The following is a 71787-nucleotide window of genomic DNA, read 5'->3' on the forward strand; positions in this document are numbered from 1 at the left end:
GTCCCCATCCCATGGACACGGATCCCAGTGCCAGGGCCTGTCCCCATCCCATGGACACGGATCCCAGTGCCAGGGCCTCTCCCAGTTCATGGACACGGATCCCAGTGCCAGGGCCTGTCCCCATCCCATGGACACGGATCCCAGTGCCAGGGCCTGTCCCAGTTCATGGACACGGATCCCAGTGCCAGGGCCTGTCCCAGTTCATGGACACGGATCCCAGTGCCAGGGCCTGTCCCCATCCCATGGACACGGATCCCAGTGCCAGGGCCTGTCCCAGTGCCATGGACACGGATCCCAGTGCCAGGGCCTGTCCCAGTTCATGGACACGGATCCCAGTGCCAGGGCCTGTCCCAGTGCCATGGACATGGATCCCAGTGCCAGGGCCTGTCCCAGTGCCATGGACACGGATCCCAGTGCCAGGGCCTGTCCCAGTTCATGGACACGGATCCCAGTGCCAGGGCCTGTCCCAGTTCATGGACACGGATCCCAGTGCCAGGGCCTGTCCCCATCCCATGGACACGGATCCCAGTGCCAGGGCCTGTCCCCATCCCATGGACACGGATCCCAGTGCCAGGGCCTGTCCCAGTTCATGGACACGGATCCCAGTGCCAGGGCCTGTCCCCATCCCATGGACACGGATCCCAGTGCCAGGGCCTGTCCCAGTTCATGGACACGGATCCCAGTGCCAGGGCCTGTCCCCATCCCATGGACACGGATCCCAGTGCCAGGGCCTGTCCCCATCCCATGGACACGGATCCCAGTGCCAGGGCCTGTCCCCATCCCATGGACACGGATCCCAGTGCCAGGGCCTGTCCCAGTTCATGGACACGGATCCCAGTGCCAGGGCCTGTCCCAGTTCATGGACACGGATCCCAGTGCCAGGGCCTGTCCCAGTGCCATGGACACGGATCCCAGTGCCAGGGCCTGTCCCAGTTCATGGACACGGATCACAGTGCCAGGGCCTGTCCCCATCCCATGGACACGGATCCCAGTGCCAGGGCCTGTCCCCATCCCATGGACACGGATCCCAGTGCCAGGGCCTGTCCCCATCCCATGGACACGGATCCCAGTGCCAGGGCCTGTCCCAGTTCATGGACACGGATCCCAGTGCCAGGGCCTGTCCCCATCCCATGGACACGGATCCCAGTGCCAGGGCCTGTCCCCATCCCATGGACATGGATCCCAGTGCCAGGGCCTGTCCCAGTTCATGGACACGGATCCCAGTGCCAGGGCCTGTCCCAGTTCATGGACATGGATCCCAGTGCCAGGGCCTGTCCCCATCCCATGGACACGGATCCCAGTGCCAGGGCCTGTCCCAGTTCATGGACACGGATCCCAGTGCCAGGGCCTGTCCCAGTTCATGGACACGGATCCCAGTGCCAGGGCCTGTCCCAGTTCATGGACACGGATCCCAGTGCCAGGGCCTGTCCCCGTTCATGGACACGGATCCCAGTGCCAGGGCCTGTCCCCATCCCATGGACACGGATCCCAGTGCCAGGGCCTGTCCCCATCCCTTGGACACGGATCCCAGTGCCAGGGCCTGTCCCAGTTCATGGACACGGATCCCAGTGCCAGGGCCTGTCCCAGTTCATGGACACGGATCCCAGTGCCAGGGCCTGTCCCCATCCCATGGACACGGATCCCAGTGCCAGGGCCTGTCCCCATCCCATGGACACGGATCCCAGTGCCAGGGCCTGTCCCCATCCCATGGACACGGATCCCAGTGCCAGGGCCTGTGCCAGTTCATGGACACGGATCCCAGTGCCAGGGCCTGTCCCAGTGCCATGGACACGGATCCCAGTGCCAGGGCCTGTCCCCATCCCATGGACACGGATCCCAGTGCCAGGGCCTGTCCCAGTTCATGGACACGGATCCCAGTGCCAGGGCCTGTCCCAGTTCATGGACACGGATCCCAGTGCCAGGGCCTGTCCCAGTGCCATGGACACGGATCCCGGTGCCAGGGCCTGTCCCCATCCCATGGACACGGATCCCAGTGCCAGGGCCTGTCCCCATCCCATGGACACGGATCCCAGTGCCAGGGCCTGTCCCCATCCCATGGACACGGATCCCAGTGCCAGGGCCTGTCCCAGTGAAATGGACACGGATCCCAGTGCCAGGGCCTGTCCCCATCCCATGGACACGGATCCCAGTGCCAGGGCCTGTCCCAGTTCATGGACACGGATCCCAGTGCCAGGGCCTCTCCCAGTTCATGGACACGGATCCCAGTGCCAGGGCCTGTCCCCATCCCATGGACACGGATCCCAGTGCCAGGGCCTGTCCCAGTTCATGGACACGGATCCCAGTGCCAGGGCCTGTCCCAGTTCATGGACACGGATCCCAGTGCCAGGGCCTGTCCCAGTTCATGGACACGGATCCCAGTGCCAGGGCCTGTCCCCATCCCATGGACACGGATCCCAGTGCCAGGGCCTGTCCCAGTTCATGGACACGGATCCCAGTGCCAGGGCCTGTCCCAGTTCATGGACACGGATCCCAGTGCCAGGGCCTGTCCCCATCCCATGGACACGGATCCCAGTGCCAGGGCCTGTCCCAGTTCATGGACACGGATCCCAGTGCCAGGGCCTGTCCCAGTTCATGGACACGGATCCCAGTGCCAGGGCCTGTCCCAGTTCATGGACACGGATCCCAGTGCCAGGGCCTGTCCCCATCCCATGGACACGGATCCCAGTGCCAGGGCCTGTCCCCATCCCATGGACACGGATCCCAGTGCCAGGGCCTGTCCCAGTTCATGGACACGGATCCCAGTGCCAGGGCCTGTCCCAGTGCCATGGACACGGATCCCAGTGCCAGGGCCTGTCCCAGTTCATGGACACGGATCCCAGTGCCAGGGCCTGTCCCAGTTCATGGACACGGATCCCAGTGCCAGGGCCTGTCCCAGTGCCATGGACACGGATCCCAGTGCCAGGGCCTGTCCCCATCCCATGGACACGGATCCCAGTGCCAGGGCCTGTCCCCATCCCATGGACACGGATCCCAGTGCCAGGGCCTGTGCCCATCCCATGGACACGGATCCCAGTGCCAGGGCCTGTCCCCATCCCATGGACACGGATCCCAGTGCCAGGGCCTGTCCCCATCCCATGGACACGGATCCCAGTGCCAGGGCCTGTCCCAGTTCATGGACACGGATCCCAGTGCCAGGGCCTGTCCCCATCCCATGGACACGGATCCCAGTGCCAGGGCCTGTCCCAGTGCCATGGACACGGATCCCAGTGCCAGGGCCTGTCCCAGTTCATGGACACGGATCCCGGTGCCAGGGCCTGTCCCCATCCCATGGACACGGATCCCAGTGCCAGGGCCTGTCCCCATCCCATGGACACGGATCCCAGTGCCAGGGCCTCTCCCAGTTCATGGACACGGATCCCAGTGCCAGGACCTGTCCCCATCCCATGGACACGGATCCCAGTGCCAGGGCCTGTCCCAGTTCATGGACACGGATCCCAGTGCCAGGGCCTGTCCCCATCCCATGGACACGGATCCCAGTGCCAGGGCCTGTCCCAGTGCCATGGACACGGATCCCAGTGCCAGGGCCTGTCCCCATCCCATGGACACGGATCCCAGTGCCAGGGCCTGTCCCAGTTCATGGACACGGATCCCAGTGCCAGGGCCTGTCCCAGTTCATGGACACGGATCCCAGTGCCAGGGCCTGTCCCAGTTCATGGACACGGATCCCAGTGCCAGGGCCTGTCCCAGTTCATGGACACGGATCCCAGTGCCAGGGCCTGTCCCAGTTCATGGACACGGATCCCAGTGCCAGGGCCTCTCCCAGTTCATGGACACGGATCCCAGTGCCAGGGCCTGTCCCCATCCCATGGACACGGATCCCAGTGCCAGGGCCTGTCCCAGTTCATGGACACGGATCCCAGTGCCAGGGCCTGTCCCAGTTCATGGACACGGATCCCAGTGCCAGGGCCTGTCCCAGTTCATGGACACGGATCCCAGTGCCAGGGCCTGTCCCAGTTCATGGACACGGATGCCAGTGCCAGGGCCTGTCCCAGTGCCATGGACACGGATCCCAGTGCCAGGGCCTGTCCCCATCCCATGGACACGGATCCCAGTGCCAGGGCCTGTCCCCATCCCATGGACACGGATCCCAGTGCCAGGGCCTGTCCCAGTGCCATGGACACGGATCCCAGTGCCAGGGCCTGTCCCCATCCCATGGACACGGATCCCAGTGCCAGGGCCTGTCCCCATCCCATGGACACGGATCCCAGTGCCAGGGCCTGTCCCAGTTCATGGACACGGATCCCAGTGCCAGGGCCTGTCCCAGTTCATGGACACGGATCCCAGTGCCAGGGCCTGTCCCAGTTCATGGACACGGATCCCAGTGCCAGGGCCTGTCCCCATCCCATGGACACGGATCCCAGTGCCAGGGCCTGTCCCCATCCCATGGACACGGATCCCAGTGCCAGGGCCTGTCCCCATCCCATGGACACGGATCCCAGTGCCAGGGCCTGTCCCAGTGCCATGGACACGGATCCCAGTGCCAGGGCCTGTCCCCATCCCATGGACACGGATCCCAGTGCCAGGGCCTGTCCCCATCCCATGGACACGGATCCCAGTGCCAGGGCCTGTCCCAGTTCATGGACACGGATCCCAGTGCCAGGGCCTGTCCCAGTTCATGGACACGGATCCCAGTGCCAGGGCCTGTCCCAGTGCCATGGACACGGATCCCAGTGCCAGGGCCTGTCCCCGTTCATGGACACGGATCCCAGTGCCAGGGCCTGTCCCCGTTCATGGACACGGATCCCAGTGCCAGGGCCTGTCCCAGTTCATGGACACGGATCCCAGTGCCAGGGCCTGTGCCCATCCCATGGACACGGATCCCAGTGCCAGGGCCTGTCCCAGTTCATGGACACGGATCCCAGTGCCAGGGCCTGTCCCCATCCCATGGACACGGATCCCAGTGCCAGGGCCTGTCCCAGTTCATGGACACGGATCCCAGTGCCAGGGCCTGTCCCAGTTCATGGACACGGATCCCAGTGCCAGGGCCTGTCCCCATCCCATGGACACGGATCCCAGTGCCAGGGCCTGTCCCCATCCCATGGACACGGATCCCAGTGCCAGGGCCTGTCCCCATCCCATGGACACGGATCCCAGTGCCAGGGCCTGTCCCAGTGCCATGGACACGGATCCCAGTGCCAGGGCCTGTCCCCATCCCATGGACACGGATCCCAGTGCCAGGGCCTGTCCCCATCCCATGGACACGGATCCCAGTGCCAGGGCCTGTCCCAGTTCATGGACACGGATCCCAGTGCCAGGGCCTGTCCCAGTTCATGGACACGGATCCCAGTGCCAGGGCCTGTCCCAGTGCCATGGACACGGATCCCAGTGCCAGGGCCTGTCCCCGTTCATGGACACGGATCCCAGTGCCAGGGCCTGTCCCCGTTCATGGACACGGATCCCAGTGCCAGGGCCTGTCCCAGTTCATGGACACGGATCCCAGTGCCAGGGCCTGTCCCCATCCCATGGACACGGATCCCAGTGCCAGGGCCTGTCCCCATCCAATGGACACGGATCCCAGTGCCAGGGCCTGTCCCAGTGCCATGGACACGGATCCCAGTGCCAGGGCCTCTCCCAGTTCATGGACACGGATCCCAGTGCCAGGGCCTGTCCCCATCCCATGGACACGGATCCCAGTGCCAGGGCCTGTCCCAGTTCATGGACACGGATCCCAGTGCCAGGGCCTGTCCCAGTTCATGGACACGGATCCCAGTGCCAGGGCCTGTCCCAGTTCATGGACACGGATCCCAGTGCCAGGGCCTGTCCCCATCCCATGGACACGGATCCCAGTGCCAGGGCCTGTCCCCATCCCATGGACACGGATCCCAGTGCCAGGGCCTGTCCCAGTTCATGGACACGGATCCCAGTGCCAGGGCCTGTCCCAGTTCATGGACACGGATCCCAGTGCCAGGGCCTGTCCCAGTTCATGGACACGGATCCCAGTGCCAGGGCCTGTCCCAGTTCATGGACACGGATCCCAGTGCCAGGGCCTGTCCCAGTGCCATGGACACGGATCCCAGTGCCAGGGCCTGTCCCCATCCCATGGACACGGATCCCAGTGCCAGGGCCTGTCCCCATCCCATGGACACGGATCCCAGTGCCAGGGCCTGTCCCAGTTCATGGACACGGATCCCAGTGCCAGGGCCTGTCCCATCCCATGGACACGGATCCCAGTGCCAGGGCCTGTCCCAGTTCATGGACACGGATCCCAGTGCCAGGGCCTGTCCCCATCCCATGGACACGGATCCCAGTGCCAGGGCCTGTCCCAGTGCCATGGACACGGATCCCAGTGCCAGGGCCTGTCCCCATCCCATGGACACGGATCCCAGTGCCAGGGCCTGTCCCAGTTCATGGACACGGATCCCAGTGCCAGGGCCTGTCCCAGTTCATGGACACGGATCCCAGTGCCAGGGCCTGTCCCAGTTCATGGACACGGATCCCAGTGCCAGGGCCTGTCCCAGTTCATGGACACGGATCCCAGTGCCAGGGCCTGTCCCAGTTCATGGACACGGATCCCAGTGCCAGGGCCTCTCCCAGTTCATGGACACGGATCCCAGTGCCAGGGCCTGTCCCCATCCCATGGACACGGATCCCAGTGCCAGGGCCTGTCCCAGTTCATGGACACGGATCCCAGTGCCAGGGCCTGTCCCAGTTCATGGACACGGATCCCAGTGCCAGGGCCTGTCCCAGTTCATGGACACGGATCCCAGTGCCAGGGCCTGTCCCAGTTCATGGACACGGATGCCAGTGCCAGGGCCTGTCCCAGTGCCATGGACACGGATCCCAGTGCCTGGGCCTGTCCCCATCCCATGGACACGGATCCCAGTGCCAGGGCCTGTCCCCATCCCATGGACACGGATCCCAGTGCCAGGGCCTGTCCCAGTTCATGGACACGGATCCCAGTGCCAGGGCCTGTGCCCATCCCATGGACACGGATCCCAGTGCCAGGGCCTGTCCCAGTTCATGGACACGGATCCCAGTGCCAGGGCCTGTCCCCATCCCATGGACACGGATCCCAGTGCCAGGGCCTGTCCCAGTTCATGGACACGGATCCCAGTGCCAGGGCCTGTCCCAGTTCATGGACACGGATCCCAGTGCCAGGGCCTGTCCCCATCCCATGGACACGGATCCCAGTGCCAGGGCCTGTCCCCATCCCATGGACACGGATCCCAGTGCCAGGGCCTGTCCCCATCCCATGGACACGGATCCCAGTGCCAGGGCCTGTCCCAGTGCCATGGACACGGATCCCAGTGCCAGGGCCTGTCCCCATCCCATGGACACGGATCCCAGTGCCAGGGCCTGTCCCCATCCCATGGACACGGATCCCAGTGCCAGGGCCTGTCCCCATCCCATGGACACGGATCCCAGTGCCAGGGCCTGTCCCAGTTCATGGACACGGATCCCAGTGCCAGGGCCTGTCCCAGTGCCATGGACACGGATCCCAGTGCCAGGGCCTGTCCCCGTTCATGGACACGGATCCCAGTGCCAGGGCCTGTCCCCGTTCATGGACACGGATCCCAGTGCCAGGGCCTGTCCCAGTTCATGGACACGGATCCCAGTGCCAGGGCCTGTCCCCATCCCATGGACACGGATCCCAGTGCCAGGGCCTGTCCCCATCCAATGGACACGGATCCCAGTGCCAGGGCCTGTCCCAGTGCCATGGACACGGATCCCAGTGCCAGGGCCTCTCCCAGTTCATGGACACGGATCCCAGTGCCAGGGCCTGTCCCCATCCCATGGACACGGATCCCAGTGCCAGGGCCTGTCCCCATCCCATGGACACGGATCCCAGTGCCAGGGCCTGTCCCCATCCAATGGACACGGATCCCAGTGCCAGGGCCTGTCCCAGTTCATGGACACGGATCCCAGTGCCAGGGCCTGTCCCAGTTCATGGACACGGATCCCAGTGCCAGGGCCTGTCCCAGTTCATGGACACGGATCCCAGTGCCAGGGCCTGTCCCCATCCCATGGACACGGATCCCAGTGCCAGGGCCTGTCCCCATCCCATGGACACGGATCCCAGTGCCAGGGCCTGTCCCAGTTCATGGACACGGATCCCAGTGCCAGGGCCTGTCCCAGTTCATGGACACGGATCCCAGTGCCAGGGCCTGTCCCAGTTCATGGACACGGATCCCAGTGCCAGGGCCTGTCCCAGTTCATGGACACGGATCCCAGTGCCAGGGCCTGTCCCAGTGCCATGGACACGGATCCCAGTGCCAGGGCCTGTCCCCATCCCATGGACACGGATCCCAGTGCCAGGGCCTGTCCCCATCCCATGGACACGGATCCCAGTGCCAGGGCCTGTCCCAGTTCATGGACACGGATCCCAGTGCCAGGGCCTGTCCCAGTTCATGGACACGGATCCCAGTGCCAGGGCCTGTCCCCATCCCATGGACACGGATCCCAGTGCCAGGGCCTGTCCCAGTTCATGGACACGGATCCCAGTGCCAGGGCCTGTCCCCATCCCATGGACACGGATCCCAGTGCCAGGGCCTGTCCCAGTGCCATGGACACGGATCCCAGTGCCAGGGCCTGTCCCAGTTCATGGACACGGATCCCAGTGCCAGGGCCTGTCCCAGTGCCATGGACACGGATCCCAGTGCCAGGGCCTGTCCCAGTTCATGGACACGGATCCCAGTGCCAGGGCCTGTCCCAGTTCATGGACACGGATCCCAGTGCCAGGGCCTGTCCCCATCCCATGGACACGGATCCCAGTGCCAGGGCCTGTCCCAGTTCATGGACACGGATCCCAGTGCCAGGGCCTGTCCCCATCCCATGGACACGGATCCCAGTGCCAGGGCCTGTCCCCATCCCATGGACACGGATCCCAGTGCCAGGGCCTGTCCCAGTTCATGGACACGGATCCCAGTGCCAGGGCCTGTCCCCATCCCATGGACACGGATCCCAGTGCCAGGGCCTGTCCCCATCCCATGGACACGGATCCCAGTGCCAGGGCCTGTGCCCGTTCATGGACACGGATCCCAGTGCCAGGGCCTGTCCCAGTGCCATGGACACGGATCCCAGTGCCAGGGCCTGTCCCAGTTCATGGACACGGATCCCAGTGCCAGGGCCTGTCCCAGTTCATGCACACGGATCCCAGTGCCAGGGCCTGTCCCAGTGCCATGGACACGGATCCCAGTGCCAGGGCCTGTCCCAGTGCCATGGACACGGATCCCAGTGCCAGGGCCTGTCCCCATCCCATGGACACGGATCCCAGTGCCAGGGCCTGTCCCAGTTCATGGACACGGATCCCAGTGCCAGGGCCTGTCCCAGTGCCATGGACACGGATCCCAGTGCCTGGGCCTGTCCCCATCCCATGGACACGGATCCCAGTGCCAGGGCCTGTCCCCATCCCATGGACACGGATCCCAGTGCCAGGGCCTGTCCCAGTTCATGGACACGGATCCCAGTGCCAGGGCCTGTCCCAGTGCCATGGACACGGATCCCAGTGCCAGGGCCTCTCCCAGTTCATGGACACGGATCCCAGTGCCAGGGCCTGTCCCCATCCCATGGACACGGATCCCAGTGCCAGGGCCTGTCCCAGTTCATGGACACGGATCCCAGTGCCAGGGCCTGTCCCAGTTCATGGACACGGATCCCAGTGCCAGGGCCTGTCCCAGTTCATGGACACGGATCCCAGTGCCAGGGCCTGTCCCAGTTCATGGACACGGATGCCAGTGCCAGGGCCTGTCCCAGTGCCATGGACACGGATCCCAGTGCCAGGGCCTGTCCCCATCCCATGGACACGGATCCCAGTGCCAGGGCCTGTCCCCATCCCATGGACACGGATCCCAGTGCCAGGGCCTGTCCCAGTTCATGGACACGGATCCCAGTGCCAGGGCCTGTGCCCATCCCATGGACACGGATCCCAGTGCCAGGGCCTGTCCCAGTTCATGGACACGGATCCCAGTGCCAGGGCCTGTCCCCATCCCATGGACACGGATCCCAGTGCCAGGGCCTGTCCCAGTTCATGGACACGGATCCCAGTGCCAGGGCCTGTCCCAGTTCATGGACACGGATCCCAGTGCCAGGGCCTGTCCCCATCCCATGGACACGGATCCCAGTGCCAGGGCCTGTCCCCATCCCATGGACACGGATCCCAGTGCCAGGGCCTGTCCCCATCCCATGGACACGGATCCCAGTGCCAGGGCCTGTCCCAGTGCCATGGACACGGATCCCAGTGCCAGGGCCTGTCCCCATCCCATGGACACGGATCCCAGTGCCAGGGCCTGTCCCCATCCCATGGACACGGATCCCAGTGCCAGGGCCTGTCCCAGTTCATGGACACGGATCCCAGTGCCAGGGCCTGTCCCAGTTCATGGACACGGATCCCAGTGCCAGGGCCTGTCCCAGTGCCATGGACACGGATCCCAGTGCCAGGGCCTGTCCCCGTTCATGGACACGGATCCCAGTGCCAGGGCCTGTCCCCGTTCATGGACACGGATCCCAGTGCCAGGGCCTGTCCCAGTTCATGGACACGGATCCCAGTGCCAGGGCCTGTCCCCATCCCATGGACACGGATCCCAGTGCCAGGGCCTGTCCCCATCCAATGGACACGGATCCCAGTGCCAGGGCCTGTCCCAGTTCATGGACACGGATCCCAGTGCCAGGGCCTGTCCCAGTTCATGGACACGGATCCCAGTGCCAGGGCCTGTCCCAGTGCCATGGACACGGATCCCAGTGCCAGGGCCTCTCCCAGTTCATGGACACGGATCCCAGTGCCAGGGCCTGTCCCCATCCCATGGACACGGATCCCAGTGCCAGGGCCTGTCCCAGTTCATGGACACGGATCCCAGTGCCAGGGCCTGTCCCAGTTCATGGACACGGATCCCAGTGCCAGGGCCTGTCCCAGTTCATGGACACGGATCCCAGTGCCAGGGCCTGTCCCCATCCCATGGACACGGATCCCAGTGCCAGGGCCTGTCCCCATCCCATGGACACGGATCCCAGTGCCAGGGCCTGTCCCAGTTCATGGACACGGATCCCAGTGCCAGGGCCTGTCCCAGTTCATGGACACGGATCCCAGTGCCAGGGCCTGTCCCAGTTCATGGACACGGATCCCAGTGCCAGGGCCTGTCCCAGTTCATGGACACGGATCCCAGTGCCAGGGCCTGTCCCAGTGCCATGGACACGGATCCCAGTGCCAGGGCCTGTCCCCATCCCATGGACACGGATCCCAGTGCCAGGGCCTGTCCCAGTTCATGGACACGGATCCCAGTGCCAGGGCCTGTCCCAGTTCATGGACACGGATCCCAGTGCCAGGGCCTGTCCCAGTGCCATGGACACGGATCCCAGTGCCAGGGCCTGTCCCAGTTCATGGACACGGATCCCAGTGCCAGGGCCTGTCCCAGTTCATGGACACGGATCCCAGTGCCAGGGCCTGTCCCCATCCCATGGACACGGATCCCAGTGCCAGGGCCTGTCCCAGTTCATGGACACGGATCCCAGTGCCAGGGCCTGTCCCAGTTCATGGACACGGATCCCAGTGCCAGGGCCTGTCCCCATCCCATGGACACGGATCCCAGTGCCAGGGCCTGTCCCCATCCCATGGACACGGATCCCAGTGCCAGGGCCTGTGCCAGTTCATGGACACGGATCCCAGTGCCAGGGCCTGTCCCAGTGCCATGGACACGGATCCCAGTGCCAGGGCCTGTCCCAGTTCATGGACACGGATCCCAGTGCCAGGGCCTGTCCCAGTTCATGCACACGGATCCCAGTGCCAGGGCCTGTCCCAGTGCCATGGACACGGATCCCAGTGCCAGGGCCTGTCCCAGTGCCATGGACACGGATCCCAGTGCCAGGGCCTGTCCCCATCCCATGGACACGGATCCCAGTGCCAGGGCCTGTCCCAGTTCATGGACACGGATCCCAGTGCCAGGGCCTGTCCCAGTGCCATGGACACGGATCCCAGTGCCTGGGCCTGTCCCCATCCCATGGACACGGATCCCTGTGCCAGGGCCTGTCCCAGTGCCATGGACACGGATCCCAGTGCCAGGGCCTGTCCCCATCCCATGGACACGGATCCCAGTGCCAGGGCCTGTCCCAGTTCATGGACACGGATCCCAGTGCCAGGGCCTGTGCCCATCCCATGGACACGGATCCCAGTGCCAGGGCCTGTCCCAGTTCATGGACACGGATCCCAGTGCCAGGGCCTGTCCCCATCCCATGGACACGGATCCCAGTGCCAGGGCCTGTCCCAGTTCATGGACACGGATCCCAGTGCCAGGGCCTGTCCCAGTTCATGGACACGGATCCCAGTGCCAGGGCCTGTCCCCATCCCATGGACACGGATCCCAGTGCCAGGGCCTGTCCCCATCCCATGGACACGGATCCCAGTGCCAGGGCCTGTCCCCATCCCATGGACACGGATCCCAGTGCCAGGGCCTGTCCCAGTGCCATGGACACGGATCCCAGTGCCAGGGCCTGTCCCCATCCCATGGACACGGATCCCAGTGCCAGGGCCTGTCCCCATCCCATGGACACGGATCCCAGTGCCAGGGCCTGTCCCAGTTCATGGACACGGATCCCAGTGCCAGGGCCTGTCCCAGTTCATGGACACGGATCCCAGTGCCAGGGCCTGTCCCAGTGCCATGGACACGGATCCCAGTGCCAGGGCCTGTCCCCGTTCATGGACACGGATCCCAGTGCCAGGGCCTGTCCCCGTTCATGGACACGGATCCCAGTGCCAGGGCCTGTCCCAGTTCATGGACACGGATCCCAGTGCCAGGGCCTGTCCCCATCCCATGGACACGGATCCCAGTGCCAGGGCCTGTCCCCATCCAATGGACACGGATCCCAGTGCCAGGGCCTGTCCCAGTTCATGGACACGGATCCCAGTGCCAGGGCCTGTCCCAGTTCATGGACACGGATCCCAGTGCCAGGGCCTGTCCCAGTGCCATGGACACGGATCCCAGTGCCAGGGCCTCTCCCAGTTCATGGACACGGATCCCAGTGCCAGGGCCTGTCCCCATCCCATGGACACGGATCCCAGTGCCAGGGCCTGTCCCAGTTCATGGACACGGATCCCAGTGCCAGGGCCTGTCCCAGTTCATGGACACGGATCCCAGTGCCAGGGCCTGTCCCAGTTCATGGACACGGATCCCAGTGCCAGGGCCTGTCCCCATCCCATGGACACGGATCCCAGTGCCAGGGCCTGTCCCCATCCCATGGACACGGATCCCAGTGCCAGGGCCTGTCCCAGTTCATGGACACGGATCCCAGTGCCAGGGCCTGTCCCAGTTCATGGACACGGATCCCAGTGCCAGGGCCTGTCCCAGTTCATGGACACGGATCCCAGTGCCAGGGCCTGTCCCAGTTCATGGACACGGATCCCAGTGCCAGGGCCTGTCCCAGTGCCATGGACACGGATCCCAGTGCCAGGGCCTGTCCCCATCCCATGGACACGGATCCCAGTGCCAGGGCCTGTCCCAGTTCATGGACACGGATCCCAGTGCCAGGGCCTGTCCCAGTTCATGGACACGGATCCCAGTGCCAGGGCCTGTCCCAGTGCCATGGACACGGATCCCAGTGCCAGGGCCTGTCCCAGTTCATGGACACGGATCCCAGTGCCAGGGCCTGTCCCAGTTCATGGACACGGATCCCAGTGCCAGGGCCTGTCCCCATCCCATGGACACGGATCCCAGTGCCAGGGCCTGTCCCAGTTCATGGACACGGATCCCAGTGCCAGGGCCTGTCCCAGTTCATGGACACGGATCCCAGTGCCAGGGCCTGTCCCCATCCCATGGACACGGATCCCAGTGCCAGGGCCTGTCCCCATCCCATGGACACGGATCCCAGTGCCAGGGCCTGTGCCAGTTCATGGACACGGATCCCAGTGCCAGGGCCTGTCCCAGTGCCATGGACACGGATCCCAGTGCCAGGGCCTGTCCCAGTTCATGGACACGGATCCCAGTGCCAGGGCCTGTCCCAGTTCATGCACACGGATCCCAGTGCCAGGGCCTGTCCCAGTGCCATGGACACGGATCCCAGTGCCAGGGCCTGTCCCAGTGCCATGGACACGGATCCCAGTGCCAGGGCCTGTCCCCATCCCATGGACACGGATCCCAGTGCCAGGGCCTGTCCCAGTTCATGGACACGGATCCCAGTGCCAGGGCCTGTCCCAGTGCCATGGACACGGATCCCAGTGCCTGGGCCTGTCCCCATCCCATGGACACGGATCCCTGTGCCAGGGCCTGTCCCAGTGCCATGGACACGGATCCCAGTGCCAGGGCCTGTCCCAGTGCCATGGACACGGATCCCAGTGCCAGGGCCTGTCCCCATCCCATGGACACGGATCCCAGTGCCAGGGCCTGTGCCAGTTCATGGACACGGATCCCAGTGCCAGGGCCTGTCCCAGTTCATGGACACGGATCCCAGTGCCAGGGCCTGTCCCAGTTCATGGACACGGATCCCAGTGCCAGGGCCTGTCCCAGTTCATGGACACGGATCCCAGTGCCAGGGCCTGTCCCAGTTCATGGACACGGATCCCAGTGCCAGGGCCTCTCCCAGTTCATGGACACGGATCCCAGTGCCAGGGCCTGTCCCCATCCCATGGACACGGATCCCAGTGCCAGGGCCTGTCCCAGTTCATGGACACGGATCCCAGTGCCAGGGCCTGTCCCAGTTCATGGACACGGATCCCAGTGCCAGGGCCTGTCCCAGTTCATGGACACGGATCCCAGTGCCAGGGCCTGTCCCAGTTCATGGACACGGATGCCAGTGCCAGGGCCTGTCCCAGTGCCATGGACACGGATCCCAGTGCCAGGGCCTGTCCCCATCCCATGGACACGGATCCCAGTGCCAGGGCCTGTCCCCATCCCATGGACACGGATCCCAGTGCCAGGGCCTGTCCCAGTGCCATGGACACGGATCCCAGTGCCAGGGCCTGTCCCCATCCCATGGACACGGATCCCAGTGCCAGGGCCTGTCCCCATCCCATGGACACGGATCCCAGTGCCAGGGCCTGTCCCAGTTCATGGACACGGATCCCAGTGCCAGGGCCTGTCCCAGTTCATGGACACGGATCCCAGTGCCAGGGCCTGTCCCAGTTCATGGACACGGATCCCAGTGCCAGGGCCTGTCCCCATCCCATGGACACGGATCCCAGTGCCAGGGCCTGTCCCCATCCCATGGACACGGATCCCAGTGCCAGGGCCTGTCCCCATCCCATGGACACGGATCCCAGTGCCAGGGCCTGTCCCAGTGCCATGGACACGGATCCCAGTGCCAGGGCCTGTCCCCATCCCATGGACACGGATCCCAGTGCCAGGGCCTGTCCCCATCCCATGGACACGGATCCCAGTGCCAGGGCCTGTCCCAGTTCATGGACACGGATCCCAGTGCCAGGGCCTGTCCCAGTTCATGGACACGGATCCCAGTGCCAGGGCCTGTCCCAGTGCCATGGACACGGATCCCAGTGCCAGGGCCTGTCCCCGTTCATGGACACGGATCCCAGTGCCAGGGCCTGTCCCCGTTCATGGACACGGATCCCAGTGCCAGGGCCTGTCCCAGTTCATGGACACGGATCCCAGTGCCAGGGCCTGTGCCCATCCCATGGACACGGATCCCAGTGCCAGGGCCTGTCCCAGTTCATGGACACGGATCCCAGTGCCAGGGCCTGTCCCCATCCCATGGACACGGATCCCAGTGCCAGGGCCTGTCCCAGTTCATGGACACGGATCCCAGTGCCAGGGCCTGTCCCAGTTCATGGACACGGATCCCAGTGCCAGGGCCTGTCCCCATCCCATGGACACGGATCCCAGTGCCAGGGCCTGTCCCCATCCCATGGACACGGATCCCAGTGCCAGGGCCTGTCCCCATCCCATGGACACGGATCCCAGTGCCAGGGCCTGTCCCAGTGCCATGGACACGGATCCCAGTGCCAGGGCCTGTCCCCATCCCATGGACACGGATCCCAGTGCCAGGGCCTGTCCCCATCCCATGGACACGGATCCCAGTGCCAGGGCCTGTCCCAGTTCATGGACACGGATCCCAGTGCCAGGGCCTGTCCCAGTTCATGGACACGGATCCCAGTGCCAGGGCCTGTCCCAGTGCCATGGACACGGATCCCAGTGCCAGGGCCTGTCCCCGTTCATGGACACGGATCCCAGTGCCAGGGCCTGTCCCCGTTCATGGACACGGATCCCAGTGCCAGGGCCTGTCCCAGTTCATGGACACGGATCCCAGTGCCAGGGCCTGTCCCCATCCCATGGACACGGATCCCAGTGCCAGGGCCTGTCCCCATCCAATGGACACGGATCCCAGTGCCAGGGCCTGTCCCAGTGCCATGGACACGGATCCCAGTGCCAGGGCCTCTCCCAGTTCATGGACACGGATCCCAGTGCCAGGGCCTGTCCCCATCCCATGGACACGGATCCCAGTGCCAGGGCCTGTCCCAGTTCATGGACACGGATCCCAGTGCCAGGGCCTGTCCCAGTTCATGGACACGGATCCCAGTGCCAGGGCCTGTCCCAGTTCATGGACACGGATCCCAGTGCCAGGGCCTGTCCCCATCCCATGGACACGGATCCCAGTGCCAGGGCCTGTCCCCATCCCATGGACACGGATCCCAGTGCCAGGGCCTGTCCCAGTTCATGGACACGGATCCCAGTGCCAGGGCCTGTCCCAGTTCATGGACACGGATCCCAGTGCCAGGGCCTGTCCCAGTTCATGGACACGGATCCCAGTGCCAGGGCCTGTCCCAGTTCATGGACACGGATCCCAGTGCCAGGGCCTGTCCCAGTGCCATGGACACGGATCCCAGTGCCAGGGCCTGTCCCCATCCCATGGACACGGATCCCAGTGCCAGGGCCTGTCCCCATCCCATGGACACGGATCCCAGTGCCAGGGCCTGTCCCAGTTCATGGACACGGATCCCAGTGCCAGGGCCTGTCCCAGTGCCATGGACACGGATCCCAGTGCCAGGGCCTGTCCCAGTGCCATGGACACGGATCCCAGTGGCAGGGCCTGTCCCAGTTCATGGACACGGATCCCAGTGCCAGGGCCTGTCCCAGTTCCATGGACACGGATCCCAGTGCCAGGGCCTGTCCCATCCCATGGACACGGATCCCAGTGCCAGGGCCTGTCCCAGTTCATGGACACGGATCCCAGTGCCAGGGCCTGTCCCCATCCCATGGACACGGATCCCAGTGCCAGGGCCTGTCCCAGTGCCATGGACACGGATCCCAGTGCCAGGGCCTGTCCCCATCCCATGGACACGGATCCCAGTGCCAGGGCCTGTCCCAGTTCATGGACACGGATCCCAGTGCCAGGGCCTGTCCCAGTTCATGGACACGGATCCCAGTGCCAGGGCCTGTCCCAGTTCATGGACACGGATCCCAGTGCCAGGGCCTGTCCCAGTTCATGGACACGGATCCCAGTGCCAGGGCCTGTCCCAGTTCATGGACACGGATCCCAGTGCCAGGGCCTCTCCCAGTTCATGGACACGGATCCCAGTGCCAGGGCCTGTCCCCATCCCATGGACACGGATCCCAGTGCCAGGGCCTGTCCCAGTTCATGGACACGGATCCCAGTGCCAGGGCCTGTCCCAGTTCATGGACACGGATCCCAGTGCCAGGGCCTGTCCCAGTTCATGGACACGGATCCCAGTGCCAGGGCCTGTCCCAGTTCATGGACACGGATGCCAGTGCCAGGGCCTGTCCCAGTGCCATGGACACGGATCCCAGTGCCAGGGCCTGTCCCCATCCCATGGACACGGATCCCAGTGCCAGGGCCTGTCCCCATCCCATGGACACGGATCCCAGTGCCAGGGCCTGTCCCCATCCCATGGACACGGATCCCAGTGCCAGGGCCTGTCCCCATCCCATGGACACGGATCCCAGTGCCAGGGCCTGTCCCAGTGCCATGGACACGGATCCCAGTGCCAGGGCCTGTCCCAGTGCCATGGACACGGATCCCAGTGCCAGGGCCTGTCCCAGTGCCATGGACACGGATCCCAGTGCCAGGGCCTGTCCCAGTGCCATGGACACGGATCCCAGTGCCAGGGCCTGTCCCCATCCCATGGACACGGATCCCAGTGCCAGGGCCTGTCCCCATCCCATGGACACGGATCCCAGTGCCAGGGCCTGTCCCAGTTCATGGACACGGATCCCAGTGCCAGGGCCTGTCCCCATCCCATGGACACGGATCCCAGTGCCAGGGCCTGTCCCAGTTCATGGACACGGATCCCAGTGCCAGGGCCTGTCCCCATCCCATGGACACGGATCCCAGTGCCAGGGCCTGTCCCCATCCCATGGACACGGATCCCAGTGCCAGGGCCTGTCCCAGTGCCATGGACACGGATCCCAGTGCCAGGGCCTGTCCCAGTGCCATGGACACGGATCCCAGTGCCAGGGCCTTTCCCTGTGCCATGGACACGGATCCCAGTGCCAGGGCCTGTCCCAGTTCATGGACACGGATCCCAGTGCCAGGGCCTGTCCCCATCCCATGGACACGGATCCCAGTGCCAGGGCCTGTCCCCATCCCATGGACACGGATCCCAGTGCCAGGGCCTGTCCCAGTGCCATGGACACGGATCCCAGTGCCAGGGCCTGTCCCAGTTCATGGACACGGATCCCAGTGCCAGGGCCTGTCCCCATCCCATGGGCACGGATCCCAGTGCCAGGGCCTGTCCCCATCCCATGGACACGGATCCCAGTGCCAGGGCCTGTCCCCATCCCATGGACACGGATCCCAGTGCCAGGGCCTGTCCCAGTTCATGGACACGGATCCCAGTGCCAGGGCCTGTCCCAGTTCATGGACACGGATCCCAGTGCCAGGGCCTGTCCCAGTTCATGGACACGGATCCCAGTGCCAGGGCCTGTCCCAGTTCATGGACACGGATCCCAGTGCCAGGGCCTGTCCCCATCCCATGGACACGGATCCCAGTGCCAGGGCCTGTCCCCATCCCATGGACACGGATCCCAGTGCCAGGGCCTGTCCCAGTGCCATGGACACGGATCCCAGTGCCAGGGCCTGTCCCAGTTCATGGACACGGATCCCAGTGCCAGGGCCTGTTTCAGTGCCATGGACACGGATCCCAGTGCCAGGGCCTGTCCCCATCCCATGGACACGGATCCCAGTGCCAGGGCCTGTTTCAGTGCCATGGACACGGATCCCAGTGCCAGGGCCTGTCCCCATCCCATGGACACGGATCCCAGTGCCAGGGCCTGTCCCCATCCCATGGACACGGATCCCAGTGCCAGGGCCTGTCCCAGTTCATGGACACGGATCCCAGTGCCAGGGCCTGTCCCAGTTCATGGACACGGATCCCAGTGCCAGGGCCTGTCCCCATCCCATGGACACGGATCCCAGTGCCAGGGCCTGTCCCAGTTCATGGACACGGATCCCAGTGCCAGGGCCTGTCCCAGTGCCATGGACACGGATCCCAGTGCCAGGGCCTGTCCCAGTGCCATGGACACGGATCCCAGTGCCAGGGCCTGTCCCCATCCCATGGACACGGATCCCAGTGCCAGGGCCTGTCCCCATCCCATGGACACGGATCCCAGTGCCAGGGCCTGTCCCCATCCCATGGACACGGATCCCAGTGCCAGGGCCTGTCCCAGTTCATGGACACGGATCCCAGTGCCAGGGCCTGTCCCAGTTCATGGACACGGATCCCAGTGCCAGGGCCTGTCCCAGTTCATGGACACGGATCCCAGTGCCAGGGCCTGTCCCCATCCCATGGACACGGATCCCAGTGCCAGGGCCTGTCCCCATCCCATGGACACGGATCCCAGTGCCAGGGCCTGTCCCAGTGCCATGGACACGGATCCCAGTGCCAGGGCCTGTCCCAGTTCATGGACACGGATCCCAGTGCCAGGGCCTGTTTCAGTGCCATGGACACGGATCCCAGTGCCAGGGCCTGTCCCCATCCCATGGACACGGATCCCAGTGCCAGGGCCTGTTTCAGTGCCATGGACACGGATCCCAGTGCCAGGGCCTGTCCCAGTGCCATGGACACGGATCCCAGTGCCAGGGCCTGTCCCCATCCCATGGACACGGATCCCAGTGCCAGGGCCTGTCCCAGTTCATGGACACGGATCCCAGTGCCAGGGCCTGTCCCCATCCCATGGACACGGATCCCAGTGCCAGGGCCTGTCCCCATCCCATGGACACGGATCCCAGTGCCAGGGCCTGTCCCAGTTCATGGACACGGATCCCAGTGCCAGGGCCTGTCCCAGTTCATGGACACGGATCCCAGTGCCAGGGCCTGTCCCCATCCCATGGACACGGATCCCAGTGCCAGGGCCTGTCCCCATCCCATGGACACGGATCCCAGTGCCAGGGCCTGTCCCAGTTCATGGACACGGATCCCAGTGCCAGGGCCTGTCCCCATCCCATGGACACGGATCCCAGTGCCAGGGCCTGTCCCAGTTCATGGACACGGATCCCAGTGCCAGGGCCTGTCCCCATCCCATGGACACGGATCCCAGTGCCAGGGCCTGTCCCAGTGCCATGGACACGGATCCCAGTGCCAGGGCCTGTCCCAGTTCATGGACACGGATCCCAGTGCCAGGGCCTGTCCCAGTGCCATGGACACGGATCCCAGTGCCAGGGCCTGTCCCAGTGCCATGGACACGGATCCCAGTGCCAGGGCCTGTCCCCATCCCATGGACACGGATCCCAGTGCCAGGGCCTGTCCCCATCCCATGGACACGGATCCCAGTGCCAGGGCCTGTCCCCATCCCATGGACACGGATCCCAGTGCCAGGGCCTGTCCCAGTTCATGGACACGGATCCCAGTGCCAGGGCCTGTCCCAGTTCATGGACACGGATCCCAGTGCCAGGGCCTGTCCCAGTGCCATGGACACGGATCCCAGTGCCAGGGCCTGTCCCAGTGCCATGGACACGGATCCCAGTGCCAGGGCCTGTCCCCATCCCATGGACACGGATCCCAGTGCCAGGGCCTGTCCCAGTTCATGGACACGGATCCCAGTGCCAGGGCCTGTCCCCATCCCATGGACACGGATCCCAGTGCCAGGGCCTGTCCCCATCCCATGGACACGGATCCCAGTGCCAGGGCCTGTCCCAGTTCATGGACACGGATCCCAGTGCCAGGGCCTGTCCCAGTTCATGGACACGGATCCCAGTGCCAGGGCCTGTCCCCATCCCATGGACACGGATCCCAGTGCCAGGGCCTGTCCCAGTTCATGGACACGGATCCCAGTGCCAGGGCCTGTCCCCATCCCATGGACACGGATCCCAGTGCCAGGGCCTGTCCCAGTGCCATGGACACGGATCCCAGTGCCAGGGCCTGTCCCAGTTCATGGACACGGATCCCAGTGCCAGGGCCTGTCCCAGTGCCATGGACACGGATCCCAGTGCCAGGGCCTGTCCCAGTGCCATGGACACGGATCCCAGTGCCAGGGCCTGTCCCCATCCCATGGACACGGATCCCAGTGCCAGGGCCTGTCCCCATCCCATGGACACGGATCCCAGTGCCAGGGCCTGTCCCCATCCCATGGACACGGATCCCAGTGCCAGGGCCTGTCCCAGTTCATGGACACGGATCCCAGTGCCAGGGCCTGTCCCAGTTCATGGACACGGATCCCAGTGCCAGGGCCTGTCCCAGTGCCATGGACACGGATCCCAATGCCTGTCCCCAACTAGAATAGAGATAAAAGAGGGGAAGGGGAACTGGGGGAACTGGAGGAATTGGGGGAATTGGGGGAACTGGGGGAATTGCGGGAATTGCAGCTGCCACCGCCGAGGAGAGATCCTCGATGGCGCCGCCGCAGACTCGCCGTGCTCCGTGGGGCTGCACCGAAATCCTCCCAGAAAATCACATTTTATTCAGGTTTTTACCCAAGCCGGTGGCTCCTGGCCAGAAGGTGGGCAGCTCCGTGGGCCCTTGTGCGGAGCCCCGTGGCCGCTGGAGCAGCTGCGGGCACGCGGGGACAAGCCAACGCTGGCCACAGCCAGACCCTGCTGGTGGCCACCGGGCGAGCGGCCGCGGCCGTCGCTGTTGGACACGATGATGTCGGAGCCCAGCACACCCCTCTGGCTGCCCTGGCTGTCTCCAGACCCTGTCAGGGGGCTCGGAGACCTTGGCACGAAGTCAAAAACACCCGTGGCTTCCATTTTAGCCCGTGGAAAAAGCTGCCAACTCTGTGTGAGGAATTACAAACCACAGGGGTTTGAGTGGTGTGGTAGTTGAACTGACACAGGGTGAAAAAGTAGAATTTTGGGGTTTTTAAGGTTCAGGGGACAAGATGGAGGGATTTGGGCGTGTCCTGACCTTCTTCTCCTTCCTCTTGCCCTCCATGTCTTGCTGTGGTGGTGGCATTTTTCTGCTGGATTAAGGTAGGGACACACTGCCCAACCTAGATGTTAGGTATTGGTAATAAATTGTAAATATATTATACATAAATTTTGATATAAAAGGTAAACACCGCCCGAGAGGGCATGCAGAATGTTATGACCTCCTTGCTAGCCAGAGCCCGGCAGGTTAGAGAGAAAATATTGTAGATAAGAAGAAACAAACAACCTTGCAAAAGCAACGGGAAGCATTCCAAGGCTCTTCTTCGGCGACGTTCGGGCTAAGGAAGCAAAGACTCTTTTTGGATCTCTCTTGGGGTCACCCTGACCTATAGGAACCCCGGGAGAGGAGAAATCCACAGAAGTGAGCACACAAACACTTGGGAAGTGGAAAAGGCCGACAAGGAGAGCGTTTTATTTGAACACCTGGTGTTTACGGAGCTCCAGAGGTGGCCGCGGGGTTGGGGGATGGAACTGCCGCCTCTCCAGCCGCACCGGTCAAACCTGTTAATTGAATTAACAAAGCTGTTAATTCTAACAGCCTGTCGAGCCTCTCTTCCCACGAAGGAGAACGCAAAGCGGTCGTTGTTTGCACGAGCAGCGCAAAAAAAAAACATCGGCTGTAATCCCCAAAAAAAAAGCAAACACCCAAAAAACAGCGGTACCAATCCCAAAATAAACAAACACCCAAAAAACTTCGGCAGCAATCCCAAACAAACACAAACAGCAAAAAAAAACCCCAAACATCTGCAGCATTCCCACAAAAACACCGGCAGCATTCCCAAAAAACCAAAGAGCTGCAACATTCCCAACAAAACCATCAAGAGCATTCCCAAAAAACCAAAAACCCAAATATTCCCAACTAAACCATCAAGAGCATTCCCAAAAAACCAAACAGCTGCCCCAGGAGAAATATGTAAACGTTATCGGAAGCGTGAAGGAGCTCCCTGGGAACTTCAAAACTTCCGAAAGAACGAGAAAACAAAACGTGACACTCTCAAAAATCAAAGCAGCGCGCGAGCCCCGGCCAGGCCGCGACCCCGGAAAGGGGAAAAGGACGGGAATGTGGGAGCGGCTCTGACAGGGAGGGGAACTGGGATGGGGAAATGGGAACTGGGATGGGAGAGATGGGAACTGGGATGGGGAAATGGGAACTGGGATGGGAGAGGGGAACTGGGATGGGAGAGATGGGAACTGGGATGGGGAAATGGGAACTGGGATGGGAGAGATGGGAACTGGGATGGGAGAGGGGAACTGGGATGGGAGAGGGGAACTGGGATGGGGAAATGGGAACTGGGATGGGGAAATGGGAACTGGGATGGGAGAGGGGAACTGGGATGGGGAAATGGGAACTGGGATGGGAGAGGGGAACTGGGATGGGGAAATGGGAACTGGGATGGGAGAGGGGAACTGGGATGGGAGAGGGGAACTGGGATGGGAGAAATGGGAACTGGGATGGGAGAGGGGAACTGGGATGGGGAAATGGGAACTGGGATGGGAGAGGGGAACTGGGATGGGAGAGGGGAACTGGGATGGGAGAAATGGGAACTGGGATGGGAGAGGGGAACTGGGATGGGGAAATGGGAACTGGGATGGGAGAGGGGAACTGGGATGGGAGAGGGAAACTGGGATGGGGAGATGGAAACTGGGATTGGAGAAATGGAAACTGGGATGGAGAGAGGGAAACTGGGATGGGGAAATGGAAACTGGGATGGGAGAGGGGAACTGGGATGGGGGAGAGGGAAATTGGGATGGGGAAATGGAAACTGGGATGGGGAAATGGAAACTGGGATGGACACTGGAAACTGGGACGGGGGCTGGGACACGGAATGGGGGTGGGACATGGAGTAGGAGCACTGACCGGCAGGAATGGGGGCTGGAAGCTGGAATGGGGGGAATGAGGGGGATCTCCTGCAGGAATGGGCTTGGAAGCAGGAAATGGGGCTGGAATTGGGAATGGGGCTGGGACTGGGAATGGGGCTGGGGCTGGGAATGGGGCTGGGATCAGGAATGGGGTTGGGACTGGGAATGGGGCTGGAATTGGTAATGGGGCTGGGATCGGGAATGGGGCTGGGATCGGGAATGGGGCTGGGACTAGGAATGGGGCTGGGACTGGGGCTAGAATTGGTAATGGGGCTGGGATCGGGAATGGGGCTGGGGCTGGGAATGGGGCTGGGATCGGGAATGGGGCTGGGGCTGGGAATGGGGCTGGGACTGGGAATGGGGGGTGGGATTGGGAATGGGGCTGGAATCGGGAATGGGGCTGGAATTGGGAATGGGGCTGGGGCTGGGAATGGGGCTGGGGCTGGGAATGGGGCTGGGACTGGGAATGGGGCTGGAATTGGTAATGGGGCTGGGACTGGGAATGGGGCTGGGATCGGGAATGGGGCTGGGACCAGGAATGGGGCTGGAATTGGTAATGGGGCTGGGACCGGGAATGGGGCTGGGATCGGGAATGGGGCTGGGATCGGGAATGGGGCTGGGGCTGGGAATGGGGCTGGGATCGGGAATGGGGCTGGGACTGGGAATGGGGCTGGAATAGGGAATGGGGCTGGGATTGGGAATGGGGCTGGGATCGGGAATGGGGCTGGAATCGGGAATGGGGCTGGAATCGGGAATGGGGCTGGAATTGGGAATGGGGCTGGAATTGGGAATGGGGCTGGGGCTGGGAATGGGGCTGGGACTGGGAATGGGGCTGGGGCTGGGAATGGGGCTGGGACTGGGAATGGGGCTGGAATTGGTAATGGGGCTGGGATTGGGAATGGGGCTGGAACTGGGAATGGGGCTGGGATCGGGAATGGGGCTGGGATCGGGAATGGGGCTGGGGCTGGGAATGGGGCTGGGATCGGGAATGGGCCTGGCATTGGGAATGGGGCTGGGACTGGGAATGGGGCTGGAATTTGGAATGGGGCTGGAATTGGGAATGGGGCTGGGACCGGGAATGGGGTTGGGATCGGGAATGGGGCTGGGACCGGGAATGGGGCTGGAATCGGGAATCTCACCTGCAGGAATGAGGCTGGGATTGGGAATAGGGCTGGGATCAGGAATGGGGCTGGGATCGGGAATGTCACCTGCAGGAAGGGGTGCTGGAATTTGCGCTCCTCCGTCCCATCGCAGCCGGGAGCGCTGAAGTTGTCGGCCCGCCTGGGAGGGGTCCGAGCAGGGATCGGGATCGGGATCGGGATCGGGATCAGGATCGGGATCGGGATCGGGATCGGGATCATGCCCGCTCAGGGCTGTGCCCTGGGACAGCAGCGCCCCCAGGTGGCACCGCGGGGGCCGCGATGTCCCCAGGGAAGGTGACACCGCCCGGGCTGTCCCGGCCTGAGCAAGCCCGGCTGGGATCCCGGGATTGAGGGACAGCCGGGAATAACGGGACACCGGGAATTACGGGACACTGGGATTGGGACACCGGGAATGAGACACCGGGAACGGGACAGCCGGGAATAACGGGACACCGGGAACGGGACACCGGGAATGGGACAACAGGAGCAGGACACCGGGAACGGGACAGCCGGGAATAACGGGACACCGGGAATTACGGGACACCGGGACTGGGACACCGGGAATGGGACAGCCGGGAATAACAGGACACCGGGAACGGGACAGCCGGGAATAACGGGACACCGGGAATGGGACACCAGGATTGGGACACCGGGAATGGGACAGCTGGGAATAACGGGACAGTTGGGAATTACGGGACACCGGGAATTATGGGACACTGGGAATGGGACACCCCATGTCCCAAAAATCTGGATCTGGGATCCCGGGATTGAGGGACAGCCGGGAACGGGACACCGGGACTGGGAGACTGGGAATGGGACACTGGGAACGGGACACCGGGATTGGGACACTGGGATAAAGGATACCCCATGTCTCAAAACTCTGGATCCCGAGGGACACTGGAATGGGACACCGGGAACGGGACACTGGGAACAGGACACTGGGAATGGGATACCGGAATTGGGACACCCCATGTCCCAAAAATCTGGATCTGGGATCCCAGGATTGAGTGACAGCTGGAAATAATGGGACACCAGGACTGGGACACCAGGAATGAGACACTGGGAATGGGACAGCCGGGAATAATGGGACACTGGGAAGGAGACACTGGGATTGGGACAGCGGGACTGGGACACTGGGAATGGGACACCCCATGTCCCAAAAATCTGGATCTGGGATCCCGGGATTGAGGGACAGCCGGGAACGAGACACCAGGAATGGGATACCGGGATTGGGACACCAGGACTGGGACACTGGGAATGGGACACTGGGATTGGGACACTGGCAATGGGACATGGGATTGGAACACCGGGAATGGGACACCGGGACTGGGACACTGGGAATGGGACACCGGGACTGGGACACCGGGAATGGGACACTCCCCTGTCCCAAATCTCTGCATCCTGAGGGACACCAGATCCATAAAACCGCTGGATCCCAGGCTGGGATGCCCCAGCCCCAATTTGGGGCAAATCCCCTTTTTTTGGGTGCTCCAACCACCCTCCGGCCAAAGCAGGACCCTTCGGATGCGATTTCCCGATCCCACAGACCCCAGGTGTCCCCCGGGCCCCCCCAAATCCGGCCGGGAATGTCCCCGCCCCCCCCGCGGGACCCCTCCCATCCCGGTTTTCCGCCAGTCCCGGGGGATTCGGGGCTGACTCATTCCCGGGGTGCCCCAAGAGGCTTTTTTGGGACCTCACGTGCCCCCTGTGGGCCCTGCGCGCCCCCCCGTGCCTCAGTTTCCCCTTCTGGGGCTCCCGGGCTCCAGTGGAAGCCTGGGATTGGCTGGGATCGGCTGGGATCGGCTGGGATCTGCTGGGATCAGCTGGGATTGACTGGGATGCCCTGGGATGTGCTGGGATTGGCTGGGATCCGCCGGGATCCGCTGGGATTGGCCTGGATTGGCCGGGATCTGCTGGGATTGGCCCAGACTGGTCGGGATCCACTGGGATCGGCTGGGATCAGCCGGGATCTGCTGGGATTGGCCTGGATCTGCTGGGATCCGCTGGGATTGGCCCGGATTGGTCGGGAACCACTGGGATCGGCCGGGATTGGCCCAGATTGGTCGGGATCCACTGGGATCGGCCGGGATTGGCCGGGATCTGCTGGGACCGGCCGGGATCCGCTGGGATCCCCGCGGGATGAGCCGGCCTGGCAGATCCGCCCTGCCCGGGCGGATTTTGGGATCGCCGCGGGTTGGGAACGGCGTCACCCCAGCGCTTCCCGGGATTTTGGGGTGCGGGAGGAGCCGCGCGGGGATCCGGGGGCGGCTCCACCCCAGAACGGGCCGGAGAAGCCCAAATTCCTTCTCCGACCCCAAAAAGGAGCCGGATCCCCCTAAAGGATCCCCCCCCTCGGGGGTGGGGACCCTGAGGTGACCCCGAACCCCTGGGGGGGGCCCCAGGGCCACTCACGGGGACACGACGGCGACACCGCCGGGCTCGGGGGGGGTTCGGGAGGATTTTGGGGGGATTTTGGGGGGATTTTGGGGGGATTTTGGGGGGATTTTGGGGGACCCACTTGGCCGCCAGGGCGTTGATGGAGCCGGTGAGGAGCAGGAGCGCGGCCACGCCCAGCTGGTACCGGGACACGCCCCCGGACACGCCCATAGAGTGGCCACGCCCACAAGCAGAGCACGCCCACCGACCACACCCCGTCAGCCAAATGGGGATACGCCCCAATGGCCACGCCCACTTATTGGAAACCCCGCCCCTGACCGATCTGGCCATAAGGCAAGGGGGGTGTGGAGCCACGCCCCCTAATTTGCATAACCACGCCCTCACCCCCCGGTGTCGCTGGTCTCGGGGATTGTGTCCCGGGATTTCTGTCCCGGAATTGTGTCCTGGAATTCTGTCCCGGGATTCTGTCCTGGAATTCTGTCCCGGGAATTCTGTCCTGAGGATTCTGTCCTGGAATTATGTACCAGAATTCTGTCCTGGGAATTCTGGCCCGGGAATTCTGTCCTGGGAATTCTGTCCCAGAATTCTGTCCCGGGAATTCTGTCCTGGAATTCTGTCCCGGGAGTTCTGTCCTGGGAATTCTGTCCCGGGAATTCTGTCCTAGGGATTCATGTCCTGGGAATTCTGTCCTGAGGATTCTGTCCTGGAATTATGTCCCATAATTCTGTCCTGGGACTTCTGTCCCGGGGATTCTGCCCCGGGATTTCTGTCCCAGAATTCTGTCCCGGGAATTCTGTCCTGGAATTCTGTCCTGGGATTTCTGTCCCAGTGGTTCTGTCCCGGGATTTCTTTCCCGGAATTCTGTCCTGGGAGTTCTGTCCTGGGGATTCTGTCCCGAGATTATCTCTGGGAATTCTGTCCTGGGGATTCTGTCCTGGGGATTCTGTCCTGAGGATTCTGTCCTGGAATTCTGTCCCGGGAATTCTGTCGCAGAATTGTGTCCCGGGACTTCTGTCCCGGGATTCTGTCCTGGGGATTCTGTCCCGGAATTCTTTCCCGCTGATTCTTTCCTGGGAATTCTGTCCTGGTGATTCCCATCCCGGTGATTCCCGTGCCGGGAATTCCCATCCCGGTGGTTCCTGTCCCGGTGCCACCGCGCCCTTGTCGCGTGTCCCCCCCTTGTCCCCCCCTTGTCCCCCCCGTGTCCCTCCCGTGTCCCCCCCTTGTCCCCCCCTTGTCCCCCCCTTGTCCCCTCCTTGTCCCCCCCTTGTCCCCTCCTTGTCCCCTCCCGTGCCCCCCCCGTGTCCCCTCCTTGTCCCCGCCGTGTCCCCCCCGTGTCCCCCCCGTGTCCCCCCCCTTGTCCCCCCCTTGTCCCCCCCTTGTCCCCGCCGTGTCCCCCCCTTGTCCCTCCCGTGTCCCCCCCTTGTCCCTCCGTGTCCCCCCCTTGTCCCCGCCGTGTCCCCGCGCGCCCGGCAGGTGGCGCTGTCGGAGCGGGGCCGGGATCGCCGGGAGCCATTCCCGGGATTCGGGACCCGCAGGGATAAACCCGGGATAAACCCGGCCCGGGATAAACCCGGCTGGGATAAACCCGGGATAAACCCGGCTGGGATAAACCCGGCTGGGATAAACCCGGGATAAACCCGGCCCGGGATAAACCCGGCTGGGATAAACCCGGGATAAACCCGGCTGGGATAAAACCGGGATAAACCCGGCTGGGATAAACCCGGCTGGGATAAACCCGGCCCGGAATAAACCCGGCTGTGATAAACCCAGGATAAACCCGGCCTGGGATAAACCTGCCCGGAATAAACCCAGCTGGGATAAACCCGGCTGGGATAAACCCGGGATAAACCTGGCTGGGATAAACCCGGCTGGGATAAACCTGGCTGGGATAAACCTGGGATAAACCCAGCCTGGGATAAACCCGGCTGGGATAAACCCGCCTGGGATAAACCCGGGATAAACCTGACCAGGAAAAACCCGCCTGGGATAAACCCGGGATAAACCTGACCAGGAAAAACCCGCCTGGGATAAACCCGGGATAAACCTGACCAGGGGATCGGGATCCTCCTTTCCAGATCCCGAGGGAAGGATCCCAGCTTACAGAAGATTGGGATCCTCCTTTCCCAGATCCCCAGGGAATTACTGGAGGCAAAGTCAAGGTCCCAGGGGATCGGGATCCTCCTTTCCCAGATCCCCAGGGAATTACTGGAGGCAAAGTCAAGATCCCAGGGGATCGGGATCCTCCTTTCCCAGATCCCCAGGGAATTACTGGAGGCAAAGTCAAGGTCCCAGGGGATCGGGATCCTCCTTTCCCAGATCCCGAGGGAATTACTGGAGGCAAAGTCAAGGTCCCAGGGGATCGGGATCCTCCTTTCCCAGATCCCCAGGGAATTACTGGAGGCAAAGTCAAGATCCCAGGGGATTGGGATCCTCCTTTCCCAGATCCTGAGGGAATTACTGGAGGCAAAGTCAAGATCCCAGGGGATCGGGATCCTCCTTTCCCAGCCCCTCCTCCCTCTCCACATCCCTCAGGAAGATCCCAGGCGCTCCCGAGCTTCCATCAATCCTTTATTTCTCTCTCCAAGGAACGGAGCCCTGCGGGACAAATCAGCTTTGGCATGAGAACCAGGGAACCCTTCCCGGCGGGAATCGGGTGCCCCTGGATGAGGAAGATGCAGAAATTCCTCCCTGGAATTGTCAGGAAGTTGCCCCCCGAGCCTCCTCCGCGACGGATATCCTCTGGAATTCCACGGGCAGCGCCGTTGGTCATAAATATCCTCTGGAATCTCACAAGTGGACAGCGGAAGGATCAGAAATCCATGGATTTTCCCTCTCTGGAAAGGTGACAGAACATCCCCAAAGTCCCCCGTGCCACCTCCAGGCCTCCAGGACGGTCCCCGCCGTGTCCCCACCATGTCCCCCAGAGGGGGCTTTGGGTGCTGGGGGGGAAAATCCCATCCTGGAACGGCGGGAGTGGGAAAAGAGGGAAACTTTCCTTCCCTGCCGGGGTGGTGGTGACAGAGGTGACCCCCGGGGTATCCCGGGGAATTCCGGGAGTATCCCAGGACTGAGGGTGGTGGTGGGAAGGGGTGTGGAGGAAAGGATGGGGAAGTGTTGTAATATCCCAAATTTCCCCCAAATGCCTCTCTGAGGGAAAGATTCCATCCCCGGAGTCCTGGTGAGGGTGGGAATGGGGATCCCGGGGGATAACTGTCCCCAAAATTCCTCCCTGAGGGAAAAATTCCATTCCCAGAGTCCCAGTGAGGATGGAGATGGGGATCCAAGGGGAAAATATCCCAAAGAAACCTCCCTGAGGGGAACAATTCCATCCCTGGAGCCTTGGGGAGGATGGAGATGGGGATCCCACGGGAAAATATCCCAAATTTTTCCTAAAATACCTTCCCAGGAGGAGCAATTCCATCTCTGGGGCCTTGGGGAGGATGGAGACGGGGATCCCATGGGAAAATATCCCAAATTTTCCCCAAAATACCTTCTCAGGAGGAACAACTCTATCCCCAGGGCTTTGGAGAGAATGGAAATGGGGATCCCAAGGGAAAATACCCCGGATTATCCCTAAAAAAAAACCACTCCGAGGGAAATAATTCCATCCCTGGAGCCTTGGGGAGGATGGAGATGGGGATCCCAGGGGACAATATCCCAAATTGTCCCCAAGACACCTTCCCGAGGGGATCAATCCCATCCCCAGACCCTCGGCACGGGGGGACACGGAAATCCTGTGGGATCAGCCGGCCTCCCGTGGATGATTCCCGTTCAATCCCGAGCTCTCCCAGCTCTGCCCCCCTACGAGTTCGGGTTAAGGCAGCCCCAAATCCCAGGGTTTGGAGCAGCCTACGTGACTCCCGGCTGCTTTTCCGGGCGGCTGCTGATGTGGAAAAGCTCCGGCTAAGCCCCTCTTAGCCTGATTTCCGCGGCCGTCGGGTCCCTCTGCGCTTCCCGGGGAATTCCCGAGGATCCGGAGCGTGGAGAGGCCAGGGCCGGCTGCCCACAGTGGGAGGTGCCCCTCAATCCCGCTGCTCTCCCAGGTTTCACATTTTCAAGGAGTGGTTGTTTTTGTTTTTTGTTTTTTTTTTTTTTTTTTTTTTTTTTTTTTTTTTTTTGTTTTTTTTTTTTAGTTTTTTTTTTGTGAAATTAAAATCCAAGAGGTTTTAAATTAAAATCCATTCCGGAGCCAACAGGGATGGCCTCGCTCTGGCGTCATTCCCGAGTCCGGAGCGGCTTCCTCCCGCTCCGGGAGGGATCCGGGCCGGGGGGATTGGGGGGCTACACGGAGCTGCGGCGCTTGGCGAATCCCGGGAACGCCGCCAGGCTCTGGAGCCCGGTGGACACGGAGCTGATGGCGGAGCGCCGGGAGCGGCAGAAGCACCGGTGCTCCGGCGTCTCGGGACAGCGGGCGGGCGAGGAGTGGCTGCGCTCCACGCCCGTGTCCGAGCTGGACAAATCCCTGGGAATGATCATGGGGATGGAATACTGCAGCTTCTCGCGGCTCTTGTACCACAGGCACGAGCACACCGACTGGAAGTGCAGCACCTCGGCGTAGACGTTCCGGAAGCCGCTCTCGGCCGGGGCCACCGCGGCGGCCTCGGGGACGGAGGCCGCGGCGCCGGAGCGAGCGGCCCGGCTGAGCAGCGCCCGCTGCTCGGCGTCGCGGCGCTCGTCCTCGGCGTTCATGGTCATGAAGCGCAGCACCACGAGGTTGAGGAAGGCGCCGATGACCGTCAGCCCCGTGAGGATGTAGACGAAGCTGAAGGCCACGTACTGCGGCTGCGTCTGCAGCGCCTGGTCCTTCTGCAGCGCCACGTAGTCGCCGAAGCCGATGGTGGTCAGCGTGATGAAGCAGTAGTAGTAGGCCTGGAAGAAGCTCCAGTTCTCGTAGTGCGAGAAGGCGGCGGCGCCGATGCAGAGCGTGCTGACGCACGAGAAGAAGCCGATGGTCACCATGTTGGCCATGGACACCTCCGGCCGCCGCATGCCCAGGCGCTTCTTGAGGCGGCGCAGCAGCGAGCGCACCAGGGTGTTGATGCGCTCGCCCAGGCTCTGGAACATCACCAGCGTCAGGGGGATGCCCAGCAGCGCGTAGAGCATGCAGAAAACCTTCCCGCCGTCCGTGCTGGGCGCCGCGTGCCCGTAGCCTGGGGGGAAAGGGAGAGCGGGGTCGGATCCGCCATCCCGGCGGGGATGGGGAGCGGGGAATGTCGGTGGGAAGCACGGGGAGGGCTGCGGGATCCCACAGTGGTTGGGTGGGAGGGGAGCGTAGAGCTCGTCCCATTCCAAGCTCGACACCTCCCACCGTCCCAGGGTGCTCCAACCTGGTCTTGGACACTGCCAGGGATTCTCTGGGAATTCCAGCCCGGCCGGGAATTCCTTCCCAAGATCCCAAAATCCCAAGCTCCCCTTTCCCACTGGAAGCCATTCCCTGGCTCCTGGCCCTCCAGCCCTTCCCCAAATTCCAGCTCTCCTTTCCCTCTGGAAAAGGCTCCGAGGATTCCCTGGATCCTTCCCCGATCCAGCTGCGCATTCCCAGCTCTCCCAGCCCTGGCACTGGATCCAGCCCCATCCCAACTCCTCTTTGAGAAGGAATTTTGGGATCCAGGGGCTTCACTGAGAATCCAGGACTCCAGGAAGGGTCTCCCTTCCCTTTTCCATCCCCAAATTCCATAAAAATCCCTCGGAATGGATCCTGAGTGTCCTTGATCCCAGAATCCCAGAATGGTTTGGATGGGATCCATGGATCTTCAATCCCATCCCAGGGACACTTCCCACGATCTCAGGGTGATCCAAACCCACCCTTGGGCACTGCCAGGGATCCAGGGATTCTCTGGGAATTCCAGCCCAGCCAGGAATTCCTTCCCAAGATCCCAAAATCCCAAGCTCCCCTTTCCCACTGGAAGCCATTCCCTGGCTCCTGGCCCTCCAGCCCTTCCCCAAATTCCAGCTCTCCTGGAGCCCCTTTGGGATCGGGGAGCAGCTCCAAGGATTCCCTGGATCCTTCCCAGATCCAGCTGCACATTCCCAGCTCTCCCAGCCCTGGATCCAGCCCCATCCCAGCTCCTCTCCGAGAAAGAGTTTTCGGAGTGAGGATCTTCACTTGGACTCTCAGGACTCCAGGAAGGGTCTCCCTTCCCTTTTCCTCCCTTTTCTATAAAAATCCCTCTGAACGGGTTCTGAGCGTCCTTTATCATGGAATCATGGGGTGGTTTGGGCGGGAAGGGACCTCAAATCCCATCCCATTCCAACCCCGACTCCCTCCACTGTCCCAGGCTGCTCCAAGCTCCCTCCAGCATTTCCTTGGACACTCCCAGGGATCCAGGGGCAGCCACAGCTCCTCTGGGAATGCTGTGCCAGTGGCGACGTTTGGGTGGGCCCTTGGGTGGGGGCACCTTCCCCATCCCTGGGTTTGGGAAAATTCCCAAAATTCCCATCCCAGACTCGCCGCAGATGGGGAAATCAGGGATTTCTGAGGCCTCCAGGGCCGAGCGCTCCGTCTGCCCCCTGTCACCCCCCTGTCCCCTGCCCCGGTGCCCCAGTTCCCGCCATCCGGGGGCTGCATCCGCATCCAGCCCCGGGAGCAGCTGCGCTCCCGTAATCCCCCGCCGCTGCAGACGGGATTTATCCCGCTCCGTGCCCTCCCGGATGGATCCCGGGATGCCGCGGGCAGGGCCAGCGCAGGCCTTGGGCAGGGGAGGCAGGGACCAGCTGCTCCCGTTTCCTGTCCCTTTTCCTGTCCCTGTCCCTTTCCTCCTTTTCCTTTTTTTTATTTTTCCTTTTCCTTTTCCATCCTTTTCCCTCTCCCTTTCCAATCCATTTCCTCCTCCTTCTCTTTCTTACTTTCCCATTCTCTTTCTTCTTTCTCATTTTTTTCTTTTCCATTTCTTCTTCCCTTTCTTCCTTTTTCTCCTTTTCCTCCTTTCCCTTTATCTTTCCATATAATTTTTCTTTCCCTTCCTCTTCTTCCTCTTCTTCCTTTTTTCCTTTTTTCCTTTTACTTTTTCCTTTCCTTTCCTTTTCTTTTTCCAATTCCTTTCTGATTACTTTTCCTTCTTTTTCTTACCTTCTTTTTCCTTCCCTTTCCTACTTTCCCTTCCTCTTTTTTCTCATTTTCATTCTTTTCCTTCTTTCCCTTCCTCTTTTTTTCTCATTTTCATCCTTTTCTTTCTTTCCCTCCTTTTCTTCCTTTCCCTTTTCCTCTCATTTTTTTTCCTTTTCCCCCTTTTCCTTTCCCTCCACTTTTACTTTTCCCTTTCCTTCTTTTTCTTACTTTCACTTTCTCTTTTCCCTTTCCCTTTCCCTGGAAAACCAGGAGCGGGCAGGAACAGGAAGGAGACTCCGAACCTCTTCCCTTGGACTCGGAGCATTCCTGGGCCCTTTTTCCAAGGCCTATCCCAGCCGCAATCCCAGACCAGTTCCCAAACCCTCCAGGAATGCCAAGAGGAGCTCATCCTGTCTGTAATCCCGATCCTGGGTCCCTAATCCTGATCCCAAGTCCCTAATCCCAATCCTGAGTCCCTGATCCCAATCCTGAGTCCCTAATATCAATCCTGAGTCTCTAATCCTGATCCTGAGTCCCTAATCCCGATCCCGAGTCCCTAATCTCAATCCTGAGTCACTAATCCTGATCCTGAGTTCCTAATCCTGATCCTGAGTCCCTAATCCCGATCCCGAGTCCCTAATCTCAATCCTGAGTCCCTAATCCTGATCCCATGTCCCTAACCCCGATCCCAAGTCCCTAATCCCGATCCTGAATCCCTAATCCTGATCCTGAGACCCTAATCCTGATTCCGAGTCCCTAATCCCAATCCTGAGTCCCTAATACCAATCTGGAGTCCCTAATCCTGATCCCAAATCCCCAATCTCGATCCCGAGTCCCTAATCCCAATCCTGAGTCCCTACTCCCAATCTTGTGTCCCTAATCCCGATCCTGAGTCCCTAATTTCGATCCCATGTCCCTAATCCCAATCCTGTGTCCTTCCTCCCGATCTCATGTCCCTAACCCCGATCCCGAGTCCCTAATCCCGATCCCATATCCCTAATCCCAGTCTCGTGTCCCTAATCCCAATCCCCAGTCCCTAATCCCGATCCTGTGTCCCCGTCACTGCCGCCCTCCGGGGGACACGGGTGGAGCTGGAGCGAGGGGAAAACCGGGATCATGGGATCTCCTGCAAGGAGAGGAAATGGGATCCGTGCCTTGGGATCCGCTCTGCGTGGGACACGGGGATGGAATTCATGGAGAGGGAACCCATTGGAGAGGGAATCCGTGGAGAGGGAATCCGTGGAGAGGGAATCCATGGAGAGGGAATCCATGGGAGGGAATCCATGGGAGGGAATGGAGAGCGAATCCATAGAGAGAGAATCCACTGGAGAGGGAATCCATGGAGGTGGAATCGATGGAGAGGAAATCCATGGAGAGGGAATCCATTGGAGAGGGAATCCATGGAGAGGGAATCCATTGGAGAGGGAATCCGTGGAGAGGGAATCCGTGGAGAGGGAATCCATGGAGAGGGAATCCATGGGAGGGAATCCATGGGAGGGAATGGAGAGCGAATCCATAGAGAGAGAATCCACTGGAGAGGGAATCCATGGAGGTGGAATCGATGGAGAGGAAATCCATGGGTTGGAATCCATGGAGAGGGAATTGATGGGAGAGAATAGATGGAGAGGGAATCCATGAAAGGGAATCCATGGGAGGGAATCCATGGGAGGGAATCCATGAGAGGGAATCGATGGGAGGGAATCCATGGAGAGGAAATCGATGGGAGGGAATCGATGGGAGGGAATCCAGGGAGAGAGAATCCATGGGAGGGAATCGATGGGAGGGAATCGATGGGATGGAATCCATGGGAGGGAATCCATGGGAGGGAATCCATGGAGAGGGAATTGATGAAGAAGGAACACATGGAGAGGGAATCCATGGAGAGGGAATTGATGGGAGGGAATTGTGGCAGAGTGAGCAACACCTGAGAGTGGCACCTGAGATCATGTCTGGAGAGCAACACCTGAGCATCACCAAAAATCATCACCAGAGCATCACAGAGCAACACCTGGGAAACAGCTGGGCAACACCTGGGAATCACCTGGGAATCACCTGGGAATCACCTGGGGAACAGCTGGGAATCACCTGGGCAACAGCTGGGAATCACCTGGGGAACACCCGGGTAACACCTGGGAATCACCTGGGGAACACCTGGGAATCACCTGGGGAACACCTGGGAAACACCTGGGAAACACCTGGGAATCACCTGGGAAACAGCTGGGGAACACCTGGGCAACACCTGGGAATCACCTGAGCATCACTGGAACATCACCTGAGAGCATCCCCTGAGATGTCACCAGAGATGTCACCTGAGCATCACTGGAACATCACCTGAGCAAGCATCACCTGCGAGCATCCCCTGAGCTTCACCTGGGGCCACCCCATCAGAGCGTCACCAGAAAACATCACCTGAGCAGCACCTGAGCATCACCAGAAAACATCACTGGAGCATCACCTGAGCATTGCCTGAAAGCATCACCTGTCAGCATCACCTGAGCAACACCTGAGCAGCACCTGAGCATCACCTGAGCATCACCTGAGCATCACCTGAGCATTGCCTGAAAGCATCACCTGTCAGCATCACCTGAGCAACACCTGAGCAGCACCTGAGCATCACTGGAACATCACCTGAGAAACACCGGGGGAGAATCACCTGGGAGCGTCATCTGTACATCGCTGCAGAGCAACACCTGAAATCATCCCCTGAGCATCCCCCGAGCATCACCTGAGCAACACCTGAGGGAACCACTTGAGCAACACCTGAGCATCACCTGAGCATCACTGGAGCATCACCTGAGCATTGCCTGAAAGCATCACCTGGCAGCATCACCTGAGCAGCACCTGAGCAACACCTGAGCAGCACCTGAGCAGCACCTGAGCAACACCTGAGCAGCACCTGAGCAACACCTGAGCAGCACCTGAGCAGCACCTGAGCAACACCTGAGAACTACCTGAGCATCACTGGAGCATCCCTGAGAGAATCACCTGGCAGCATCACCTGAGCATCACCTGAGCATCACTGGAGCATCCTCTGAGCATCACCTGAGCATCACCTGGCAGCACCCTCTGATCCATCCCTGCTCCTCGTGTCCCTCCCTGCTCCTCGTGTCCGTCTCTCGCTGTTCCTTTCGTCCCTTCCCTCTTCCCCGTCTCCCTCTCTCCCTGTTCCTCACGTCCTTCTCACTCCTCATGTCCCATCCCTGTTCCCTCTCTCCCTGTTCCTCTCGCCATTCCCTGTTTCTTGTGTCCCTTCCCAGTGTCCCTCTCTCCCCGTTCCTCACGTCCTTCTCACTCCTTGTGACCCTTCCCTGTTCCTCTTGTCATTCCCTGTTCCTTGTGACCCTTCCCGGTTCATCGTGTCACTTCCCTGTTCCTCTCGTCATTCCCTGTTCCTCGTGTCCCTTCCCTGCTCCTCGTGTCCCTTCCCTGTGTCCCTGCCCTGCTCCTCGTGTCCCTTTCTCCCTGTCCCTCGTGTCCCTCTCTCCTTGCTCCTCGTGTCCCTCTCTCCCCGTGTCCCTCTGTCCCTCGTGTCCCTCTCTCCCATGTCCCTCTCTCCCCGTGTCCCTCTCTCCCGTGTCCCTCTCTCCCCGTATCCCTCGTGTCCCTCTCTCTCCGTGTCCCTCTCTCCCGTGTCCCTCTGTCCCCGTGTCCCTCTCTCCCCGTGTCCCTCTCTCCCTGTGTCCCTCTCTCCCGTGTCCCTCTCTCCCTGTGTCCCTCTGTCCCCGTGTCCCTCTCTCCCCGTGTCCCTCTCTCCCGTGTCCCTCTCTCCCCGTGTCCCTCGTGTCCCTCTCTCTCCCTGTCCCTCTCTCCCTGTCCCTCTCTCCCTGTGTCCCTCTCTCCCTGTGTCCCTCTCTCTCCATGTCCCTCTCTCCCTGTGTCCCTCTCTCCCTGTCCCTCTGTCCCCGTGTCCCTCTCTCCCCGTGTCCCTCTCTCCCCGTGTCCCTCTCTCCGTGTCCCTCGTGTCCCTCTCTCTCCCTGTCCCTCTCTCTCCCTGTCCCTCGTGTCCCTCTCTCCCCGCTCCTCGCGCTCCATCCACTCTCACATCCCGAGCCCTCACCCCGCCCTCCGCCATCCCCTTCCCCGCAATTCCCAAATCTCCCCATTCCAGCTCTTTGGGGTGGATTTTGGGATGGAGCCTCCAGCCGTGCCCACGGCTGCCTTTCCCAAAACCTCCCTGAGCACCCCCCCCGCCTTTTCCTGCCTCCTTTTCCTGCCTCATTTTCCTGCCTGCTCCTGCCCTCTCCAGCCCTCTGCAGCCTCTCCATCCCTCCGCGGCCTCCCGGAGCTATTTTTAGCGCTCTTTCCCGAGGGAAGGGAGTTTATGAGCTCTCCGAGCGTCCGTCAATCCCCCGATTCCCCCCCCCGTTCCCGGTTTCAGCAGGAGCTGCCTGAGCTCCGGCACGTCTGAGGATGGGGGGAAGGTCGGGAAGGGCAGAAGAGGGAAAACCCCGGGAAACCGGCGCGGGGGTGACCCCCAAATCCCTCTGGGACCCGCGGGTGGCGAGGAATCGTGCAGGAGAGGAGGGCACATCCCAGCCGGGAATAAACCCAGGAATCCCGGCTCCTTTCCCACCTCCTGCCCCCCAATCCCTGCCGGCTCCCAGGGGCGTCCCGGGAGCGCAGCGGGGCCGGGCTGAGCCGGGATCCCGCTCCGGGATGGGCCGGGAGCAGGGATCGTGTCCCCAGGGAGGGAGGATGACACGTCCCGCAGGAACGCGGCCGATCCTGGCCTTTTTAGGGCCGGAGGAGCGGGGCTGGATCCGGCCCCGGAGCAGGTGCAGGGCTGGCCCCGGGCCCGGAGCGGATCCCGGCTGTCGGAGCGATGGATGGCCGGGATTAGCGGGACAGCTGCGGGAGCGGGCTGGGAACGGGCCGGGGGGGGGCACGGCCGGAGGGCTGGCAGGGCAGGGAAGGATCTTTGGGAATGGGGCTGGAAGGGTGGGATTTAGGGAATGAGGCCTCCAGGAGGGACAGGGCGTGGGGCAGGGGATGGGGCAGGGGGATTTAGGGACTGGGGCAGGGCATTTAGGGAACCAGGGAATGGGGCAGGGGATGGGGCAGGGGGATTTAGGGAATGGGGCAGGGCATTTAGGAAACCAGGGAATGGGGCAGGGGATGGGGCAGGGGGATTTAGGGAATGGGGCAGGGGATTTAGGGAATGGGGCAGGGGGATTTAGGGAATGGGGCAGGGGATTTAGGAAACCAGGAAATGGGGCAGGGGGATTTAGGGAATGGGGCAGAGGATTTAGGAAACCAGGAAATGGGGCAGGGGATGGGGCAGGGGGATTTAGGGAATGGGGCAGGGGATTTAGGGAACCAGGGAATGGGGCAGGGGATGGGGCAGGGGGATTTACGGAATGGGGCAGGGGATTTAGGAAACCAGGCAATGGGGCAGGGGATGGGGCAGGGGGATTTAGGGAATGGGGCAGGGGATTTAGGGAATGGGGCAGGGGATTTAGGAAACCAGGAAATGGGGCAGGGAATGGGGCAGGGGATTTAGGGAACCAGGGAATGGGGCAGGGGGATTTAGGGAATGGGGCAGGGATTTAGGGAATGCGGCAGGGGATTCAGGGAACCCAGACAGGGAATTCAGGGAAGCAGGGGATGGGATTCAGGGGGAAGGGATGGGATTCAGGGAGCAGGGATGCAAATCCAGGGATTAGGAACAGGGAGATTCAGGGAGCAGGGACAGGGGATTCAGGGAATGGGGCAGGGGGATGGAAGGAGCCTCCTCGTGCCAGCCCTTCCCCATATCCCACTTCTCCCAGTAAGGATCAGCATCCCGCTCCCAGTAGGGATCATTGTCCCACTGCTCCCAGTAAGGATCCTGCTGTTCCCAGTAAGGATCCCGCTGTTCCCAGTAAGGATCCCAATGTTCCCAGTGAGAATCCCGCTGTTCCCAGTAGGGATCCTGCTGTTTCCAGTAAGGATCCCGCTGTTCCCAGTGAGGTTCCTGCTGTTCCCAGTAAGGATCCCGCTGTTCCCAGTAAGGATCCCGCTGTTCCCAGTAAGGATCCCAATGTTCCCAGTAAGGATCCCACTGCTCCCAGAAGGGATCCTGCTGTTCCAGTAAGGATCCTGCTGTTCCCAGTAAGGATCCCGCTGTTCCCAGTGAGGTTCCTGCTGTTCCCAGTAAGGATCCCGCTGTTCCCAGTAAGGATCCCGCTGTTCCAGTAAGGATCCCGCTGTTCCCAGTAAGGATCCTGCTGTTCCCAGTAAGGATCCCGCTGTTCCAGTAAGGATCCCGCTGTTCCCAGTAAGGATCCTGCTGTTCCCAGTAAGGATCCCGCTGTTCCCAGTAAGGATCCCAATGTTCCCAGTAAGGATCCCGCTGTTCCCAGTAAGGATCCCGCTGTTCCCAGTAAGGATCCTGCTGTTCCCAGTAGGGATCCTGCTGTTCCCAGTAAGGTTCCTGCTGTTCCCAGTAAGGATCCCAATGTTCCCAGTAAGGATCCCAATGTTCCCAGTAGGGATCCTGCTGTTCCCAGTGAGAATCCTGCTGTTCCCAGTGAGAATCCCACTGTTCCCAGTAAGGATCATTATCCCACTGCTCCCAGTAGGGATCCTGCTGTTCCAGTAAGGATCCCGCTGTTCCCAGTAGGGATCCTGCTGTTCCCAGTAAGGATCCTGCTGTTCCCAGTAAGGATCCCACTGCTCCCAGTAAGGATCCTGCTGTTCCCAGTAAGGATCCTGCTGTTCCCAGTAAGGATCCCAATGTTCCCAGTAAGTTTCCTGCTGTTCCAGTAAGGATCCCACTGCTCCCAGTAAGGATCCCGCTGTTCCCAGTAAGGATCCCGCTGCTCCCAGGAAGGATCCCGCTGTTCCCAGTAAGGATCCCACTGTTCCCAGTAAGGATCCTGCTGTTCCCAGTAAGGATCCCACTGTTCCCGGTGAGAATCCCGCTGTTCCCAGTAAGGATCCCACCATTCCCAGTAAGGATCCCGCTGTTCCCAGTGCTGGGGCTGATCCCGGCCATCCCAGCTGTCCCCAGGCCGGGGGAGGGGACACAGCTGTCCCCATCCCGAGACCCCCGCGTGCCCGGGAAGAGCAAACAAAGCCTGGAGATGGCGGCTGGGAACGGCAGCAGGTGCAGGTGGCCGCGGAATTCCAGCCTGTCCCGGAAAACACGGCCAGGGGACAGGGGACAGGGCCAGGGGACAGGGCCAGGGGACAGGGCCAGGGGACAGGGGACAGGGACAGGGGACAGGGACAGGGGACAGGGGACAGGCAGGGACAGGGGACAGGGACAGGGGACAGGGGACAGGGGACAGGGACAGGGCCAGGGGACAGGGCCAGGGGACAGGGACAGGGGACAGGGGACAGGGGACAGGGGACACGGCCGGGGAACAGGGCCAGGGGACAGGGCCAGGGGACAGGGACAGGGGACAGGGACAGGGGACACGGCCGGGGAACAGGGCCAGGGGACAGGGCCAGGGGACAGGGACAGGAGGACATGGCCAGGGGACAGGGACAGGGGACAGGGACAGGGGACAGGGCCAGGGGACAGGGACAGGGGACAGGGCCAGGGGAAAGGGACAGGGGACACAGCCAGGGGGCACGGCCAGGGGAAAGGGACAGGGGACAGGGACAGGGACAGGGACAGGGGACAGGGACAGGGGACAGGGACAGGGGACAGGGACAGGGGGACACGGCCAGGGGACAGGGCCAGAAGGACATGCCCAGGGGACACGTCCAGGGGACAGGGCTGGCGACAGGGCCAGGAGGATATGGCCAGGGGACATGGCCAGGTCCTGCAGGGCCACCAAAATCCCTGCATGGGGCTGGGGGATGCAAGAGGGGACACGGGGACATCAAAATCCCTGGATAGCGCTGAGGGACACAGGAGGGGACTTGGGGACACCAATATCCCTGGATGAGGCTGGGGGCAGCGGGAGGGGACATGGGGACACTTCCTGCAGCTGGAGCAGTGGGATGGGATATGGGATGGGCTAAACTGGGAATGAAGAGCTGGAGGGACCCCTGGGACACCCAAAATCCTGACTGCCCCTGTTCCAGCTGTTCCTTGTATCCATCCATCCATCCATGGAGCCATGGTTCCATCCATCATCCATCCATCCATCATCCATCACCCGTCCATCATCCATCACCCGTCCATCATCCATCCATCCATCATCCATCATCCATCCATCCATCCATCATCCATCCATCCATCATCCATCCATCATCCATCACCTGTCCACCATCCATCCATCATCCATCATCCATCCATCATCCATCATCCATCATCCATCCATCCATCCATCCATCACCCATCCCTCCATCCATCCATCATCCACCATCCATCCATCATCGATCATCCATCATCCATCATCCATCCATCATCCATCCATCATCCATCCATCCATCCTTCATCCATCCATCCATCCATCCATCCATCCATCCATCCATCCATCCATCATCCATCCATTCATCCATCCATCATCCATCCATCCATCCATCCATCCATCCATCCATCCATCATCCATCCATCATCCATCCATCCATCCATCCATCCATCATCCATCCATCATCCATCCATCATCCATCCATCCATCCATCCATCCATCATCCATCATCCATCATCATCCATCCATCCATTCATCCATCCATCCATCCATCATCCATCCATCCATCCATCCATCCATCCATCCATCTTCCATCCATCATCCATCCATCCATCATCCATCCATCCATCATCCATCCATGCATCCATCCATCCATCATCCATCATCCATCATCATCATCCCATCCATCCATCCATCCATCCATCATCCATCCATCATCCATCATCCATCATCCATCCCATCCCATCATCCATCCATCCATCCATCCATCATCCATCCATCCATCCATCATCCATCCATCATCTATCCATCCATCATCCACCCATCATCCATCCATCCATCCATCCATCCATCCATCATCCATCCATCCATCCATCATCCATCCATCATCCATCCATCCATCATCCATCCATCCATCCATCCATCCATCCATCCATCATCCATCCATCCATCATCCAACCATCCATCCATCCATCATCCATCCATCCATCCATCATCCATCATCCATCATCCATCCATCCATCCATCCATCCATCCATCCATCCATCCATCATCCATCCATCCATCCATCGTCCATCCATCATCCATCCATCATCCATCCATCCATCCATCCATCCATCCATCCATCCATCCATCCATCATCCATCCATCCATCCATCATCCATCATCCATCATCCATCCATCCATCATCCATCCATCATCCATCCATCCATCATCCATCCATCCTCATCCATCCATGCATCCTTCCATCCATCATCCATCATCCATCCATCATCCATCCATCCATCATCCATCCATCATCCATCCATCCATCATCCATCCAATCCATCACCATCCATCCATCCATCCATCCATCCATCCATCCATTCATCATCCATCCATCCATCCATCATCCATCCATCATCTATCCATCCATCATCCACCCATCATCCATCCATCCATCCATCCATCCATCATCCATCCATCCATCCATCATCCATCCATCATCCATCCATCCATCATCCATCCATCATCCATCCCATCCATCATCCAACCATCCATCCATCCATCATCCATCCATCCATCCATCATCCATCATCCATCATCCATCCATCCATCCATCCATCCATCCATCCATCCATCATCCATCATCCATCCATCCAAACCATCCAATCCATCCATCATCCATCCATCCATCCATCATCCATCATCCATCATCCATCCATCCATCCATCCATCCATCCATCCATCCATCCATCGTCCATCCATCATCCATCCATCATCCATCCATCCATCATCCATCCATCCATCATCCAACCATCCATCCATCCATCATCCATCCATCATCCATCCATCCATCATCCATCCATCCATCCATCCATCCATCCATCGTCCATCCATCATCCATCCATCCATCATCCATCCATCATCCATCATCCATCCATCCATCCATCCATCCATCATCCATCCATCATCCATCATCCATCATCCATCCATCCATCCATCCATCCATCCATCCATCCATCATCCATCCATCCATCATACATCCATCATCCATCCATCCATCCATCCATCCATCCATCCATCCATCATCCATCATCCATCCATCCATCCATCCATCATCCATCATCCATCCATCCATCCATCATCCATCCATCCATCATCCATCCATCCATCCATCCATCAATCATCCATCATCCATCATCCATCATCCATCATCCATCATCCATCCATCATCCATCCATCCATCCATCCATCCATCCATCCATCCATCCATCCATCGTCCATCCATCCATCATGCCATCCATCCATCATGCATCCATCCATCCATCCATCCATCATCCATCCATCATCCATCATCCATCCATCATCCATCCATCCATCATCCATCCATCCATCCATCCATCATCCATCCATCCATCCATCATCCATCCATCCATCCATCCATCATCCATCCATCCATCCATCATCCATCCATCCATCCATCATCCATCCATCCATCATCCATCCATCCATCATCCATCCATCCATCATCCATCCATCATCCATCCATCCATCCATCCATCCATCCATCATCCATCATCCATCCATCCATCATCCATCATCCATCATCCATCCATCATCCATCCATCATCCATCCATCCATCCATCCATCATCCATCCAACCATCCATCATCCATCCATCCATCCATCCATCATCCATCATCCATCATCCATCATCCATCATCCATCCATCCATCCATCATCCATCCATCCATCCATCCATCCATCATCCATCCATCCATCATCCATCATCCATCATCCATCCATCATCCATCCATCCATCCATCATCCATCCATCCATCATCCATCCATCATCCATCATCCATCCATCATCCATCCATCCATCCATCCATCCATCCATCATCCATCCATCCATCCATCCATCATCCATCCATCCATCATCCATCCATCCATCCATCATCCATCCATCATCCATCCATCATCCATCATCCATCCATCATCCATCCATCCATCATCCATCCATCCATCCATCCATCATCCATCCATCCATCCATCCATCATCCATCCATCATCCATCATCCATCTGTCCATCCCCACCCCCAAATCCCCTCTGCTCCGTCTCCCCTCTCCTCCCACATTCCCCCCCGGAAAAGCGCGGTGCCATTCCATGGAGGGGCTGCTGGAACAATCCGGGAGCCCCCCCTGAGATCCCCAGGATCAGGACCCCCAGGACTCCCCATTCCCAGTGGGATTTGGGGCGGGGGATTTGGATGTGGGGCCGGACCCTGATCTCCCCCCTTTATTCCCACATTCCCCCAGACTCCTGCGTCATTCCCAAAGGGACTCGGATCCGCGGCGGGATCACCCCCCCGGATTTTTTGGGGTGTGGGGGGGTGCCTGATTCCCCCTCCCCCAGCGCCTCCCGCAGCCGGGGGGGGTCGGGATGGAGTCATGGAAAATCCCGGCGCCGGCCAAGCTCCCTGTTTGTGCCAAAACTGGCAAGTTTTCCTTGGATTCTGGGGCCCCGCCAGGCCCCTTCCCGCCCCCCCCACCCCGTGCCGGCCCTGGCCTCTCCCTGGAAAAGGGGGGGCCCGCAGCGGGAAGGGGGGTGCGGAGCTCCGGGATAAGGTGGGATACCCCGGGAATGGCCTGGGGGCTCCCCGCTCTTCTGTGGGGGGGTGCACCGGCTCCAGCGGGAATAAAAATCCCTTAGGAGTTTCGGGATGGATTTTGGGATGGATTTGTGTCCCAAAATGGGCAGGGATGGGAGTCCAGGTCCTTCCCGGGACAAGGGATCCTGGTCCGGGCAGGGAATTCCCGCCCGGAGCGGCCAGGGGGTCCCGAGACCCTCTGAAGGGAAACGGAGCCCCCGGGCCCGGGCAGGATTCCAAAGGGTCCCAGGAATGGGGATCTGGGGTGGGAATTTGGGATGGGGATTTGGGGTGGGGATTTGGGATGGGGATTTGGGATGGGGATTTGGGATGGGGATTTGGGGTGGGGATTTGGGATGGGGATCTGGGGTGGGGATATGGGATGGGGATTATGGGATGGGGATTTGGGGTGGGGATTTGGGGCGGGGATTTGGAGTGGGGATCTGGGGATGGGGAACTGGGACAGGGATTTGGGTGGGGACTTGGGGTAGGGATTATGGGATGGGGATTTGGGGTGGGGATCTGGGGTGGGGATTTGGGATGGGGATTTGGGGTGGGGATTTGGAGTGGGGATCTAGGATGGGGATTTGGGGTGGGGATTTGGGGGTGGGGATCTGGGATGGGGATTTGGGATGGGGATTTGGGATGGGGATTTGGGATGGGGATTTGAGGTGGGGATTTGGAGTGGGGATTTGGAGTGGGGATCTAGGATGGGGATTTGGGGTGGGGATTTGGGGTGGGGATCTGGGATGGGGATTTGGGGTGGGGATTTGGGATGGGGATTTGGGGTGGGGATTTGGGGTGGGGATATGGGATGAAGATTATGGGATGAGGGGTGGGGATGGGGGTATGGGATGGGAATGCAGGATGGGAATGGGGATGCAGGACAGGAACGAGGAATGGATCCAGTCCCTTTCCCCTGGGATCTGCTGATTCCATCTCTCCATCCCAGAAATCCCATTCCAGGCTCTTGGATCCACCCCGAGCCCAAGCCCCCAGCCCTAATGCTTGGGAAAAACCGGGAAAAACTCCCAAACCTCCAGAAATCTGGGATGGCTTTCCCTGGCCCTGATCCCCTGGACCATGGTTCTCATTCTTCACTCCCGGTCGGGATTTGCCGGGATTTCGGGAGGAATCAGCTGGGAAAGGCCAGGAGCGGGAATTAGCGGGAATTAATTAATGGTGTCGCTCCTAGGTGGAAAAAAGCTGGGAATTTATGGCCTGGGCATGAGAGGGGGATGGGAGAGGGAGGATCCAGAGGGGCCCTGATCCTGATCCCAATCCTGATCCCAATCCTGATCCCAATACTGATCCCAGTCCTGATCCTGATCCCAATCCTGATCCCAATACTGATCCCAGTCCTGATCCTGATCCCAATCCTGACCCCAACCCCAACTCTGATCTCGATCCCAATCCTGACCCCGACCATGATCCTGATCTGGATCTCAATCCCAGTCTTGATCCTTATCCTGATCTGATCCTGCCCCTGATCCCATTCCCGATCCTGACCATGATCCCAATCCCGATCTCAATCCCAATCTCGATCCTAATTGTGATCCCAATCCTGATCCCAATTCTGATCCCAATCCTGATCCCAATCCCAATTCTGATCCCAATCCCGATCCTGATCCCGATCCCGATCCCTGTGCTGAATCCCATGGGAACAACCACGAGGCCTCTCCACCTCGGTTTTGCCGGAGCCTCCTTGGGAAGACATTCCCTGGAAAAGGCGCCGGATCCAACCCGGGCTGGGATTGTCACCCCAAATCCCCATCCCAGCGGGAAGCGGCTCCGATCCCGATGGGAATTCTCCACGTCCTCATCCAGCCCCTTCCCACTCATTCCCGGCAGGAAAAGCCCTGGATCCCGAGGATCCAGGAGGAACATCCAGGAATTCCACCGTGGAAAAAGAAAAGGCAGCTGGGGAAGGGAGGGAAGCGATCCCGATTTTCCAGCAATTCCTGGGGATGGGATGCTCCAACAACCCCCGGGATGGGCGGGATCGCTTTCCCAGGAAAACCCAGGGGGGAATTCCAGGAATTCCAGGAATATTCCCCCTTCTTCCCCGTTAATTCCAAAGCCTGTGGATGGTTTGGGAAGTGCCAGCATGGATTTCCATGGAAATGGTTTTTTTGTGGAATGGGAGCAGGAATGGCTGGAGGTGTGGGAGGAATTCCAGTTCCATGGAAATGTTTTTTTTTTGTGGAATGGGAGCAGGAATGGGCGGAGGGGTTGGGAGGAATTCCAGCCCTGGAATTTTGGCCACGGATTTCCATGGAAATGTTTTTTTTTTTTTTTATTTTTGTGGAATGGGAGCAGGAATGTCCCGAGGGTTTGGAGGGAGCTCCTCATCCCAGCAGCTCCCAACAATTCCCGGAGTTTTTCCCCCCAGATCCCGGGAATTCGGTGCCTTTCCCGCCGCCCGGGGGTGGCACCGCCGCCGGAGGTGACAGCGCTGTCCCCAAAGCCTGCCCGACCCCAGGGGAAGGGCCGCGGGTGACACGGACTGGGGACAGGGGCGGTGTCACCGGCCCGGGGGGACAGAGGGGACAGAGGGACAGAGGGGACAGAAAGGGGAGAGAGGGACAGAGGGACAGAGGGACAGAGGGGACAGAAAGGGGACAGAGAGGGGACAGAGGGACAGAGGGACAGAGGGGACAGAGAGGGGAGAGAGGGGACAGAGGGACAGAGGGGACAGAGGGGACAGAGGGGGGACAGAGAGGGGACAGAGGGACAGAGGGACAGAGGGGACAGAGAGGGGAGAGAGGGGGACAGAGGGACAGAGGGGACAGAGGGGACAGAGGGGGGACAGAGAGGGGACAGAGGGGACAGAGAGGGGACAGAGGGACAGAGGGACAGAGGGGGGACAGAGAGGGGACAGAGGGGACAGAGAGGGGACAGAGGGACAGAGGGACAGAGGGGACAGAGAGGGGAGAGAGGGGACAGAGGGACAGAGGGGACAGAGGGGACAGAGGGGGGACAGAGAGGGGACAGAGGGGACAGAGAGGGGACAGAGGGACAGAGGGACAGAGAGGGGACAGAGGGACAGAGGGACAGAGGGACAGAGGGGACAGAGAGGGGAGAGAGGGGACAGAGGGACAGAGGGACAGAGGGACAGAGGGACAGAGAGGGGACAGAGAGGACTGAGGGGACAGAGAGGGGACAGAAGGACAAAGGAGACAGAGGGGACAAAGAGGGGACAAAGAGGGGACAGAGGGGACAGGGGACAGAGAAGGGACAAAGGGGACAGAGGGACAGAGGGACAAAGGGGACAGAGAGGGGACAGAAAGACAAAGGGACAGAGAGGGGACAAAGAGGGGACTGAGGGGACAGAGAGGGGACAGAGGGACAAAGGGTACAGAGAGGGGAGAGAAGGACACAGGGACAGAGAGGGGACAGAGGGACAGAGGGACAGAGGGGACAGAAGGACAGAGAGGGGACAAAGAGGGGACAGAGGGACAGAGAGGGGACAAAGAGGGGACAGAGGGACAGAGGGGACAGGGGACAGAGGGACAGAGAGGGGACGGGGGGACAGAGGGGACAGAGGGACAGAGGGACAAAGGGACAGAGAGGGGACAGAGGGACAAAGGAGAGAGAGGGGACAGAGAGGACTGAGGGGACAGAGAGGGGACAGGGGGGACAGGGGGGACAGAGAGGACAGAGGGGACAGAGGGACAGAGAGGACAGAGGGGACAGAGGGACAGAGGGACAAAGGGACAGAGAGGGGACAGAGAGGGGACAGAGGGGACAGAGAGGGGACAGGGGACAGAGGGACAGAGAGGGGACAGGGGGGACCGGGGGGACAGAGGGGACAGAAGGAGGACAGAGGGGACAGAGGGGACAAAAGGACAGAGGGGACAGAAGGAGGACAGAGGGGACAGAAGGAGGACAGAGGGGACAGAGGGGACAGAGGGGACAGAAGGAGGACAGAGGGGTGACAAACGGGGACGGAAAGGGACGGGGGGGGGGGAACCAAAGGGGACAGGAGGTGCCATGGGGGGACAGCAGGTGACAAATGGGGACAAAAGGGCCCGGCCCCGTTCCGGGCGCTGCTCCCGTGACAAAGGCTCGGGCGGTGACAGATGGTGACACCGCGGTGGCATTTGCCACCTGCTCCCTCTCCGCTCACGGCCGCGGGGGAGGGGGGGGGCGGGGATCGGGACTTTTGGCATCGGGATTTTGGGATCGGGACTTTTTTGGGACCGGAATTTTTGGGATCGGGACTTTTTTGGGATCGGGACTTTTGGAATCGGGATTTTTGAGATTGTGATTTTTGGGTTCGGGACTTTTTCGGGATCGGGATTTTTGGGATCGGGACTTTTTTGGGATCGGCACTTTTGGAATCGGGATTTTTGAGATTGTGATTTTTGGGATCGGGACTTTTTTTGGGATCGGGATTTTTGAGATTGTGATTTTTGGGGTCGGGATTTTTGAGCTGGTGATTTTTGGGATTGGGATTTTTGGGAGCCATCCAGAGCCAGCGCAGCCCGCCCCGGCTCGGGACAGCGGCAGAGGTGACAAGGGACATTGTCACCCCCCCGCTCCCCGGGGACATTCCAGCTGCGGGAATTTCGGGATGGGGACAGAGGGGACATTCCCACCCCTGGGAATTGCGGGATGGGCACAGAGGGGACATCCCAGCTCCTGGAATTTCTCGGGAGCCGCGGGAAAGCTTTGGAGCGGCGCCGGGAGCTGCTCCTCTCCCGTTTTTTTTTCATGGATAAAGGGTAAAAAAAAAAAAACCAAAACAAACCGAAATGGATTCAAATTTTTCCCAGCGGGATCTGTAATCCCGGATTTTCCTCCCCCCATCCCAGCGGGATCTGTAATCCCGGATTTCCCCCCACCAGGATCTCAGGAGACGCTTCCCGATCCCAGTCCGGCTTTTCCTGGCCCCACCGAGAGCTGGGTGGTGAATTCCTGGGAAAATCCCCTTTTTTCCTGCCCTGGAAAATCCAGTTCCATGGGAATAATGGGATTTTCTCCCTCTTTTCCCTGGATTTGGGGGGGTCTCCTCTCGTTCCAGCCTCATCCCAGCATTGCTGCCATATCCAGCCACCCAAATCATGGGATTTTGGGATCTTCCTGCGCATCCGGATGTCCCAGCCCCTTCCCCGCATCCCTGGAAATTCCAGGAAAACCGGGCTGGATACAGGGAAAGCCATTTGAGGCCATTCCCTACGCAATTCCCACATTTGGGATATTGGGAATCCTCGTCCCGATCCCAAAGCGTCTCCCACGTGGAGCGCAGCTCCAGGATTTAAGGCTGGGAGCAGCTGGAATTTTTGGGATGCGATGTTTGGGTTGGGATCAGTCCCGCTCCAGCATTCCCAGCTCCCAGCAGCAGGATCGGGAATTCTGGGATCGGGAATCCCGGGAGAGGCAGAGCGGGATCCCGATCCCTGCCCGAGGCCACGGTTCCTTGGGAGGGATCCCAGCGGATCCGTGTCCCTCTCTGGCATTCCAGGATCCTTGGGATGGGCTGGATCCCGCTGGATCCCACTGGAGATTCCCAGATTCCCCCTCCCATCCAACACCGGAGGGTCGGCAGCAATTCCAGAGCTTTTCCAGCTGCTCCCAGCAGCCGGGAGAGGCTGGAGCTGGGATAACGGGAAAGGTGAACACCAGGAAAATGGGAATGGCAAACACCAGGAAAATGGGATAATGGGAATGGTAAACACCGGGAAAATTGGAATAATGGGAATGGCAAACACCGGGAAAATGGGATAATGGGAATGGCAAACACCAGGATAATGGGAATAATGGGAATGGCAAACACCGGGAAAATGGGATAACGGGAATGGCAAACACCGGGAAAATGGGATAATGGGAATGGTAAACACCAGGAAAATGGGAATGGCAAACACCAGGAAAATGGGATAATGGGAATGGTAAACACCGGGAAAATGGGAATAATGGGAATGGTAAACACCAGGAAAATGGGATAATGGGAATGGCAAATACCAGGATAACGGGAATGGCAAACACCAGGATAATGGGAATAATGGGAATGGCAAACACCAGGAAAATGGGAATGGCAAACAGCAGGATAACAGGAATAATGGGAATGGCAAACACTGGGATAATGGGAATAATAGGAATGACAAACACTGGGATAACAGGAATGGTAAACACTAGAACAATAGAAATAATGGGAATGAAAAACAGCAGGATGATGGGATAATGGGAGTGGCAAATACCGGGATAACGGGAATGGCAAACACCATGAGAACGGGAATAACAGGAACGTCAAACACTGGGAAAATGGAATAGTGGGAATGGTAAGCACAGGGATAATGGGATAACGAGAAGGACAAACATTGGGATAACGGGAATGGCAAACACTGGGATAATGGGAACAATAAGGACCCTGACACCGGAATAACGGGAATGGCAAACACCAGGAAAATGTGAATAATGGGAATGACAAGCACTGGGATAACGGGATAACAGCCCGGGGAAAAACAAACACCGGGATACCAGTACTGGGAATAACAAACTCCCTGACAGCAGGATAACGGGAATAATGGACATTGGGAAAACAGCCCCGGGATAATGGGAATAACAAACAGCTGGATAACAACCCTGGGAATAACAGCCTGACACTGGGAAAACAGCCCTGGGAATAACAAACACTGGGATAACAGCCCCGGGAATAATGAACACCCTGAGAGTGGGAATAACAACTCTGGGAATAACAACCTCTGGGATAACAGCTCCAGGAGTAACAAACACCCTGACACCGGGATAATGGGAATGACAAGCACTGGGATAAAAACCCGGGAATAGCAGCCTGACACTGGGATAACAGCTCTGGGAATGACAAACACCGGGATAAAAGCCCGGGAATAACAGCCTGACACTGGGATAACAGCCCTGGGAATAATGAACACCCTGACACGACACCGGGATAATGGGAATGACAAACACCGGGATAACAGCTCTGGGAATAACGAACACCGGGATAAAAGCCCTGGAATAATGAACACCAGGATAACAACCCCAGGAATAACAAACACCCTGACACCGGGATAACGGGAATAATGAACACTGGGAAAACAGCCCCGGGAATGATGAACACCCTGAGGGTGGGAATGGCAAACACCGGGATAATGGGAATAATAAACATTGGGAAAAAAAAAAACCCGGGAATAACAAACTCTGGGATAACAGCTCCAGGAGTAACAAACACCCTGACACCGGGATAATGGGAATGACAAGCACTGGGATAAAAACCTGGGAATAGCAGCCTGACACTGGGATAACAGCTCCGGGAATAATGAACACCCTGAGAGTGGGAATAACAGCTCTGGGAATGACAAACTCTGGGATAACAACTCTGGGAATGACAAACACTGGGATAAAAGCCCGGGAATAACAGCCCAACACTGGGATAATGGGAATAATGAGTGTTGGGAAAACAGCCCTGGGAATAATGAATGCCCTGAAGGTGGGAATGATAAACACCGGGATAAAAGCCCGGGAATAATGAACACCCTGACAGGACACCGGGATAATGGGAATGACAAACACCGGGATAACAGCTCTGGGAATAACGAACACTGGGATAAAAGCCCTGGAATAATGAACACCCTGAGAGTGGGAATAACAAACACCGGGATAAAAGCCCTGGGAATGACAAACACTGGGATAAAAACCCAGGAATAACAGCCTGACACTGGGATAACAGCCCCGGGAATAATGAACACCCTGAGACCGGGATAACGGGAATAATGAACACTGGGAAAACAGCCCCGGGATAATGGGAATAACAAACACCGGGATAACAGCCCTGGGAATGACAAACACCCTGACACCGGGATAACAGGAATGACAAAGTCTGGGAAAACATTCCCGGGAATAATGAACGCCCTGAGGGTGGGAACAACAAACACCGGGATAAAAGCCCTGGAATAATGAACACCCTGAGAGTGGGAATAACAACTCTGGGAATGACAAACACCGGGATAACAGCCCCGGGAATAACAAACGCCAGGATAAAAGCCCTGAGAATGACAAACGCCGGGATAACAGCTGCGGGAATAATGAACACCGGGATAACAGCCCCGGGAATAACAAACACCCGGGATAAAAGCCCCGGGAATATCCCCGAGACCGGGATAACGGGAATAATGAACATTGGGAAAACAGCCCCAGGAATAAAGAACACCCTGAGGGTGGGAATGACAAACACTGGATAAAAGCTCTGGAATAATGAACACCCGGGATAACAGCTCCGGGAATAACGAACACCGGGATAACAAGTCCGGGAATAACGAACACCGGGATAACAGCTCCAGGAATAACAGACACCGGGATGAAAGCCCCGGGAATGACAAACACCGGGATAACAAGTCCGGGAATAACAGACACTGGGATGAAAACCCCGGGAATGACAAACACCAGGATAAAAGCTCCGGGAATAACGAACACTGCATAAAAGCTCTGGGAATGACAAACACCGGGATAAAAGTTCCAGGAATGACAAACACCGGGATAAAAGCCCTGGGAATGACGAACACCGGGATAAAAGCCCTGGGAATAACGAACACCCCGAGCCGGGTGTTTCCTGTCCGGGAACTCTTTTGCATCCCCGCACCGGGATTTAGGGTCTGGGAACCATCCCAATATCCACATCCCGAATCTGGGAACCCACGAGCACCCCAACACCCGGATCCGAGCCCTGGGAACAAACAGGCGCCCCAATATCCCTGTCCAAATCCCGGGAATCCACAGGAAACCCGAAATCCGTGTGACAGCCCCGGGGACCCAGCGACACCCCGAAATCCGTGTGACAGCCCTGGGCACCCAGGGACACCCCGAAATCCGTGTGACAGCCCCGGGGACCCAGCGACACCCCGAAATCCGTGTGACAGCCCCGGGGACCCTGGGACACCCCGAAATCTGTGTGACAGCTCTGGGCACCCAGGGACACCCCGAAATCTGTGTGACAGCCCTGGGCACACAGGGACACCCCGAAATCTGTGTGACAGCTCTGGGCACCCAGGGACACCCCGAAATCTGTGTGACAGCCCTGGGCACACAGGGACACCCCGAAATCTGTGTGACAGCTCTGGGCACCCAGGGACACCCCGAAATCTGTGTGACAGCCCTGGGCACACAGGGACACCCCGAAATCTGTGTGACAGCTCTGGGCACCCAGGGACACCCCGAAATCTGTGTGACAGCCCTGGGCACACAGGGACACCCCGAAATCTGTGTGACAGCTCTGGGCACCCAGGGACACCCCGAAATCTGTGTGACAGCCCTGGGCACACAGGGACACCCCGAAATCTGTGTGACAGCTCTGGGCACCCAGGGACACCCCGAAATCTGTGTGACAGCCCTGGGCACCCAGGGACATCCCAAAATCCGTGTGACAGCCCTGGGCACCCAGGGACACCCCGAAATCCGTGTGACAACCTCGGGCACCCAGGGACACCCCGAAATCTGTGTGACAGCCCCGGGGACCCTGGGACACCCCGAAATCCGTGTGACAGCCTTGGGGAACGAGGGACACCCCGAAATCCGTGTGACAGCCCTGGGCACCCAGGGACACCCCAAAATCCGTTTGACAGCCTTGGGGAACGAGGGACACCCCGAAATCTGTGTGACAGCCTCGGGGACCCAGGGACACTCCGAAATCTGTGTGACAGCCCCGGGCACCCAGGGACACCCCAAAATCCGTGTGACAGTCCCGGGCACCCAGGGACACACCGAAATCCGTGTGACAGCCCCGGGGACCCAGGGACACCCCAAAATCCGTGTGACAGCCCTGGGCACCCAGGGACACCCCAAAATCTGTCCCAAACCTGGTCTCCCCCATCCCGTTATCCCGTTATCCCACCCCATCCCTCCCCTCTCTCGGTGGGACCCAGGGAATGGTGGCCAGGGCCCGGTGTCACCTGCTGTCCCCTCGCTGTCCCCTCGCTGTCCCCACCCCTCAGGCCCTCCCTGAGGCTGAGTTTGGGGGGCAGTCGGGGACCAGGGGACACTGGGTGACACCGGCCACCCCTGGAGGGGACCCAGAGGCCAGAGGGGTGACAGTGTGGGTGACAGGCGGGTGACAGTGTGGGTGACAGGGGGGTGACAGAGCGGTGACAGTGAGAGTGACAGAAGGGTGACAGGGGGTGACAGTGGGGGTGACAGGGGGGTGACAGGGGGGTGACACTCTGGGCGACAGGGGGGTGACACTGGGGGTGACAGGGGCGTGACACTAGGGGTGACAGAGGGGTGACAGCGGGGTGACACTGGGGGTGACACTGGGGGTAACACTGGGGGTGACACTTCTCAGGGTGGGGTCAGGGCTGGGGACATCCTTGAGCGTGGGGGACAGCGGTGACACCCCCTGGGAGAGCCTGGAGGGGTGGGCACATGTCCCTGTCCCCTCCCCTGGGCTGGGGGTCCCAAACCCCTGTCCCCGTGGGGCTGGGGACCCTACAGGGACATGTCCCTGTCCCCGTGGGGCTGGGGGTCCCACACCCCTGTCCCCGTGGGGCTGGGGACCCTACAGGGACATGTCCCTGTCCCCGTGGGGCTGGGGGTCCCACATCCCTGTCCCCGTGGGGCTGGGGACACTACAGGGACATGTCCCTGTCCCCGTGGGGCTGGGGGTCCCAAACCTCTGTCCCCATGGGGCTGGGGGTCCCAAACCCCTGTCCCCATGGGGCTGGGGGCCCTACAGGGACATGTCCCTGTCCCCTTCCTCGGGCTGGGGGTCCCAAACCCCTGTCCCCGTGGGGCTGGGGACCCTACAGGGACATGTCCCTGTCCCCGTGGGGCTGGGGGTCCCACACACCTGTCCCCGTGGGGCTGGGGACCCTACAGGGACACGTCCCTGTCCCCTCCCCCGGGCTGGGGGTCCCACAGGGGGGTCCGGGCCAGCAGAGCCACTGGCGGGGGGTGACAGCGGCTTGGGGACACATCCCGGGGTCGGGAGGATTCCCCGGTCCCGGGGGTCGCGCGGGGATTTCCCGGTGGGAGCGGGGTGGGGGGGGGGGAGTCCCGGCACTGCGGGATCAGGGATTTGGGGGGGGGGGGCTTGGCCGGGGAATCGCCCCAAAAACACCGGGATGGGAGAGAGGGGGGATCGGGCAGGGGAATCACCCCCATCCCAAGGGATGGGAGACGGGAATCTGGGCAGGGGGATCGCCCCAAAAACACCGGGATGGGGGAGAGGGGGGTCGCTCCGATCCCAAGGGATGGGAGAAACGGGAATCAGGGCACGGGGATCGCCCCAAAAACACCGGGATGGGGGAGAGGGGGATCGCTCCGATCCCAAGGGATGGGAGAAACGGGAATCAGGGCAGAGGGATCGCCCCAAAAACACCGGGATGGGAAACGGGGGGATCGCCCGGATCCCAAGGGATGGGAGAGAGGGGGGGGTCCGGGCAGAGGGATCGCCCCAAAAACACCGGCATGGAAGACAGCAGGGTCCGGGTAGGGGGATCGCCCCGATCCCACTGGGGTGGGAGAGACGGGAATCCGGGCAGGGGGATCACCCCGAAAACACCGGGATGGGAGACAGAGGGGTCCTGGCCGGTGTTTCCCGGTTCCGGAGCAGCCGGAGAGATCCCACCGGGATGGGAGAGAGGGGGGTCCGGGCAGGGGGATCACCCCGATCCCACCGGGATGGGAGAGAGGGGGGTCCGGGCAGGGGGATCACCCCGATCCCACCGGGATGGGAGAGAGGGGGGTCCGGGCAGGGGGATCACCCCGATCCCACCGGGATGGGAGAGAGGGGGGTCCGGGCAGGGGGATCACCCCGATCCCACCGGGATGGGAGAGAGGGTGTCCTGGCAGACGGATCCCAAGGGATGGGAGAGAGGGGAATCAAGATAGGGGGATGCCCCCCAAAACACCGGGATGGGAGACAGGGAGGGTCCTGGCAGGTTTTTCCCGGTTCCGGAGGAGCCGGGGAGGGGTCGCCCCGATCCCAAGGGATGGGAGAAAGGGGGGTCTGGACAGGGGGATCGCCCCGGTCCCACGGGACGGGACACAGAGCACCGGGGTTTTTTTTTCCCGGTGCCGGAGGAACTGAGCAGAGGGATCGCCCCGATCCCACCGGGATGGGAGAAAGGAGGGTCCTGGCAGGGGGATCGCCCCGATCCCACCGGGATGGGAGAGAGGAGGGTCCTGGCAGGGGGATCGCCCCGATCCCATCGGGATGGGAGAGAGAAGGGTCCTGGCAGGGGGATCGCCCCGATCCCACCGGGGCGGGAGAGAGGAGGGTCTGGACAGGGGGATCGCCCCGATCCCACCGGGATGGGAGACAGGAGGGTCCTGGCAGGGGGATCGCCCCGATCCCACGGGATGGGAGAGAGAAGGGTCCTGGCAGGGGGATCGCCGTGATCCCACCGGGATGGGAGAGAGAAGGGTCCGGGCAGGGGGATCGCCGTGATCCCATTGGGATGGGAGAGAGGAGGGTCCTGGCAGGGGGATCGCCCCGATCCCATCGGGATGGGAGAGAGGAGGGTCCTGGCAGGGGGATCGCCCCGATCCCATCGGGATGGGAGAGAGAAGGGTCCGGGCAGGGGGATCACCCCGATCCCACGGGACGGGCGGCGGCGGCGGCGGCGGCGGGGGGGTCTCCGTGCGGCGAAAGCACCGAGCTCCCGATTTCCCCCCGCTCCCTCGGGGACAGGCGGGGCTTTCCCGGCGCTTCCCGCGCGGATCCCCAGATCCCAGCGGCAAAAAGCCCAGCCGGGATCTGCCCGCGGGGAGCCGGGCGGGGCGGGGGCAGCCGGTACCTATGGTGGTGATGACGGTGATGGCGAAGTAGAAGGAGCCGGCGAATTTCCACTGGACGCCGGCCTTGTGCGGCTTGAGCTTGAGCACGACCCGCTCGAGCTCGCCGTAGCTCTCGGCGCTCAGGTTGTACTTTCTCTTGAGCTCGTCGCTCTTGGCCTCCAGCCGCCGCCTCTCCGCCGTCTCCGCCTCGGACTCGAGCGCGTCGAAGACGGCGGCGCCCACCAGCAGGTAGGTGAAGGTGCAGACGATCAGCGCCAGCGTCCGCACGTTCTGCCGCTTCATCGTGCGCCGGCGGCGGCTGCGGGGCGCGGCGGGGCCGGCTGGGGCATGGCGGCAGCGCCCGGGCACGGCGGGCGGCCGGGGGAGGCGGCCGAGGCGCGGCTGCGGCGGCCGCGGCGGCGGCGGGGCCGGCGGAGGAGCGGGAGGAGGGATGGGGAGGAGGGATGGGGAGGAGGAGGAGGAGGGAGGAGGAGGAGGGAGGGATGGGCAGGAGGGAGGGGGAGGGGGAGGGGGCGGAGCTGTCCTTCAGCACCAGCGCCCCCGGGGGACCCCCCGAGTGTCGCACGGGGCCGTGGCCCCCGCGCTGGGGACAGCGGCGAAGCGCCCCAAAGCGCGGCCGGTCCCGGGAGCCGCGTCCGCTCCGGGAACGGCTCCCAAAATCCCGGCTCCCAAAATCCCAAGCCTGGGAACAGCTCCCAGATCCCAAACATGGGAACAGATCCCAAATCCCAACTCTGGGAACAACTCCCAAAACCGCAAAGCCCAAATCCCAAACCTGGGAACGGCTCCTAAACACCAGATCCCAACCCTGGGAACAGCTTCCAAACCCCAAACCCGAACTCTGGGAACAGGTCCCAAAGCCCAAATCCCAAATATGGGAACAGTTCCCAAACCCCAAAGCCCAGATCCCAACCCTGGGAGCAGCTTCCAAACCCCAAATCCCAAACCTAGGAACAGCTCCCAAACCCCAAACCCCAAGTCCCAACACTGGGAACAGCTCCCAAACCCCAAATCCCAAATCTTAGCTCTGGGAACAGCTCCCAGTCCATAAAGCCCAGATCCCAACCCTGGGAACAAGTCCCAGACCTGAAATCCCAAATCTGGGAACAGCTCCCAAAACCCCAAATCCCAACCCTGGGAACATCTCCAAAACCCCAAAACCCAAACCCCAGATCCCAAACTCCAAATCCCAACCCTGCCCCAGAGCTGTCTCCACCTGCATCCCATGCCATCCCATCCCATCCCATTGATCCCATTATCCCATTGATCCCATTATCCCATTATCCCATTATCCCATCCCACCTTTCCTTGGACACTGCCAGGGATCCGGGGATTCTCTGGGAATTCCAGCCCAGCCGGGAATTCCTTCCCAAGATCCCAAAATCCCAAGCTCCCCTTTCCCACTGGAAGCCATTCCCTGGCTCCTGCCCCTCCAGCCCTTCCCCAAATTCCAGCTCTCCTGGAGCCCCTTTGGGATCGGGAAGCGGCTCCAAGGATTCTCTGGATTATTCCCAGATCCAGCTGCACATTCCCAGCTCTCCCAGCCTGGAGCAGCTCCGTGCTCTCCTCTCCAGCTCCGTGTCCCGCTGATTTCGGGATCCCGGAGCTGCAGGTGGGCTCTTCACCGGGACGCAATTCCCACTTTTCCCGCTGCTCGGATTTCGGGATCATCCCGGGATCCCTGCGGGGCTGGAGTCGGGAGCAGGGAATGTTTTCCAGCCGCGGGACAGGCTCTGTCACAGCTGCTGTCACCCGAAACCGGGGACAATTGTCCCTCACACGTGTGCTGGCACCTCAGCCCAGCCCCGATCCCGTGGGAATTGCGGAGTCCCCAGGGAATTCCAAACAGGGAATTCCAAAGGCAGCCAGGAATTCCACCCAGCCCGTCCCCTCGTCCCCTGGTGTCACTGGGGTCACTGGGGCGAGGACACTGGGATGGGGACAGGGACAGGGACAGGGTGACACTGGGATGGGGACAGGGACAGGGACAGGGACAGGGTGACACTGGGATGGGGATAGGAACAGGGACAGGGACAGGGTGACACTGGGATGGGGACAGGGACAGGGTGACACTGGGATAGGAACAGGGACAGGGACAAGGACAGGGTGACACTGGGATGGGGACAGGGACAGGGACAGGGACAGGGTGACACTGGGATGGGGACAGGGACAGGGACAGGGTGACACTGGGATGGGGATAGGAACAGGGACAGGGACAGGGTGACACTGGGATGGGGACAGGGACAGGGACAGGGTGACACTGGGATGGGGACAGGGATTGGGACAGGGACAGGGTGACACTGGGATGGGGACAGGGACAGGGACAGGGACAGGGACAGGGTGACACTGGGATAGGAACAGGGACTGGGACAAGGACAGGGTGACACTGGGATAGGAACAGGGACAGGGACAGGGACAGGGTGACACTGGGATGGGGACAGGGCCTGGGACAGGGTGACACCAGGGTCAGAGGGTGCAGGGTTAAGGGGATGCTGTGAGTTATGGGGTGTGGGGTTAATGGGGTGCAGGGTTAATGGGGTGTGGGGTTAATGGGGTGCAGAGTTATGGGGTGTGGGGTTAATGGGGTGCAGAGTTATGGGGTGCAGGGTTAATGGGGTGTGGGGTTAATGGGGTATGGGGTTAATGGGGTGTGGGGTTAATGGGGTGTGGAGTTAATGGGGTTATGGGGTTATGGGGTGTGGGGTTAATGAGGTTATGGGGTTAATGGGGTGTGGAGTTAATGGGGTGTGGGGTTAATGGGGTGTGGAGTTAATGGGGTATGAGGTTAATGGGGTTATGGGGTTATGGGGTGTGGGGTTAATGAGGTTATGGGGTTAATGGGGTGCAGAGTTAATGGGGTATGAGGTTAATGGGGTGTGGGGTTAATGGGGTGCAGGGTTAATGGGGTGTGGTGTTAATGGGGTGTGGGGTTATGGGGTATGGGGTTAATGGGGTGCAGGGTTATGGGGTGTGGGGTTAATGGGGTGTGGAGTTAATGGGGTGCAAGGCTGGGGAGTGCAGGCTTTCCTGGGATACTGTTGGGAAGGTTTGGTTGTGTTTCCCAGGATGTTCATGGGATGGTTGGGATGTGATTCCCGAGATTCTGTGGATCAGGAATATTTGGGATGCGTTTCCCAGGATGCTGTTGGGATATTTGGGATACAATTCCCAGGATGCCAATGGGATATTTGGGATGCGTTTCCCAGGATGCCAATGGGATATTTGGGATACAATTCCCAGGATGCCAATGGGATATTTGGGATGTGTTTCCCAGGATGTCAATGGGATATTTGGGATACAATTCCCAGGATGCTGTTGGGACATTTGGGATGCAATTCCTGGGATGCTGTTGGGATATTTGGGATGCGTTTTCCCAGGATGCCAATGGGATATTTGGGATGAGATTCCCAGGATGCCAATGGGATATTTGGGATACAATTCCCAGGATGCTGTTGGGATATTCAGGATATATTTCCCAGGATACTGTTGGGATATTTGGGATGTATTTCCCGGGATGCTGTTGGGACATTTGGGATGCTATTCCCAGGATGCCAATGGGACATTTGGGATGAGATTCCCAGGATGCCAACTGGATATTTGGGATGAGATTCCCAGGATGCCAACTGGATATTTGGGATGTGATTCCCAGGATGCTGTTGGGATATTTGGGATGCGTTTCCCAGGATGCCAAAGGGATATTTGGGATACAATTCCCAGGATGCCAATGGGATATCTGGGATGTGTTTCCCAGGATGCCAATGGGATATTTGGGATACAATTCCCAGGATGTCAATGGGATATTTGGGATGTGATTCCCAGGATGCTGTTGGGATATTTGGGATGTGATTCCAGGATGTCAATGGGATATCTGGGATGTGTTTCCCAGGATGCCAATGGGATATTTGGGATACAATTCCCAGGATGTCAATGGGATATTTGGGATGTGATTCCCAGGATGCTGTTGGGATATTTGGGATGTGATTCCAGGATGTCAATGGGATATCTGGGATGCGTTTCCCAGGATGCTGTTGGGACATTTGGGATGTGATTCCCGGGATGCCAATGGGATATTTGGGATGCGTTCCCGTTTTCCCAGCTCCATCCCGAGCCAGGCCGGGAGCAGCCGGATCCAACACAAGCTGTCGCGGCAGCTGCCGCACCGCGGGCACCGGGAAAAGGCCGAGGAACTTCTCCGGCTGGGAGGAATCCCGCAGATCTGCCCAGGCGAGTCCCGGGGGATCCCAGCGCTCCCAGATCCCAGAGCTCCTGGATCCCTGCTCTGCGAATCTTCGGGGGTGGGAACAGGGATTGCTGTCCCTCAGCCTGGACTGGGAATATCGGATCCCATCCCAGTATCCCGATGGGAATGGGGATTTGTTCCATGCCAGGGTTTTGAGCTCCCCCATCCCAGTTTCCATCTCCCCATCTCAGTTTCCCTCCCCATCCCAGTTTCCCTCTCCCATCCCAGTTGCCCTCTCCTATCCCAGTTTCCATTTCCCCCATCCCAGTTCCCCTCTCCCCATCCCAGTTTCCCTCTCCAATCCCAGTTTCTCTCTCCCCTTCCCAGTTTCCCTCTCTCCCATCCCAGTTCCCCTCTCCCATCCCAGTTTCCCTCTCCTATCCCAGTTTCCCTCTCCCATCCCAGTTTAGTCCCCATCCCCGTTTCCCATTTCCCCATCCCATTTTCCCTCTCCCCATCCCAGTTTTCCTCTCTCCCCTTCCCAGTTTCCCTCTCTCCCATCCCAGTTCCCCTCTCCCCATCCCAGTTTCCCTTTCCCATCCCAGTTTCCCCCTCCCCATCCCAGTTTCCCCCTCCCCATCTCAGTTCCCATCTCCAATCCCAGTTCCCCTCTCCCCATCCCAGTTTCCCTTTCCCATCCCAGTTTCCCTTTCCCATCCCAGTTTCCCCCTCCCCATCCCAGTTTCCCTCTCCCATCCCAGTTGCCCTCTCCTATCCCAGTTTCCATTTCCCCCATCCCAGTTTCCCTCTCCCATCCCAGTTCCCCTCTCCCATCCCAGTTTCCCTCTCTCCCCATCCCAGTTTCCATCTCCCCATCCCAGGTCCCCTCTCCCCCATCCCAGTTTCCCTCTCCCATCCCAGTTGCCCTCTCCCCATCCATTTCCCTCTCCTATCCCAGTTTCCATTTCCCCCATCCCAGTTCCCCTCTCCCATCCCAGTTTAGTCCCCATCCCAGTTTCCCCCTCCCCATCCCATTTTCCCTCTCCCCATCCCAGTTTTCCTCTCTCCCCATCCCAGTTTCCCTCTCCAATCCCAGTTCCCCTGTCTCCAATCTCAGTTTCCCTCTCCCATCCCAGTTCCCCTCTCCCATCCCAGTTTCCCTCTCCTTGTCCCCTCTCCCCTTTCCCGACATGAGTCATTCCCTGGCCCCCGGAGATTCCCGAACTCCGGCCGCTGCTGCCTCTGGAAAACCACAAATGGATCCGGGCTCCAGCCGGGCCATTTGCTCCCTCCCCGCTGCCAAAAATAAAAGGAATTAAAAGGCAAAAAAACACCAAGAAATCCACCCGAAATTGCTCCTAAAAAGCCAAATGTGCTCCCGCTCTTCCGCCGGCGCTGCCGAGTCATTCCCAAAAAGCTCCGGTTTCGCCTTTGTGGGATCCTAATGGATCTCAGCGCCGGCAGCCGGCGATTCCCGTGGGATGGGGCTTGGCTGACGAGGTTCCTGCAGGGCCCAAGCCCCGTGTCCCGGCTCAGCCGTTCCCGACCCCCCTCAGGATGATCCTGCGGGAATTCTCTTCCCGTCACTGCCCTTGGAGGGGCTTTGGGAGTGGAAGGCCGGGAATGGGAAGCGTTGGGAATTGCCTGTTACCCCATCTCTGAGTGAGGATTTTGGGATGAGCTCCCGGCCCATCCCGGGAATGGGACTGAGGTGGTTGGGCCGGGAGCTCTGGAATTGCAATCCAGGGATTTGGGTGAGATTCGGGGATGGGCTTGTGGAGGTGGCTCCGGGTATCCCAAGGCAGCTGTTCCGGCGGATGCCGTCTCCCAGGATGGGAATTTGGGATCCCTGGATATCCCACTGGGAATGGGCACTGATGGAACAGGGCACAGCCTGGGACCCTCCTGCGTTTCCGGATATCCGGGGAATTCCTGAGAGACTCCTCCCTCTGGAAAACAGAGCTGGGATGGGAGAATGGGATAAGGGGATGATGGGATGAGTTACTCCAATCTTTCCTTGGACACTGCCAGGGATCCAGGGATTCTCTGGGAATTCCAGCCCAGCCGGGAATCCCTTCCCAAGATCCCAAAATCCCAAGCTCCCCTTTCCCACTGGAAGCCATTCCCTGGCTCCTGCCCCTCCAGCCCTTCCCCAAATTCCAGCTCTCCTGGAGCCCCTTTGGGATCGGGAAGCAGCTCCAAGGATTCCCTGGATCCTTCCCAGATCCAGGGGAACATTCCCAGCTCTCCCAGCCCTGGAGCAGCTCCGTGCTCCCCTCTGGCCTCTCTCCAGCAGCTCCACACCCTTGGGATGTTGGATCCCAGACCGGGAGCAGCTCTGCAGGTCGGGAATCCCCTGAGCCAGGAATTTACTTTTCCTCCATCCCAGCAGCACCAGCTCCGGGAATTGGGAATTTTCCTCAGCTGTGGAAAGTCCTTATTTGGTGGAGTCACTTCCCAGGTTTTGGGGAGCTCCGGGGATCTCCGGGTGCAGCGGGAATGGGGCGGGAAAGGCAACATCCCCCAGATTCCAGCCGGAAAAGTGATCCTGCAAATCCCGGCTGCTCATCCCGCTGGGATATTGGAATGTCCCAGTTCCAGGGAGGCAGCCGGGATCCATCCCAGTGGAATGTCCCAGTTCCAAGGAAGCAGCTGGGATCTATCTCGGCCCCACTGTCCCCGCTGTCCCCGCTGTCCCCGCTGTCCCCACTGTTCCTGCTGTTCCCGCTGTTCCCGCTGTTCCATCCCGATTTAGCTCCGGTGAAAGCTTTGCTTTTCCTGATGTGATCTTTCCTGACGTGGAGCCCTTCCCGCCCTCCCTTCCCTCGGGATGGATGCCATCCCTGCGGATCTGACACTTCTGGGCCAGCAGCAGCCACCCCTCCACCCCCTAAATCCAGCCGGGAATCCCAATCCCGGCCCCCAGAACGCCTCTATCCCAGAAAAAACCCTCCCGAAAAGCCCCGTCCCGGCCGGAGCCGCCTGATCCCGACAAAACCCAAGGAAAACACGGAGCTGGCTGCCCGTGCCATCTGGAGCACAAGGAAATGGAATTTTAATTAAAAACTCATGAGCTGGATGCTATAAATACCTCGGAGCGCTGGAAGTTATTCCCACATCGGGAACACCGAGCTCCCATCCCGGCCCCGGAGACGGGATCGGGGTTTTTATCATTCCTGGAGATATTTGTTTGGTTTTCCTCGTTTTTCTTTTTCTGGGAGCACTCAGGGGTTTGGGGGAGCTCTGGGCTGGAGGCAGCAAATCCCAGGAATCCTCACTCCGGGTCGTTTGGGGCCTGGATATCCGAGCTGTCGGAATAACGTGGATGAAGCAGCAGCAAAGTTTTGGAACGTCCCCGGAATTCCAGGTGCGCCGCGCTCCCAAAAAATCAGCAGAGAGGAAAGTCGGATTCTCCAGCTGGAAAGGGAATTTGATCCCGGATCTGAGGGATGATCCCTGGAATGAGTGGGAAAAGGGATTTGCCAACACCAGCACTGGGTGGGATCCAAAATCCTCCAGGATTTTCCTGGAGAACAGGGACGGATCCAGACCGGGAGCGGAGCAGAACATCCCGACCCCTGTCCGGACAATTCCGACATCTGGAGTCCATGGATGCCCCAAGTGAAATATCCACATCCCGCTGGGAATCTTGGGAAAGGGGCTTCATCCCAGATTTCCCTCAGGGCTGGATCCCGTGGAGCACAGCGGGAATTTGGCCCAGAGCAGGAAGAGGAGGGCGATCCTGGATCCTGATCCCGATCCTATGGAATGCAGGGGATGCAGGTCTTGGGATCTCCAGGAAGCTGGAGAACATCCTGGAAGTGCATGGGGGAAATCTCTGAGGGAAAAGGGGTGGGAATGATCCATGACCCCAGATCCCAGATCCCAGATCCCGGATCTTTGGTGTCCACACAGCAAATCCTGTCCCAAAAAGAGCCCTTTTTGGGATTCCTGCTGGGAATTTCTTCCCAGGCTGCTCCCGGCCCATCCCCGCCCGCTCCGGGGGAGTCCCGGTGCCAGAGGATTTGGGATCCCGGTCCTTCCCGAGCTGTTTTCCAGGGAAGAGGGAGCAGAGCCGGCCTGGATGGAGCCCAGGAGGGAGCAAATCCACCCCACGGATCCCTGCTCCGGAGTTTTTGTGGGAACAGGGCCTTCCCAAGGCTCCCAGGGACAGGGAGACCCCCATGGATGAGGAATTCAGGGGTGGAATTCCTGGAATTCAGGGATGGAATAATCCACTTTTAAAAACAATTAGCCAGGAAAACCTTTCATTCCCGGGAAAAAAAAAAAAAAAAAAAACCTGCGTTGCAACATCCATTTGTGATCCCTGCTGATCCCGCAGGACATTCCCACGGGAATTTTAGATTCAGAGGTGCGGAGAGGAGCAGCCACAAAATCCTCCCTTTTCCAAGGGTTTTTCCCTCCTGGAGAGCCCCACACCATCCATCAGGAGCTCCGGCTCATCAGGAATTCCCCTTCCCCCACTGCTTTTTTAGGAGCTGCCGGGCTCCTCCGAGCCCCGGAAAAGCGGGAACCACCGGGAAATTGGGATGTGCTGGGAATGAATTTACAGCACATCCTCTCCCTGTCCCAAAAAAAAGCCGGAGCCGGGAATGAGGAGGCAGCCGGAGCAATGTAAATACAGAGCTGCGGAGTCAAAACAAGGAAAAATCCCGACGTTTTTCCCGGTTTTTCGGGATGCGGCCCCCGGAGGGAGAGCTCTGCCTCCAGGAGATAACCGGGAAGGGGGAGGAATGTTTTCCCTTGGCTGCGTGGATGCAGAATTCCCAGAGCCGGAGCAGCGGGGATTTCGGGATCAAAGGAGAGGTTTGGGTGGGAAGGGACCTCAAATCCCAGCCCAGCCCAATCCTGAGACCAATCCCAGGGTGCTCCAACCCTTCCTGGGACACTGCCAGGGATTCTCTGGGAATTCCAGCCCAGCCAGCAATTCCATCCCGAGTTTTCCCAGGCAATCCCTGCCCCGGCCAGGCTGGCTCAGGCCACGGAGGATTTTTCTATAGGAATTGCGTGAGGAGAGCTGGGAAGGACCCTTGGGATGGGGAGCTGGATCCTGCTGGGATGTTGGGATGCTGCCGGGATGTCGTGCAGAGCACGGGGAATTCCCAGGAGGAACGGCAGCTCCGGGGAAGGAGGAAAGCCCCGGGTGGTGCTGGATCCAATCCCAGGGCTGGGAGAGCTGGGAATGTGCAGCTGGATCGGGGAAGGATCCAGGGAATCCTCGGAGCCGCTTCCCGATCCCAAAGGGGCTCCAGGAGAGCTGGAATTTGGGGAAGGGCTGGAGGGCCAGGAGCCAGGGAATGGCTTCCAGTGGGAAAGGGGAGCTTGGGATTTTGGGATCTTGGGAAGGAATTCCCGTCTGGGCTGGAATTCCCAGAGAATCCCTGGCAGTGTCCAAGGGTGGGTTTGGATCACCCTGGGATCGTGGGAAGTGTCCCTGGGATGGGATTGAAGATCCATGGATCCCATCCCAAAGCATTCCGGGATTCTGGGATCAAGGACGCTCAGGATCCATCCCGAGGGATTTTTATGGAATTCGGGGATGGAAAAGGGAAGGGAGACCCTTCCTGGAGTCCTGGATTCCCAGTGAAGACCCTGGATCCCAAAATTCCTTCTCCAGGAGGAATTGGGATGGGGATGGATCCAATCCTGGGCTGGGAGAGCTGGGAATGCGCAGCTGGATCGGGGAAGGATCCAGGGAATCCTCGGAGCCGCTTCCCGATCCCAAAGGGGCTCCAGGAGAGCTGGAATTTGGGGAAGGGCTGGAGGGCCAGGAGCCAGGGAATGGCTTCCAGTGGGAAAGGGGAGCTTGGGATTTTGGGATCTTGGGAAGGAATTCCCGTCTGGGCTGGAATTCCCAGAGAATCCCTGGCAGTGTCCAAGGGTGGGTTTGGATCACCCTGGGATCGTGGGAAGTGTCCCTGGGATGGGATTGAAGATCCATGGATCCCATCCCAAAGCATTCCGGGATTCTGGGATCAAGGACGCTCAGGATCCATCCCGAGGGATTTTTATGGAATTCGGGGATGGAAAAGGGAAGGGAGACCCTTCCTGGAGTCCTGGATTCCCAGTGAAGACCCTGGATCCCAAAATTCCTTCTCCAGGAGGAATTGGGATGGGGATGGATCCAATCCTGGGCTGGGAGAGCTGGGAATGCGCAGCTGGATCGGGGAAGGATCCAGGGAATCCTCGGAGCCGCTTCCCGATCCCAAAGGGGCTCCAGGAGAGCTGGAATTTGGGGAAGGGCTGGAGGGCCAGGAGCCAGGGAATGGCTTCCAGTGGGAAAGGGGAGCTTGGGATTTTGGGATCTTGGGAAGGAATTCCCGGCTGGGCTGGAATTCCCAGAGAATCCCTGGATCCCTGGCAGTGTCCCAGGAATGTTTGGATCACCCTGGGATCGGGGAAATGTTGGGGCTGGACTGGGATGGGATTTGAGGTCTCTTCCCACCCAAACCATTCCATGATCCGATGTCTCCCTGCTCTGGGAATTCTCTGTTTCTCCCTTCCCAGATCCCATTGTCCCTCTCCATCCCAGTCCGGCTTCCCACTGCTTCCCTTTCCCTTTGGAATCTCTGTCCCGGGATCTCCGCTCCCGGCAGAGCTGGATCCGACCCTTCCCATTCCCACCTGGATCCTCCATGGGCTGAATCCCGTCCCTTTTCCCACCCCAGCTCCGTGGGATCCATTTTTGGGAATGTGGCAGCTCCTGGTTCTCTGCTCCGGGTCCTGCGCCAGCGGCTCCGGGTCCGGAATTCCTGGGAACAAAGGGCAAAGCCCCGATCCATCTTTTCTTCCCAAAACTGGGCACGGGGCCAGGCCTTGGCACTCCTTCCCCCGCGCTCCGGCAGCCAAGGATTGCACAGAATCCCTGGGAAAAGGCCCGGAAAAGGGGATGAGAGGGACTCCTCGTGTCTGACAGGCCCAGGCTGGAGAATTCCAGAAAAATCCAGGCACAGGATCCAGGGGGACTCCTGGGATTTGTAAGGCAAGCAGGGTGGGGGGACGTGGCCCAGGCGAGTCACAGCCGGGCAATTCTGGAATTGGGAGCGGGAATTCCTTGTCCTGCTCAGGGATGAGCCTGGGAATTGCGAGAGGATTCAGAGCCAGCATTGGGATTTTTTTTTTTTTTTTCCTAAAATAAATGGGGGGGAAATGAAGGAAAAAGGGATTATCCAAGGATACTGAGGGAAGCGGAGTCGTTTTCCAGAGGGAAAGCTCCCAGTTAAAATGCAAACCACGATCCCTGGAAACACGGGATGAGGGATTGGCTCTGGATTCGTGTGGCTCCGAGAAAACCCAAGGTGAGCTGGAATTACCCAGCAGGACCCATCTGGGAATTTTTCCCATTTTTCCAAGAGTCTTTTTCCTCCTTTCTCTGTCGGTTTCCAGCACCTGGAAGTGGTTGTGGATTCCCAAGGGTCCTGCCTGCATTCCAGCTGGGATCACTGCAGGGATCGCTTCCACACCAAAGGCTGGAATTGGATAAGCAGGGAATCATCAAATATCCCGAATTTTGGGGATGATCCCAGGCTGGGATCCAGGTGTCCGGAATCAGTATCAGGATAACTTTGGGATGTTCCTGAATTCCGTGACAAGCCTGGAATGTCATGGATCTCCCATGAACCCTTTGCCGCTCCTCTGTCCCTCCGGGATTTCCTGGAATCCCCAAAGTTCCTCAAATGGATTTGGACACCAAAGTTTGGGAATTGCCCGGAGCCTGGAAAACTGCAAGAGGTTGTTCACAATGCGCTCTGCTCCAAGGGAATTTCCAGTCCTGGAATCATGGAATGGTTTGAGGGGGGAAGGTTTCAATCCCATCCCACTCCATGGGCAGGGACAGCTCCCACGATCCCAGGTTGCTCCAAGCTCCTGGAAATCTGCCCTGGAAAACTTCCAGGGATTCCCCTGGGAATCCTCAGGGATTTGGCTTGGTCCCAGCACATCCCGCAGGGCTCGGAATTCTGCTTCCAAGGGGAATCTGTGGAGTGAGAGAGGGTGGAAAATCGGGATTTGCATCCCCCAGGAATCCGGGACAACCTGTCCCTTCCCTGACCTTGTTTCTCCTTCTGGAAAGATTTTCCTGAACTTTCTCCTCCTTTCCTGCATTTGGAGCCTGGAATTTTGCCGGCCACCAGGACACAGGGAGAATCTCTTCCCATTCCTTATTTTTTCCTTTGGAAACATCAGGATCAGCCCGGCTACAAAAAAAACAATTCCAAATCCTCCCAGCTGCTCCTGCAGGTTGGATTTTCCTGGAAAATCACGGGAAGCAAGGAAAGCAAAGGCCCTGGTGAGCCGGGATCCGGGAGCACCTCAGAATGCCGGGAATCCGAGGCTGACCCCCGGAGCTGCTGGAACCAGGACACAACAACCCCGGGAGCGAGGCTGGAAAAGCCACAGGATGTGACAGGGA

At 60.1% G+C, this 71787-nt stretch overlaps 1 protein-coding gene across 2 annotated transcripts; it reads right to left on the minus strand.

The window, feature by feature from the left end:
• Positions 1-30235: 30235 nt before the first annotated feature.
• Positions 30236-59524, minus strand: LOC128802747 (potassium channel subfamily K member 3-like). Of its 2 annotated transcripts, XR_008435569.1 has the most exons (3): positions 59176-59524; positions 31534-32830; positions 30236-30514 (listed from the first exon to the last, which is right to left on the minus strand). XR_008435569.1 is itself a non-coding variant. In XM_053969304.1 (2 exons), exons 1-2 carry the CDS (start codon positions 59456-59458, stop codon positions 31962-31964), a joined length of 1152 nt encoding a protein of 383 aa, XP_053825279.1. In that variant the 5' UTR covers positions 59459-59524; the 3' UTR covers positions 30236-31961. The 2 variants fall into 2 exon arrangements, 1 of the variants encoding a protein (XP_053825279.1); XM_053969304.1 differs by having other exon boundaries at positions 30236-32830.
• Between the last annotated feature and the right edge of the window lie 12263 nt (positions 59525-71787).

This window comes from Vidua macroura, unplaced genomic scaffold (assembly GCF_024509145.1).
Source record: "Vidua macroura isolate BioBank_ID:100142 unplaced genomic scaffold, ASM2450914v1 whyUn_scaffold_164, whole genome shotgun sequence".
Lineage (NCBI taxonomy): Eukaryota > Metazoa > Chordata > Aves > Passeriformes > Viduidae > Vidua > Vidua macroura.

Bases quoted from the DNA above. Each gene is read 5' to 3' on its own strand.
- LOC128802747 (XM_053969304.1), bottom strand. From the start codon at position 59,458: ATGAAGCGGCAGAACGTGCGGACGCTGGCGCTGATCGTCTGCACCTTC. The intron at 32,831-59,175 runs GTACCGGCTGCC...CTTTCCCCCCAG, and splicing joins CACCGTCATCACCACCATAG to GCTACGGGCACGCGGCGCCC.